Raw genomic sequence first — 72,089 nt, forward strand, 5'->3', positions numbered from 1 at the left:
ACACTGCCCAAGAGCGGAATCCCATGGGTGTGTTTCTCCTCTCCTTGTCCAACTAACATATAAGTATTCATATTATTAATCATTTTGTATGGACATAGCAAGAGATGCATTAAGCTTATAGAATTGCTCTCCTGGGGTCACCTCGATCTCAGACTACAGTGCTCAGGCCAGATTAGTCTTTCCTATCCCTAGCAGGGTCCTAGTCTCGTCGTTGCTTTTGGATCATGACATGACATGTCCATGACCAATCTCTTAACATATAGTTAAGCATTAGGCACTTTGGCCAGGCCCATCTCAATGCCAGGGTAGCACATAACTCACCGCTTGCCCTGGGTCTGTCCTGTTCCTCGTAGGGACCCTGCTTTTGACGGTGCTAAGAAGTAAGGGGAGCTGAGGCTTAAGTCAAGAAAGCAGATGCCCGGGAGTGAATAATATTTGAAGCCAATTAAGTCCCACATTACTAAAGCATATTAACAATTGTCTTTCTTTGTCCATGAAAAAAGGATATTGCTTTAAAGTAAACTATTCAAAAGACATAAGAGAGGAGAAAGACAATATTAACTTACAATACAAGTTCACTGTCCTAGCAAGTTCTGACCTTACAAATTAACAGAGTCTGATTAGGGGAAGAGCTGAATGACTAGTTGGTGAAGGGAGCACAGAAGTGATTACGGATAAACAAAGGAATGGGAGCACTTTGATGGGTGTGACTGATATACCTAAACTCCTAATGGCAAGGGGAGCAGGACATACAAATGTAATCTAGAATTGTTTAGAGATTATTACCAGATAAGCCCAAACTCTGTGGCAAGGGTGAAAGGACAAACCAATGATATCCAACACTGGGGAACAGTCAATTTCTTCTTCTTGGCACAGGCTCTACCCAACTTTGCATGGAGAGGAAGGTTGGAGTGTGGCCAAGTCAAGAGCAGAATCCAATCTTAAAGGTTTCCAGTGGGGAAAGTCCTCACAAACCCCATCTCATTCACCCTGAACTGGAAACAAACAATATAGCATGCTTTTCTTCTCCTCTTCTCCTAGAAACTTCAGAAAAATCCCTAAGCTTTGCATATAGTTCTGTTTGGGGGTTTGGGCCAGACTTGGCAGTGCTGGGGGCTATACCTAGATGGGTTCTCAGCACCATGGGGTCCTGGGGATCGAACCTGGGTCTCCTGGTGTGCAGAGCACATGCTCTGCAGTCTTAAGTCTTCTCCCACTTTTTAATGGGATTAAAATAATTTTATTTTGCAGTGATGAGATTTGACACCAAGCCCTCACCCACAAAGTTCTGTGCTGCCCAGCAACATCCCTGGCATTCTTTGGGCAATCTTCTACGAAAAGGGTCTCTGCCATCGCCCAGAATCTGGAAATGAGCTGACTCCGGCACATGTTATTGACAGACAGTCAGACCTATATTTGGGGATGCCCAAGACAAAGGTTCAGAGATCTGCTCGCAGAGGTTTGCACTCAGGGAATCAAAGTCTACATGTGGTGGACTGGAGCAATAATTCAGCGGGTAGGGCGTTTGCCTTGCACGTGACTGACCTGGGTTCGATTCCCAGCATCCCATATGGTCCCCCGAGCACCACTAGGAGTAATTCCTGAGTGCAGAGCCAGGAGTAACCCCTGAGCATCGCCGGGTATGACCCATAAAGCAAACAAATAAACAAAGTCTACATGTGGAAATAATGATAATCACCATGTCCTATAACACATTGAATTCCAGGGCCTGGGAGTTGAGATGCTGGTGATAAGTGAGAATACTTTAGGGGTTGATCTGGAGCGATAGCACAGTGGGTAGGGTGTTTGCCTTGCACGCTGCCAACCCGGGTTCGATCCTCTGTTCCTCTAGAAAAGCCTGGCAAGCTACCAAGAGTATCCCACTCGCACAACAGAGCCTGGAAAGCTACCTGTGGAGTATTCGATATGCCAAGTCTCACAATGGAGACGTTACTGGTGCCTGCTCGAGCAAATTGATGAATAACGGGATGACAGTGCTACAGTGCTATGTTAGGGGTTCATGGAAGCTGATGTTTGTATAGCTATGTTTTCCCCTAACCCTGTCAGCTTTGATGGATGAGAAGAGAGCAGTGAAACTGGGCTGGAGAGATAAAACAGTAGGGCACTTGCTTGCATGCCACCAACCTAGGTTCCATCCCTGGCACCCCATATGGTTCCCTGCATCCCAACAGGAGTGATCCCTGAGTGCAGAGCCAGGACAAGCTCAGGAGCACTGCCTGGTGTGCCCCCTTGCCTAAGAAAAAAGTTAAAATGCAGTTTGCTGCAACATGGATGAACCGTGCTGAATGAAGTTAGCCAGATAGAGAGGGCAAGACAGAACTGTATCTCTCATATCTAGGATATGAACCTAGATATGAGAGATACAGATCAAAGAACCTAGTAGGGGAATGACAAATGCCCACAGGCAGCAGAAACTGAGCACTGGGCTCTGGTGGGAAATTGACTGTGGCGGGGGTTGGTGGAGGCGCACTGGGACAATGATGGAAGCTAAGTGGACACGGACGGAAGGGGTGCTGTGGGAATGTGCCATGTATGAAACCTTACTAATGACAGTTTTATAAACCACATTGCCTAAAATAAAATAGATGCTTAAAAAATAAGAAACCCCAAACGGGTCTTAAATTACAAAGCCAAGGAGAGGCATGATTCACCTTAACATGCAGAGAATCCAGAGACTGTTCTCCCTGCTGAGACAGTCAGCAACACAACAGCACATCTAATGTGGTGGAGTCGAGGACCGGAACTCAGACATGCAAGAAGTAGCCATATTCTTAGCTGTTTTAGTAACCTTAGATCTGCAGCAAGCCCCTGCACTGAGGGGAATGTTCTATCTCCACCAGGAAGTGGCTATTGAACCCCTAGAGACATTGAGTCAGGATGCCTTAGTCAGCCTCACCCTCATCCCACCCCCCAGATGATGGGCACTGGTTGCTGACACCCACCCCACCCCCTTTCTGAACAGTTGCAGACTTTACTTTCTGGAGTTAGGTTTGGGTGAAACTGGCCCTCTCTGGAGTGCCACGGGCTACCCTGCCTTTTGAGAGGGTATGTGTGTAATTTCTCCAGACTCTGGGATGGGTCTCTGGTTTGTATCCAGCCAACTGGAACAAATGTTCAGAAAGTTGTTCTCTGGCTGTGCGAGCCAATGGTTTCTGCCTCATAAGCGCAGGGGGTGGGGACTGAAGTGGTGGTTTGCAGCAGCCAGCCTGAGAAAGAAATCTGCCTGAGAGCAAAGCTGACACAGGAAGAGCAAAGATTCTAGAATACCTGAGCAAAGAAGCTAGAGTCTCATTGGCCAGGTAGAATATGAGCCCCACTTTTCCATAAATCCATCTTATTCTATTATTTTTAATGGGTATAGAGAGATAGTAGAGAGGGCAGAAAGCTTACCTTGCATGTGGCTGACCCAAGTTCATTTTTGGCAACCCATATGGTCCTCTGAGCTCCGCCAGCTAGTGACCCATGAGGACAGAGCCAGGAGTAAGCCCATGGGGTGTCTACATCCAGCAATGCTCAGGGCTTATTCCTAACTGCTCAGGGATCATTCCTGCTGGTGCTCAGGCACCATATATGGTACTAGAGATTGAGCTAGGATTGGCCAATGCAAGGCCTTAACCCCTGCACTATCTCTCTTGCCTCCTTTCACATTATTATTACTTAACATTTGCTTCTAGGGTAATACCAAAGCACCTCTGGCGATCAGCAACTCCACACCATAAGGCACAGTAGTATACTCCAAGGGACCAGGGTTGCACAAATTGAGTTCTTTATTTGTCTCTAAATTTTGCAACTTGAATATCTCTCCACCAGTAGAGATCAACTTCTGGTGGCTGAAGAGCTACAATTTGGCAACCTAAAATAGCTTTATATGATATCTCTGCAGCTGTGCCCAAAGACAGTCACTAGATAGCAGCTCAAGAAATGTGAAAGCGCTTTCCTCCTAGGGTCTTGCATAGAAGACCTCCATAGGCATGGCTTCCCTCCATAGGCACACCTAAAGTGGGTAGGAAGCCAGTTCCCTTTCCCAGTCCTTGTTACACAAGAGGAACATCCTTCTCTACTCTGGGTTTCCACTTTCCCAGAAGCATGATGAAGAAATTAGGGTTTGTGTGTTCCAGGAATCTGGGATCCATGAAAAGTCACTCAGTCAGGTGCTTCTGACTCACCAGGTTCCTCACTGCAGCCTTCACATCCTTGTTCCTCAGGCTATAGATGATGGGGTTGAGCATGGGGGTCACCACCCCATAGAAGAGGGAGATGAGCTTGTCTGAAAGGTCCTGTTTGTCAGCCCCGAGGGGGTCCTTGGACTTGGGTTTCCCATACATGAAGAGGATGGTTCCGTAGAAGACCACAACGACCGTGAGGTGGGCAGAGCAGGTAGAAAAGGCCTTTCGCCTCCCCTCAGCTGAGGGAATTCTCAGGATGGTGACAATGATGAACACATAGGAGACGAAGATGAACAGGACTGGGACCACAAGAAAGATCATATTGGCCACTACCATGCTGATGACATTGATGGAAATGTCGGCACAGGCCAGCTTCAGGACTGCCAAGATCTCGCAGGTGAAGTGGTTGATGATGTTGTCCCCACAGAAGGGCAGTCTCATCGCTAGAGTTGTCTGAACTATTGAGTTAATGATACCAGCTGTCCAGGAGCTGATAGCCATGGGCACATAGACAGCCTTGCTCATGACCACAGGATATCTGAGGGGGTTGCAGATGGCCACATAGCGGTCAAATGCCATCATGCTCAGGAGCACACACTCGGTGGCTCCCATGGCAAAGGAGAGGAACATCTGCAGGGCACAGGCTGAGAAGGGGACGGTCTTCCTGGGGGTCAGGAAGCTGTCCAGAATGAGGGGAACAGAGGAGCTGGTGTAGCAGATGTCCAGGAAGGAGAGGTTCCCCAGGAAGAAGTACATGGGCGTGTGCAGGCGGGAGTCAAGGATGGTCACCAGGATGAGGACCCCATTACCCAATAGGATCACCAGATACATAAGCAGGATAAGCACAAAGAGAGTTTTCTCTAGTTTTGGGTGGGCTGAGAGGCCCAAGAGAATGAATCCTAACCCGGAAGCAGTCCAGTTGGACCTGTCCATGGTGCATCTGCTCTGTCACTTGCAAAAACTGAGGTTACCTCCAGGCAATCTCTATAGGGCAGCCATGCAAAAGTGCCTACACGGCCAAGCAACTGAAGAATAGCTCAGACTCATTTGGCCCTCCCTGAAGTGTCAGGGAGATATGTAGTAGAGATCAACATTTAACTTCTGCTTCCGGTGAGAATGAACAAGTTAATTTGGATGAACTCCCCTGCAGGAGAATAACTGGGGAAAATTATATAAAACATCAATGTAAAACATTGTTGAAATAAATAGACAGTGAGGAGTCATATGTCATGATTCTGGAAAAGAAGAGGAATTTGGAGAAGCAAATTCATTATTTGAAGTTATATTTCAGAACCTTCCCCTTGGGGTATCTGCACCCTGGGTTTCTGAAGGTGGCCACTGGAAGTCTGGGAAGTCCAGGTGATCACTCAAGGAGGTGGGGAAATGTTTTGAAGTATAAGGTCCACTTTGAAATTCCCAAACAAACTTGTTTCATTGGGGTCATCAAAAGGTCAGTGCCAGAGGAATGAGTTAATAAGAAAGAAATATGCTTTTGCAGGTTTTGTAATCCACCTTCAATTATCTCAAGCCTTAAAACTGCATTATGGCAGGGCCAGAGCAATAATATAGCAGGTTGGACATTTGTTTTACACATTGCTGACCTTGTTTCAATTCCCAGTATCCTATATTATCCCCTGAGCACCACCGGGGCTAGTCCCTGAGCACAGAGTCAGGAGTAAGTCCTAAGCACTGCTAGCAATGGACCCCCCACCTCCCAAAAATTGCATTACAGTGGTTCCTTGTTTTTGGTGTTCCCACATATCTAATAGAAGCAAACATAAACCCACCTTAAAAAGGGATAAAACCATCCCAGTCTCTAAGACATACCTGCAAGTTGTTTAGCAAATAAAACATTGGCACACATTAAAAAATAAGCAACAGATCAAAACAGAAAGCCACTGGTGTGTCTGCATTTATTCTGGTGCTTCATGGAATGAATCAGACTCACAGACCAATAGAATAGAACTGAGATCCCAGAACTAAACCTTCATATACATGGACAGTCACTTTTGGGCTAAGGTGCCAACACTATAAATGGATTAAAGACCTAGATCTTAAGCACCCCCCAACCCATAAAACAGCTTGGAAAAAATAGGTGAAACAGTCCAAGATATTGATTTCAGTGGTGTCTTCAGTGATTTGACTCCATGGGAAAAGGAAACAAAAATAGAAAAAAATAAGCAAAAGGATTTATAGCAAATGAAATCACTTTTGCACAGTGAAATAAACTATCACTAAAACAAAAACCACAGTACTGAACGGGAGAAAATATTCATATACCAAACATCTGACAATGGGCGTATATCCAAGATATAAAAGGAACTCATAAAGCTCAGAAATAAAAAAAAACATCAAAAATGAGAACAGATATTTCTCCAAAGAGACTGACAGATGGGGAACAGGCATATGAAAAAGTTCTCGCCACCACTGATGATCAGGAAAATGGTAATAAATACAATGAGCTATTCATTCATACTTGTGAGGACAATGAGGTATGTCAAAAAGACCAGAAAGAGCAAGTGCTGGTATGGAGAAAAAAATATATATTCCTCATTCACTATTGGTGGGAATGTAAGTTTGTTCACCATCTATGGAAAACAAAAAATTGAAAAATGTAACAACATGGAATCCAGAAATTCTGCTCCTAGGTATCCATTTCAAGTGCTCACTTGAACAGATATAGGTCCAACTGCTTGAGTTGCAGCACTATTTACAGTATCCAAGATAGAAAATAATCAAAGTGTCCAATGACAAATGAATGGATAAGCTGTGTGATAAATGCACAAAAGGATGCCACTCAGCTATAAGAACAGATAAAACCTTGCATTTTGTTGCAGTAATTATGCTTAGTTAAATAAATCAGAAGGAGAAAGACAAATACTGAATGATCAATCTCACTCATGTGCAGAATAAAAAAGTAATGCAGGAGAACAGGCCACTAAATGTGGTGGTGAGGGATATGTAATAATCAGAGTCGGTCCTGAAAAAGGCTAATGCTTTACTTCCTGTACTCTTTCCAGTCCCAGTGTACCTGTAATAGTCTTGGACATCTCAGATATGCACCTCTCCAGGTGCTCTCTCTAATCCAGCCACTTCCTCGGTGAGCAGGGGTGCTTCCTGCCTGGGAACTCGGAGCATCTCCTATTGGAGCTTAGCTTTGGAGCAGTGACCAAGCTAGTGCCATCACCATCTCATTCTGACTGGAAGTTATTGAATATCTGTTCCTCACCCTTTCAGATGCTAGGAACACAGCAAGGGGAGGTATAGCCCCTGGCTTCAGGAGTTCAGAATCTTACAGGGTTTATAGTCTACTTTTAGTTTGCATCTTCCAACCCGAATGGGTCCTTCCAACATCCTCTACTTGGTGTTCCCTTCTCTATCTGAGCTGCCTTTTCCCCCAGCATGTGGAGCTGCCTTTTCCCCCAGCATGTGAGGCTCGAACATGAAATGCCACTCAATACCTCTATTGCAAACAACAACACCCAAAAGGAGAGAGAACAAAGGGGAATGCCCTGCTGCAGAGGCAGGGTGGGATGGTGGGGGATGGGGTGGGGTGAGAGGGATACTGGGATCATTGGTGGAGGTGAACGGGCACTGGTGGAGGAATGGGTAAACAATCATTGTATGAATAAAATGCAAACACGAAAGTTCATTAAGTTTGTAACTGTACATCACAGTGATTCTCTAATAAAAATTAAAATGAAAAAGAATCTCACAGGGTTGGGGAAAGAGGGCAGAAGGCAAACAATAATAACAACAAAAATGAGTAAAGGGGCCAGAGAAATGGTATAGCAGGGAGGACACTTGCCTTTCACTCAGTCGACACGGGTTCAATTTCTGTCATCCCATATAGTCCCCCAGGAGCAATCCCTGAGTGCAGAACCAAGAGTAAGCTTTGAGCATTGCTGGCTGTGCCCCCATCATGAATCCTAAACATTACCTGGATGCTACTGGAACCGCTTTGCATCCATTGCTTGTTGCTCTCACGTTCCAGTGCAGAGTCCCTGTTACAGGCCCATGGGGCTCCAGCCTAGGCCTGGCTCCCTCAGCACCCTCAGCAATGTGGGGCTCCATACCTCTGGCAGAGTCGCTTTTCACCCTAAAGTGGTTCTCCTTTATATCGAGTAGAAATCTGCTCCTTTGAGATTTTAATGCCTCTTTCACACCGCAGGCCTCCAAAGATGTAGAAACAGTTTCACTTCAGCATGAAGGTAAAATAAAGATCACGCTTCCATTTTTCTTCCAGGGCCTTCAAAACTCAACAATATATCTCTGAGAGGCAAATATACCATGCAGAAATTGATTCCAGAGATCAGTAAGTACTGAAAACAACACACACGCACACACACACACACACACACACACACACACACACACACACACACACACCCTCACTCCACCATGCTTGATGACTGCTCCCGGAGTCCATCTGAGATGTGCCAGGGACAATCAGCCTCAAGCTGGGACTTCGCTCCCTGTTGGACAGTCTGCTAACCTCTCCCAAGAGCCAGGATCAGAGAAAGAAACTTTCCCTCCATCTCATCTTGATGGATCCAGTCACAGTGCTCCTTAATAACTGCTGAATTTTAGATTCAAGTATGAAGGGAGAAAGGACCCACCAGTTTCAATCCGTATGGAAATCACTGCACTGGTGAGGGAAATAGCACTCCTGGTTGTGAATCATGTGATCCTGAGCATGCCCTGTCCCCTCTAACCAAAGCAGCTGATGGCAGAAGCCTTCGTTGCTTGATGAGTCTGTTAGACTCTGAGAAAAACAGACCAATCATAGGGCTGCATCTCTTTTCTAAGCCCCCAATCCACTCCAGTCAAGTCATATGGCAAAAACTCAATAGCGAGATGTTAGTAGGATCAAAATTCACACTTACCTTTCCAGGCACATGGGGACCAAGAACGAGCCATTCCCTAAGAGTGAGAGATGATAGGCCGCAAGTTAGAGAGCAAGCCCAGGTCTGCAGGGTTCACGAGGGAGCAGAGTGTGAGGGGTGCCCACCAGACTGCTCCCCTCCACCTGCCTGCATGCTCAGGACACCAGCACGAAAGGACCAGCCCCCCCTTTAGAAGATCATTTAAACTCCAGTTTGCTCTTTGGGATCATTTCCATCCCCAAAGTCATTTAAAGTTTGGAGAGTGAGTTGTACTTAGTTTAGAAAGTTTGTCTCCTTTGGGATAATATCCCCAAGATCCAATTATGTGGAAGGCTCGGGAGGAGGCTTGCTGCTTGTCCCCTCCCTCCGCGCCTCCCTTCCTTCTCTCCGAAAGCCACACACCCATGCACAGATGATCACACAACCCAGTCACATACACCTGGGTTTTCTTTTCCTGGTCCAGCCCCATTCCTCCCAATGTGTGATGATGCAATGCTCTGTGTGTGGAGTGGGAGGGGGGCGTGGAGAGTTGGGAGCATGTCCCAGGAGAAGTCATGTTCTCCCTCTAAATGTTAACTCATTGAACAAGGCTCTTTGGAGAGCTCTACCGTCTCCTTTCTCATCCTCTCTCAACATCTGTCTAAGTCACTATCCTATCAACTTCCCACTATCTGTGTATGTGGTTTCAGACTTTGTGAGAGTCAAGGAAGAATAATGCAGAGAGGCCTGGTTCTGCCCTCTGTAAGGGTCCTCCCTAGTGGCAGGAGAGGGACGGGTGAGAAGAGAATAAGCAGACACAAAGGGACTGACCACTAACAGGGAGAACCCTGGAGGGAAAAGCTTTAGGGAAAGTGCACTTGAGGCAGGACAGCACTGCGGGTACAGCTAGCTCTGTGTGTGCTAGGGCTGCTGGAATTGCTCAGTGATCCTCTGTCTCCTCCCAACTGCTTTGCTCTGACTCCAGAGCTTGAAATGAACTAAGCAGGGGTATTTGTATCCAGGGATCCATCTGCTTCCTGTGAGAACCTACTTGGCATGGATTCTAAGGATTCGCTGGTGTCAGGAGAGAAAGAAATGCTTCAGCATTTAGTGATGCAGGATAGGTCAGCAGAACCAGCAAGGACCAGCAAGGAGTGGAAAAGAAGCTAGATCCAGAGTCGAGGAATTAAAGGCATCTACCCTGAGCATTAGTAAGAAATAACCTCTCTACTCTTAGATTCCTGTAAAGGAATCACTGGGACTCCAATCCTAGGAAAAGTCTAGAAAGACAAGGGCTTCTCAAATAGTATGAGTCAGAATAATCTGGTGGGCATGTTAAAACACAGAGAGAACACACACACACACACACACACACACACACACACACGCACACACGCACACACACAGATTGTTGGGTCCCACCCCAAGGATCCTGATTCAGTAGAACAGGAGAAGCGTCCAAGAATCTGTGTTTTTGTTTTGGGTCACACCCAGTAGTGCTCAGGGTTTATTTCTGACTCTGTGCTCAGGAGTCACTACTGCAGGTGGTGCGTAAGGGCCATATGTGTTGCTGGTGATCAAACTCAGGTCAGCTGCATGCAAGGCAAGTGCCTTACCTTATCACTCCAACCACAGCTCAGAATCTTACTTTGTTTTTATTTGGGGGCCACATTTGGCTATCCTTGAAGTTTATTTCTGCCTCTTCATGTGAGGATCATTCTGGGGGTTCTCTGGGAACTATATGTGGTGCCTGCTGGGTAGGCTGTGTGCAAGACAAATGCATCTTACCTACTATACTATCACTCCAGTTTCTAGAAATTTCTATTTTTAATTAGCACTCTGACTGTGATAGGCTGACTGACCCCAGGTTGTTTGGGGCATCCTAAGAGTACCCCTGGTGTTCCCAATCTCTGGCAGTAAAATTATCATGGTCCATGGGGTGGCTTTGGGTATTCTGGGAGGCTTTACATGTGTTGGTGTGTGGTACTGGCTGACATGTGATTTAAGGCCAAACCAACCCCGACTTCAGGTGTGGCTTAGGAGCCTGAGTTTTATTACCTGCGTGAGTGCTGTGGTATGAACAGCGCTATGGCTACAGGGGGAACCACACAAGGCCTGCTCTGCAGATCAGGCTTCCGGAGACGCTGAGGGGCGTATTCCATAGTACAGTTCCAGAAATTCAATTTGGTCAGATTATTCAAAGAGGGTAGATAGGTGAGGTAGAATCACAGTAACCAAATTTACCAAGTCCAGAAGTATCAAACAGACAAGGCATAAGAAGAAACAAAACTGGGGCTGGAGCAATAGCACAGCGGGTAGGGCGTTTGCCTTGCACACGGCCGACCTGGGTTCGATTCCCAGCATCCCATATGGTCCCCTGAGCACCGCCAGGGGTAATTCCTGAGTGCAGAACCAGGAGTAATCCTTGAGCATCGCCAGGTGTGACGATGCAAAAAAAGCAAAATAAATAAATAAGAAACAAAACTGTTCCTCCAGAGGGGCCAGAGCCATAGTACAACAGGGTTGGGCATTTGCCCTGCACACAGCTGACCCACAGCCAACCTGGGGTCTATCTCCGGCCTACCATATGGTCCCCTGAGCCAGGAGTGATTACTGAGTGCTGAGTGCTGAGCCAGGAGTATCCCCTGAGCATCACGGGGTATAATGCAAAGAGCAACCCCCCCAAAAAAAACCCCAAAAAACCAAATCTGTTCCATCAGAGACAGTATAGGGTGAAGGTCTTGTACACTACAGGTGGTTAGATTTATCTCCAGCACCACATGGTCCTCTGAACACCACCAAGTGTGATCCCTGAGTACAGAGCCAAGAATAGTTCCTGAGCACTGCTGAGTATGACCTCCCCAAAAATATATAGACAGAAAGTGAGAGAAAAGAAAAGGGAAAAAATAAAGCATTCTGTTAAGAAGATAAGAAAACTTGGACTAAACATAATAGAGCGAGAGTAAGAGGGACAATTGTAAGTATCAAAAGTAAGGCAGACAATTGTCTGCCATAGAGGCAGAGAGAAGGGTGGGACAGAGGAGAGGGAGGGATACTGGGGACATTGGTAATGGAAAATGTACACTGGTGTAAGGATTGGTTCAATCATTATATGACTAAAACTCAAACAAAGTTTTGTAACTGTAGCTCACAGTGATTCAATGAAAAGGAAAAAAGGAAGGAAAAGAAAAGAAAAGAAAAGGAAAGAAAAAAAGAAAAGAAAAAAAAGAAGAGAAAAGAAAAGAAAAAAAGAAAAGAAAAGAAAAGGAAAGGAAAGAAAAGAAAAGAAAAGAAAGAAAAGAAAAGAAAAGAAAAGAAAAGAAAAGAAAAGAAAAGAAAAGAAAAGAAAAGAAAAGAGAAAACTGGGGCTGGAGAAGGGCATTTCTTCATGCCACTACATATGGTCCTTCAAGCCTAGCCAAGAGCAATCCCTGAGCACAGAGCTAGGATTAAGCCCTGAGCACTGCCAGGTGTGTACCCCAATGCTCTCCTCCCTCCCCCACCCCCACCCAGTTGGCCAGCACTGCAATGAGACTGCTGTGTGGAAAATCATAATACAATAGAAACTTGCTGTGCAAAGAAGAACTAGAGCCTGGTGACTATACTGTGGGGGCCTTAACGGTCAGGGTCATGAGCTGTAAGAGCCTGAGGTCTCCAGTTTCACGACAGAGACAGTTGCAGGGAGCTTCTTGCTTCCTGGAACTTTCTGAAGACACAAGATATGCAGACACATGGCTCAGCTTTAGGTCTATGAATAGCACTGATTAGACAGAGACATCTGTCATTTGATTTTCATTTGATTTCCAGGATCAGTTCTTCCTGCTTGCAAGTGGTGCATTGTCTGGCTCTTAGATGATTTAAAAAATTTTCCACTTTTTAATTTAATGCTTCCATGTTTCTCCCTTCCTTCTTCCCTCCCTCCCTTCCGTCCTACGTTCCTTCCTCTATTTATCTCTCCTCTATTTATCTTTCTTTCTCTCTTCCTCTTTCTTTCTCTCATTCTTTCTCTTTTTGTCTTTCTTTCCTTCTTTCCTTCCTGCCTTCCTCTCTTTCTTTCTTTCTTTCTTTCTTTCTTTCTTTCTTTCTTTCTTTCTTTCTTTCTTTCTTAGTTTCTTTCTTTCTTTCTTTCTTTCTTTCTTTCTTTCTTAGTTTCTTTCTTTCTTTCTTTCTTTCTTTCTTTCTTTCTTTCTTTCTTTCTTTCTTTCTTTCTTTCTTTCTTAGTTTCTTTCTTTCTTTCTTTCTTTCTTTCTTTCTTTCTTTCTTTCTTTCTTTCTTTCTTTCTTTCTTTCTTTCTTTCTTTCTTTCTTTCTTTCTTTCTTTCTTTCTTTCTTTCTTTCTTTCTTTCTTTCTTTCTTTCTTTCTTTCTTTCTTTCTTTCTCTCCTTCCTTCCTTCCTTCCTTCCTTTTTATAGGGACCACACCCACAGTGCTTAGAGGTTCAGACTCACTGAACATGGCACTGCAGGTCTATGGTTTGGTGTTTGAGTTCACAGTGAGTGCTCAGATACCACCAGAGCCACACCCAATGGTGCTCTAGGGCTATGTGGTGCTGGAGATAAAACTCAAGCCCCTGCATATGCCAGCCATTTCTCTACTACTTGAGCCCCCCAAAAAAACATATTTTAAAAAGTCAAGATGCATAAATCAAGTATATCAACTGAGGCTCTGTAAATTAATTTAAGTATACACAACAGCCACTTTCCCCCTCGGTTTTCCTGCTTTAGGCAACTATGAAATTGACAAAAAATTGAATGGCATGTGCCGATAGAGGTTTAAATAACCTGATCTTAGAATTGCATCCACAGAGAAAATATAATTGCAGTCTTAGGGACATCAGACTGCGGTCTTCACTTACTGACACAGTAATCTACCAAAACTTAAATATGTATCTTCTGCCTTCACTATTCATATGAATGCAAGTGAGAATTTGAAATGGAAGCATCCAAAGATAATATGCAAATTGTCAAAAATCACACAAAGATGCTCATTATCACTAATCATTAAGAAAATGCAAATCAAAACTACAGTGAAATATCATTTCACCTCAACTAGAATAACATTATCAAGAAGGCCAATATACACTATTAATGAACTGTAAAGAAGAGAAATTGAGAAAATAATCTTATTTATGATTACATCAAAAGAATGAGAGACCAGGGAATAAATTTAACTAAGGATACCTGTATGTCAAAAACTATGACACTGATGAAAGAAATGGAAAAGAATATAAAGAAGTGAATCTCCCTCATGCTCATGGATTGGAAAAAGCAATAGTGCTAAAATTTCTATATTTCCCAGAGGCCAGAGTGATAGTACAATGGGTGGGACATTTGCTTTGCATGTGACTGACTCAGATTCGATTCCTATCATCCCATCTGGTCCCCCAAGCATCACCAGGAGCAATTCCTGAGTTCAGAGCCAATAGTAACTTGGAGCATCACTGGATGTAGCCCACCCCCCCTAATGTCTATATTCCCCCCAAAAATCAATATATTTAATAAAATCCCCATCAAAACTCCAATGGAAAAATCTTCAAAGAAATAAAAAGATCAATTATTAAATTACGTGGCACCACAAAAAATATCAAATATTCTGAGCCATCCTGAGAAATAAAACAAAGCAGGAAGCATGATGTTTCCTGTATTTAAAATGATTTACAATAAATCTATGTTATATTAGTAATCAAAACAGCATGTTATAGCATATAAACAGACCCATATGTCCTTAAAACAGAACACAAAGGCCAGAAATGAACCAACTTATGCAGAGTGAGTTAATTTACAGCAGAGGAGACAAGACTACATAAGCAAATACAATGTGAAAGAGCAGTCTCTTTAATAAATGTATTTGGGAGACTGAACAGGAATGTATGAAAGAATGAAGCTGTACCATTATACTATACACAAAAATTAGACTAAATGTAAAACCTGGAACCATGAAAATACTACAAGAAAACATAGAAAGTAAAAATAACAGGGCATGGGTCTTAGTGATTTTTTTCTTCAGTATTGGGGATAGAACTCAGTGTCTCACACATTTGTCGTATACACTCTTATCACTGAACTACATCCCTTGTTCTCAGTAACTTTTTAAATATAATTCCCAAGGAAAGAGCAACAAAGGCAAAAATTAAAAGAGCAATCATATCAAAAGTCTTCTTTATAGTAAAGGAAGCCATCAACAAAACAAAAAGAAAATCTACAGAATGGGAGAAGATAGTGACAAAATGATAAAGGATTAACATGCAAAAAATATAAAGAACTCATACAACCCAGTGTTAAGAAATAAACAATCTGATTAAAAATGGGCAGGATTGCCAGGAATGATTCATTACTTCATTAATAACCCCTGAGCACTGCTGGGTGTGGCCCCAAAACAAAACAAAGATAGGTAGGGGATCTAAATAGATTTTATTTCCCCAAAGAAGCCATACAGAAGATTAATATGCACATGAAAATATGCTCAATACAATCAATCATGAGGTAAATGCAAATCAAAACCACAACCTTAAACTTGTCTGATGATGATTACTCAAAAGATGAGAAATAATAAGTTCTGGTGAGGATGTAGAGAAAGAGGAATCCCTACACCCTGTGAGCATGGTATAAGATATAAATTGGCATGGTCACTGTAGAAAATGGTATGGCAGTTCACTAAAAAATTCAAAATGAACTGTCATGTGATCTGATAATTCCACTTTGAGTATTTATTCAGAGAAAATGAAACACAATGGAAAGGATTATGTATTCCTATGTTTGTAGGAGCCAAGAAAGTAATCTAAGTGCCCATGGACAGATGGTTCTCTCACTCTCTCTCTCTCTCTCTCTCTCTCTCTCTCTCTCTCTCTCTCTCTCTCTTTCTTACACACACACACACACACACACACGATAATACTCAACCAGAAGATAAGTATCATACAATTTCATTTAACTAAAAAAATTTAGTTGGCATGAAATCACAAAGTTATTCATTATTGGATTTCAGGCATACAATGTTTCAATACCAATCCTTTCACTGGTGTTCACTTCCTCCACCAATACCCAACCCCAACCCCATTTGCCTCTCACCTGAAAGTTTGCTTCTGTAAGAGGATCTTTATATATTTATATGTGTATATATATAAAACTGTGTGTATGTATGTGTGTTTGCACTGTGGCTTGCAGTACTATTGCTGATTGGGTTTCATATATAGCACTTTACCACATTTCAGCACCACCTCCTTCTTCAGGTTGAATGCTTCCCTCTATCATAGATGTTATCCACTCTCTGTCCTATTCCTCAGCCCCTCAAGTGGTATGTTTCCTATAGAATACCAGTTCTCATATTCTTTGTTTCCGTTATCTTTGGGTATTTGTTATTCCACCATTATGTTTCTTTATATCCTGCATATGGGAGAGATCATTCTGTGTCAGTCTCTTTCCCTCTGACTAACTTTACTCAGTATGATACTCTCCAGGTCCCTCCATGTAGCAGCAAATTTCATGACCTTATCTTTTCTTATGGCTAAATAATGAATTTCATTTATATAGGAATATAAAAACAAAATAAAACAAAAATGCATAAGTATAGAGAATACATAGGTAGTTATCAGAATGGGATGAGGGCTAAAAAAGAGAAAAGAGGGGGGAAGTGATCCAATACAAACCTGCACTTTTTTTTTGGCTTTTTGGGTCACACCCGGCGATGCTCAGGGGTTACTCCTGGCTTTGCACTCAGTAATTACTCCTAGCAGTGCTTGGGGGACCATATGGGATGCTGGGAATCGGGCCTGGGTTGGCCGAGTGCAAGGTAAAGGCCCTACCCGCTGTACTATCACTCTAGCCCCCAAACCTGCACTTATAAAGTAAGTCCTTGGATATAATATCCAGTATGGGAACATGGTGAAAAATACTTTACTGCAAACTTGAAATATGCTAGGAAAATATGGTACATGCATAGTATGGTGGTGCTATTGCAATAAACACAAATGTTGAATCACCACTAGATTAAATACTAGAAACTAATATCAGATCTCATGTCAAAGAAACTTCAATAAGAAAAAATGTAAACAACTACAAACGTTGGCAAAGATGAGGATAAAAATCCTCAGATGTTTGGGACAGGAATGTTAAAATGAATGTAACCACTTGGGAAAATTCTTTGACAGTTCCCCCCACCCCCAAATCAATCAGAGAGTTACCATCTGACTCAGCACATTTCTCCTGTCTAGACCCAAGAGACTGTAAATAGGTGTTCACAGCAACACCTGTACAGAAATGTTCATAGCAGTCATAAGAATCAAAAGAAAGAAACAATGCAATCGTCTACTGAGTTATGAATAGATAAAGCAGGTCTTAAGGAATGTTATTTGGCCACAGAGCAAGTCCCAATCCCAACCTCATGTTCGGGTTTAACACCCTCGTCGTGTGCACACACCCAGGTCTGCTCCAGAATGTAGCTCTGGTCTTTTCTACCCATTTGCAGGTAAGAGCCTCAATAGCCCCACCTCACTCTACTGCCACCCACATATCACAGCCCACCAGACCCCACACTGCACCCTGCTGAGCCTAACTATACTGTCACCGGCCTCCAGTTAACCCGTTTCTTTTTCCTTGATCTGGAGGTGCCACTGCAAATCCCAACAGCCCTTGCAGAAGCCACAGATTCTCATTTCTGACAAGGACTATATAATTTCGGGTGTCTTGGGTCCCAGTACCAGCAGCACTTTGCCTCTGCAGCCATCCTGGAGGTGGAGCTGCGGCAAACGCTTGCTCTTGGTACCACCAGACCCAGAGCAACAATGTGCTGCCTCATAACCCCAAGGTGACATCACCAAGGCTCATCTCCCACGTGTAGGTCTTTCCTCCAGAAGCCAGTATACAGGGTCTAGAAGAGGTGACTGCTTCTGAAAACATGCCCTTTTCTTTTTTTAAAAAATTTTTTAAACTTTTTTTTCTTTTTGGGTCACACCCGGAGATGCACAGGGGTTACTCCTGGTTCTGCACTCAGGAATCACCCCTGGCGGTGCTCAGAGGACCATACGGGATGCTGGGAATTGAACCTGGGTTGGCTGCGTGCAAGGCAAATGCCCTACCCGCTGTGCTATTGCTCCAGCCCCGCCCTTTTCATGAGAGAAAAGGTAACACCCAAATCAGGGAGATGGGTCAATACCAAATGGATGTAAAGAACTTCCAGTGAGAGACCAGAAAGAAATGGAGATCCACAAATTGCTTGAGAAAGAATGAAAATAACTGTTCTAAATAGCTCAGAAAACTACAAGAGAATACACATACTGTGATTTTAAAAGACCAGGAAAACAACAAGACTTGATATTTATTCAGATGTAAAACATAATAATAATGGAAAAACAAGACAGAGATTCTAGAGTTGAAGAATGCAATGACTTACCTAAAAAAGCAACAGAGGAAGCCAGAGAGACAGAACATGAGTAGGGCACTTGCTTTACATACAGATTTAGTCCCTGGGCCCCATATGATCTCCTGAGCCCGGCCAAGAGTAATTCCTGAGCACAGAGGTAGGACTAAGCCTGAGCACTGCCAGGTGTGTCCTCCTTCCACCCCCAAAAATGCAACAAACATAATCAAGCACAAGAAAGACTCTTTGACTGATAGACTGGTCATTTGAAATTATTTAGACAAAAGAAGAAAAAGGATAAAAGAGTGAAAAGTGGAAAAGAATTTATGGTTTAACTAAAAATACCTATGAAGGAGTGAAAAAGTGGAAAAGAATTGATGGAACGCCTTCCATTTCATATAAAGTCTCAAAGAAGATAAGAGAGACATAAAGAAACATATTAGGGAAATAACAAATTGCCAAAGGCAACAGATCTGGAGAACTGGTCTATAGAACTGAGCTTACTGTGGGGAGGGGGTTGAGTCTGGAAAGGGGGCACAGGAGACACACTGCTGAGGGGGGTGCTGGCACATTGTGTACATGAAACCCTCTCACAAACAGTATGGTAAGTCACGGTGCCTGCAGTTTAAAAATAAAATAAACAACAACAACAAAGGATACATTCTGGTGTACAAGCCACAGTCAGACCTTAGTTATTGCTCTTATTTCCGGGAGAGTTGATGAGGCCACGACAGGCTTTCTAGACTACAGAACACTTCCTGGAGAGGAGAATTCAGATTCCTCTAGAACTCTCTTGAAATTTAGCTAATTGGGTTTATGGGACATGAGCCCTGTTCTCCTGTGAGGTTTCTCACCAAACTTTAAATTGCTTCTGGGATTAAAACTGGCCCCAAACAGCCAGAGCTCTAAATTGTTCCAGAGATCCATGATAGATTCTCTGAGGGAGGGCGCGGGGCGAAGAGTGGAGGGCGTCTGCCCTAAGCACAGGCTGGGCATGGCTGCCAGGACCATGAGCAAGTGGCCCCTCAACTCCTCCGTTCTCTCATCGCCTCACAGGACCAAGAGAAGGCCAGGGGAAGGAGCAGCTTCAGTGCCTTCAGGTAGAGACAGCCAAGCGTTTACTTGGCCTTGCTGTGAATTGTGAGGGGAACACTTAGGTCTAGGACAATTAACAGGACTTGGCGCATGCTTCCTAGCTCAGACTTCAGAGAGAGATGGGAGGTGGCCAGGGTGGGCAGGGGAAGCCAGCACTGGCCGAGAGCAGGGACACAGCCCCCACAGCAGGAGACTTTCCAGACAGGTGACCTCTGGCTGTCCCCATGGCCTCATTCCTGCCTTGGGCACAGGCCAAGTTCTCTGTGTGCTCGAGCCTTCTTCGGGCAGATGAGAAGAAAAGAGCTATTAGTCAGGACCTGCTCACAGCTTCCATATCTCTGGAGGGTTTTTAATCGGGGAAAGGAGCACTCAGGGATGTGTCTAGACCAGCATATGTGTGTGCAGGGGAGGGCGGTGGTGGAAGGGGACCTCCTCAAGCAGACTCTGCTCAAACAGAGGGAACTCTCCAGCATCAAGGCTGTGTGACAGAGAGGTGGGAGCTGTGACACCACACACCTTAAGGTGTTCAAAGCATGCAGGAAAAAAATATGTATGTCATCAAAGGCACTCACAGGTGAGGGAAAGAGGCAAGCCCAATGGTCTGACTGATGACCTTCCCCACTGAGTATGATTTTCTCCAGCCAGCAGTGCCAATCTGGTCAGAAACAGAGCTCTCTTGTCGAGATGTTCCGACGCCAGAGGCTACTACTCCCCTCTGAAAATTACACAAGGGTAGCTTCAGGCTGCCTCATCCTCCCAGCCCGCCTTTCCCAAGCAGTGACAGTGTGCTGGCCATGCACAAACGATGTGATAAGCCCAGGTAAACCACCCCGACAGCCTCCCAAGCCCCGCCATGAGGCACATGTCTTGAAGAAAGGAGTGATGCCTGTTTTTATGAGCATTCTAAGGAACGTGAGGATGAGCAGGATTTCACTATGTGTCTGATAGGCACCTGTTCTGGCATAAATGGAGAAGCAGGACATACGAGCAGGGGTGAAGGGTAGAGCCCTGAGGAGGCGGGTGAGGGGGCGATGAGGAGGAAGACTCCATGTCTAACCCTATCCTCACTGTCTGGGAACCTCTCCAGGCTTGCTTCTTCCTCTTTCACATGAGAAATCAAAGCTTGAGACTTTCTTGAATGTACTAACTCTGTGGTGACTGGGGAGCATCCTATGTGAGGGCCTCCTTAGAGACCCTCTTGGCTAGGCTGGGGAGTATCTTCTGCCTTTCAGTGAATAATTGCTGTGATGTGACAGAGTCTTTCACGGCAAACTCAAGTATAGAAGGATCTGATGTAGCAATTGTAAAGTCTGCATCCTCCAAAAGAACATCCCCCACCAAAGCCTAGTCCCCAGGTCACAGATGCTTGCTCTGGGAGGTATGAGAGACCTCATCCTTGGATTCTCTGGTCTCTGGCCCAGGAGTACCTAGAGGGAACAGCAGTGTTGTGCACAAAGGCTGTAGGGAGGGAGGGGGATCTGGAAATGTTTCCGTTAGGATCTCCATGGTCTGTTTGCTGAAAATTCTCAGTGAAAGTGTTGCCAAGAAGGACTTCCTAGCCAAATTCACAGGAAGTAGAAAACAGCATTTTTTATGATGGAAAAATTATATTTAGGATTAGCTAGTTGGACTGTTTAGATGATTCCAATTTTGTTGACAACATCCAAGGCGTCATAGTCTGGAGCCAGCCAAACATATGCTTTTTTCTCTCCACCAGACCTAATTAGGGTGTTGGCCTTGGCCATGTCAATGTCATAGAGCTTCTTCACAGCCTGTTTAGTCTGGTGCTTGTTGGCCTTGACGTCCGCAATGAGCACAAGTTCATGACTGACTTGGTGGTCATAGGGACCTTGATGATCGGCATAATGGTCAAGCTTGTTTCTCCTAGGGGTACTCTTCCGAGGATGTTTCCTTTCTCTGCCACGGTGGGTCTTCGGGAGATAGGTAATGTGCAGATCTTTTTTTTTTTTTTTTTGTGGCTGTGGACTCCCTTCAGTACTGCTTACTGCTTTCTTGACCTTCAAAGCTTTGGCATTGCTTCAACTCTGGGAGAGGCAGGGGCTTCCTTCTTGGCTTTTGGTGCCATGTTTGTAAAAAAAGGTTCAGAGGCAGCAGTAAGAGGAAATAAATGCTAAGCAGACCCTGACCTTTCTGACCTCTGCTCTTGGTGCTATCTCCAGACAGGATTCCAAAGTATCAGCAGGAAATAAGCATACAAGCAGAGAAATAGTATCAGGGGCAAAGGGACAAGATGTCAGGGGTTAGCATCAGTAAGTATGACAGCTTGAAGACCCCAGGGACACTGAAGGGACAGTTAGGGGATAGACAGGGCTGGTCACTGGAGTCCACTCTCTGGTTCAAGCTGGACAGAACTAACTCAGGATTGCTCTGATTTTTTAAATAATTTTATTGAATCATCATGAGATAGTTAGAAGCTTTCATGTTTGGGTTACAATCTCACAATGATCAAATACCTATCCCTCCACCAGTGCACATTCCCCACCACCAATATCCTGGGTATACCCACCCTTTCCCACCCTCCCCCTGCCTCCATGGCAGACAATATTCCCCATATTCTCTCGCTACTTTTGGGCATTGTAGCTTGCAACACAGACACTGAGAGGTCATCATGTTTGGTCCATCATCTACTTTCGGCATGATTCTCCCATCCCAACGATTCCTCCAGCCATCATTTTCTTAGTGATCCCTTCTCTATTCCATCTGCCTTCTCCCCTCCACTCGTGAAGCAGGCTTCCAGCTATGGGGCAATCCCCCTGGCCCTTGTATCTACTGTCCTTGGGTGTCAGCCTCATGTGATGCTACCCTACACTCCACAAATGAGTGCAGTCCCTCTATGTCTGTCCCTCTCTTTCTGACTCATTTCACTTCTCATGATACTCTCCATGTTTATCCATTTATAAGCAAATTTCATGACTTCATCTCTCCTAACAGTTGCATAGTATTCCATTGTGTAGATGTACCAAAATTTCTTTAACCAGTCATCTGTTTTAGGGCACTCGGGTTTTTTCCATGTTTTGGCTATTGTGAACAGTGCTGCAATAAATATATAGGTACAGATGTCATTTCTACTGTGCTTTTTTGCATCCTTGAGATATATTCCCAGAAGTGGTATTGCAGGGTCATATGGAAGCTCAATTTCTAGTTTTTGAAGGACTGTCCATATTGTTTTCCAGAAAGGCTGGGCCAGTCGGCATTCCTACCAACAGTGAAGGAGCGTCCCTTTTTCCCCACATCCACGCCAGCACTGGTTGCTTTTGTTCTTTTGAATGTGTGCCAGTTTCTGTGGTGTGAGATGATATCTCATTGTTGTTTTGATTTGCATCTCCCTGATGACTAGGGATGTGGAGGCTTGCTCTGATTTTGATCCCGGTGTGGAACCCAATCTTACACATCCTTTGCTCTAAGAGTGGCAACAGCTGGAGGCAGCTGTTCATCCAGTGACAAGGCTTTCAGATAGCATGGCCTGATTAGATTCTCACAGTCTGCTTTGCCCGCTCGTGATGTTAACTACATCCTGACCTAAGGTAACTAATGTAAACAGTGAATTTTATTACTTAGGTGCTAATTTTGTAAATTGGCACGTCAATGGGTAAATTTAGTTACAAGTTCTAGAAACATCTCATCAATGCCCAAATATTGATCCCAAGAAACCTATATTTGTGGCCCTCAGTTCTCCCAAGCATCAAAGAGAGGATTTAAAATGGAAGTGACCAACCAATCCACCATGACTGGATTTGTCTTGCTGGGCTTATCAGATCACCCAAAGCTGGAGAAAATGTTCTTTGTGCTCATCCTGCTGATGTATCTGGTGATCCTGTTGGGTAATGGGGTCCTCATCCTGGTGACCATCCTTGACTCCCGCCTGCACACGCCCATGTACTTCTTCCTGGGGAACCTCTCCTTCCTGGACATCTGCTACACCACCTCTTCCATTCCTCTAGTCCTAGATGGCTTCCTGACACCCAGAAAAACAATCTCTCTCTCAGGCTGTGCCCTGCAGATGTTCCTTTCTTTTGCCATGGGAGCTACAGAGTGTGTACTCTTGGGCATGATGGCTTTTGACCGCTATGTGGCAATCTGCAACCCCCTCAGGTACCCCGTGGTCATGAGCAAGTCTGCTTATGTGCCCATGGCTGCTGGTTCCTGGGCAGCTGGTGGAGTCAACTCTTTGGTACAGATTTCTCTTGCAGTCCAGTTACCCTTCTGTGGGGAAAACATCATCAACCACTTCACCTGTGAGATCCTGGCAGTCCTGAAGTTAGCCTGTGCCGACATCTCCATCAATGTCATCAGCATGGGAGTGGCCGATGTGATCTTCCTGGGAGTCCCGGTTCTGCTCATCTTTGTCTCCTATATCTTCATTCTTACCACCATCCTAAGGATCCCCTCAGCAGAGGGCCGGCGAAAAGCCTTCTCTACCTGCTCTGCACATCTAACAGTGGTGGTCATTTTCTATGGAACTATTCTATTCATGTATGCAAAGCCCAAGTCTAAGGACCCACTAGGGGCTGATAAGCAGGACATTTCAGACAAGCTCATCTCTCTTTTCTATGGAGTACTCACCCCCATGCTCAACCCCATCATCTACAGCCTGAGGAACAAGGATGTGAAAGTGGCTATGAAGAACCTGGTGAGCCAGAAGTGTTTGGCCCAATGATGGTGGGATGAAGTAGTGTACCTTGTGGTCCTCTGCACCTGGGGCATCCTCTGGGAAACAGATTTGGTCCAGGGTTCCTCCAAACTGCCTGCACAAACTGCAGCAGAGAAGGCGTTTCTGAGTGTTTGACAAGGAAACATCAGCTATGTAGGACGAAGAAGGGGTTGTACAAAATCACCTGGAACCAAGAATAAGTACCTATTAAAATTTGTTTATTTTTTTCTGAGTAAATAAGCAATAAAGATACAATTTTGAAAAACAAATTATAGATACATTTCTTTCTTGTTCATGTGCAACCACGCAGCAATTTGAGTGTGCCAATCATGTTGTTTTCTGCCCTAATATGTGACAGAGTACATAGAAGAATAAAACTACCCTCTTAATTGGTGTCAATACTGTAAAATAATTTGTCATTCTGGAAGATGGCCCACACCAAGACATTGCAAATGGTATCATTTAACTCTCTTCAACAGAGCACAGAGTATTTCCTGTTTAATATTTCTTGCATAACATACTGTTGCCAATTTTGGGGGAGACACCCTTATTATATAGAGAACATGTCTGTTCTACCCAAATTTGCACAAGGCAAGTTTGTGTCAACACTATTCAAACCGCAGATGTAGGCCAATAAACTTTCTAGCAGTTTCTAGTTAAACGGTTACTATAACATAAAGTTTTGAGTCTCACACTGCCTTGTAGGTGTGAAGCTCTGGGTTAGATTCCTGGCACTGAAGGAAAAAAAGTTTATGAGTCCTTTCATTTTCCTAGCATTTGTGTTGGCAATTATCCAGATCCTAATAGCTAAACTCAGTTTCCTTTGTCTCTTCAGGATTTGAATTCAGCATTGTCACTAACTGCAAATAATCCATTTATAATTTTTTGGTTGGTTTTGTGGACCACCTCCATCTATGCTCAGGGTTGACTCCTGGCTCTACATTCAGGGATTATTCCTGGTAAGGCTTGGAGCAAGGCTATGTAATTCCGAGGATCGAACCTGAGTTGGTCATGTGCAAAGCAAGCACCTTACCTGCTGTATTATCATTCCAGATTCACAAATAATCTGTTCTCAATTAGCTTTGTAGCAAAGAGCATAAATTTTGAAGAGAGACCAATAGGGAAAGACTATGCCTAATGTCACTTCAGGCTCTTTTGATAAATACTTAGTTTCATGGACTAACAATTTCCTAATTTGTAAAATGGAAATAATTAAACCAACACCATGGATTTGTTTTGGTGATTAAGTTAAAATGAGGTATATGTGTGTACATATAACAAATACACAGTACCTAGCAAAGAATAGCTTCAAGTACTAAATAAACATTTTATTATTAATGAAATATGTTAAATTACTCCTCTTAGGAAAACTTATGACTTGTGTAGTGTTCTGTGTTACACACAACTGAATTTGGTCTGATTTATTATTTCAGCTCTTTTTGGTTGAATGTCTAGTTTATAGGATAACAATTTCATTTCCCTGAGCATTTTTCTCAGTCATCACTCTTCCTTAATAATCAAGTGAGGGATTCATATTTATGACATATTGAGTTATTTAGACCAACCAAATTCTTTCTGCCAGGTGTGGGGGCTGTAATTTATACTCAGGATTGTCATTTAGCACTGAATTCATAACATGCAAATTTGGAGCTATGAAGTTTATATGTTTGGGGAAGTGAAAAGTAAATAAATAAGCAAACAGAAAAGGAAGAGTAACCAAAGAGCCAAAAGAAACGATGAGGACATTAGCATGCATTCTTGTTCTTGGTGTCCATTTTCTCTTAGATCTGACCACATTTCTGCTCTTCAATTTTGAAACCACATTCTTTTTTTTTAATTAGTGAGTCACCGGGAGGGTACAGTTACAAATTTATCCATTTTCGTGCTTGTGTTTCCCTCATACAATGTTCGAGAACTCATCTCTCCACCAGTGTCCATTATCCACCACCAATGAACCCAGTATTCCTCCCACTCTCCACTCCTGTCCTCCCTCACCCCACCCCGCCTCTGTGGCAGGGTATTCCATTTTGTTCTCCCTCTCCTTTTGGGTGTTGTGGTTTGCGATAGGTGTATTGAGTGGTCGAAACTACATTCTTATCTTCCTCTACCAGAATTAATTTTTCCGTACTCTGGATTGTAATTTATTTGAGGGAGGCAATAAAAATCATATGGGATATGATTACAAGTTTGTGTAAAATATATATTCTCTTTAATATATCATGTATAAACAGTGCCAGGCTATCTTTTAGGACAGAAAACTTAGGAAATAAGTTTTGAAAAATTGTTCTGAACTTAAACCTAGTGCTTCTTGTAATTAATTACTGCTACAGAGGTATTGTCCTTCGTGGATTCTATCCCTATAAAATTGGAACATGCCAAGGTGTTGCCATGATCCAAGAGGTCAAGGTTCAAATCCCTGCCCTTCCTTGTGGAGCTAAGTCACCCCAAGTTTGTCCTGTGCTGTGGAAGAATCTCATGGGTAATCATGCACACAATGAAGGGGTAATATCACATATCTCAAGGGACAACTGTATGTGAATATCCTTGAATCTCTGGTTCCTTTATCCAGTGGGTGAGTCCTTTGAAAAGAACAAAGTTACATGCTGCCTTTTATAAGTATTTAATACTTTAAATTGAATCTGGTTCTTCTTGCCTCCTTATCTGTCTGTGGGTTCATCTTCAGGACGGCCATATTTCTTACTAGTCTCAAGAACTAAGTCAAGTGACTCATCACTTGATATCATACAAATCTTTGTCATTGGTACAATGAACAAAGGAGATCTTCTTGTAGGAAGCTACATATGAACTTAATAGTAGGACCCTTGTTCACAAAGTTTGATGTTCCTACCACTAATTTTCCAAACTATAAACCACAGATACCTACTTATATCTGAAGATATTAATCAGCTACCAGGTTTCTGTTAGTGACATTGGATCATTTTCATTTTAGAAGGTACAATTGATTTCACCTTGACTGAAATCAACATCTCATGAGTATGAATTTCCTTTTCTCATGTCAAGACCTTAATAATATCACCAACTGAAAGCTCACAGAGAATTTGTGGAAATGAAATAGGATCCTGAATGCTGCTTTATTAGTAAGTCCAAAGGATTCATTTAGTAAAGTAGGTGTAGCTATGGACTCATGATGATAGCATCCTCTAAGCATTATAGACTGGATTATCTAGAAGTAACTAGCTTAAGAGAATGACATAATGGCTTTGAAAGCACAGCTAAAGTACCAGCTTCAAGATAATACTCAAAGCTGGTATTGGATATTACTGAGGCATCATCTTTCAGAATATAGGATGTTATGGCACTATCTCTTCAACAGGTATGAAAAATGATCCAGGTTAGTAGAACAAGTAAACCTGGTTACCATCACATCCATTCCCCTGGTAACTTACTTAGGGAATTTGTGCTTTCTAACTCTAGATCACTAAGTTTTGCAGGTTGAAGATCCAATTTGCTTCCAGCAGAGAACTTAAGAAAAGTTCTATTAAACGTTTTAAGCACTTTGTTGAAGTATAACTCACATATCATAAAATTCATTCATTGTTGGGTACAGTGGACTGGAGCGATAGCACAGTGGGTAGGGCATTTGCCTTGCACACGGTCGACCAGGTTCGATTCCTCTGTCCCTCTCGGATAGCCCAGCAAGCTACCCAGAGTATCTCCCGCCCGCACAACAGAGCCTGGCAAGCTACCTGTGGCATATTCGATATGCCAAAAACAATAACAAGTCTCATAATGGAGATGTTACTGGTGCCTGCTTGAGCAAATTGATGAACAATGGGATGATAGTGCCACAGTGCTATGGTTGGGTACCATTAAATGACTTTAAGTATATATATGTACATATATATGTGCACATATATACATATATATGTACATATATATAATTCTACAATGTTCACTTCAAATCAATTAAAAACATTCCCATCATAATCAAAAAGTTCCCTCATGCCCATTTTCAAGTAATCCCCAGATGGAGTAATCCTAATTCCAGTCCTGGGTAACTACTATTATACTATTATACTCATTGGTTTCTCTAGAGACTTCAGCTAAATGGAGCCATACAATATGTATCTTTTGTGTATGGAATCTATTATTTGGTGTAATATTTTTGAGACTCATCCAGTTATAACATTTGCTCCTTTTTATTGTGAGATAGTATTTCATCATTTAAATGTACTGTGTTATGTTTATTTGTTCACTCACAGATGGACATTTGGATTGTTTTCAGTTTGGCATCATTATGAATAACACAAGTAAGGAAAAAAACAAGAATGACACAATTATGAATACTTATATGAGATTTGTGAGTCGTGTGGTATGAATGCATGTAACTCTAGGAAACTGTCAAAACTGTCACTTTGCTTCTCAAAGTGGCTGTATTATTTTAATTTTCTCTCAGTTATGTGATCCCTGAGGTCTCTGGCTAGGGGGCATGCCTGGCAGTGCTAGGGGGACCATATAATGTGTGTGAATTCAAACCATTGTTGCAGCCATAGCCGCATGCAAGACCAAATACCTAACCTCTGTACTATCTCTTCTCCCTCTTTTTAGTCTTTTTGCCAAAATTCTTCTAGTGGATATGTAAGAGTATCTCATAGTTTTAATTTGCATTTTCTTGATGGTTACTAATGTGAAGCATCCTCTCATGTACTTTTGAGACATTCATATGTCAACTTCAGAAATGATCTGTCTAAGTATATGTGGCACATTTGTCCGGATTGTTCATGACTAGGCTATTAAAGGAGGTTCAGTAAATTCTAAAACATAGAAATTTTACAATGTGCATTTTCTAACCACAATGTAAAAATATTAGAAATAATTAAAAAGGAAAATAAGTAGGAAAATAACAAATAGCTAGATATTTTTTAAAAGTTTCTAGGTCTAAGAAGATAGCTTGAAGGATCAAAGTGCAGTATTGCATGTTTGTAGTCGTAAAGTTTGATCCAAGTGTTTGGTGCCCAAGCACTGTCTCCCGGTGATGCCCAAGCACTGCTGAGTGCGGGGGCCCTGATTTCACCCAGCACCAAACCATCCTGTACAGTTGGCTGACTATCACGAATAAAGTGCAGCTAGAACTCTTAGGCATTGTAAGTAGTGGTGTAAGATGATGCAAATGTGTTGCAGAACATTGGCCAGTTTCTTATAAAATCAAGTATATGCTTATGTTATGACCCAGTAATTGGTCAAATATTTAGAAGCCAGCCACTAAAGAGGAGAGAATTACACACAGTTACACATCCCAGTAGGAAAGAATCAGTGGTGCCATCTCAGAGGCTGCCAACCTATTTCAGGTTGCACAACACAGAACGTCTCCCCTGGATTTGTGCTCTAATTTCTGTCCCAAGGTGTTTCTCAAACCAATACTCAAGCCTAAGATTTGTGTTAAGGTTTAGCACAAGATAGTCTTCCCCTTTTCCTGTTCCTTTCCTGTATCCTCATGTGCATATTGCCCCTCATTTTTCAAGTTCTGATAAGTAACTACCTCCTTGAAGTCCCCTTCCCCCAGTCCAGATTCTAGAAGTTTTCCCAAGTGTTTATAGTCATACCCTGAAACACTTGGTTTAGAAGCATTGTACTCACAGCTGCTGGTTTCATGGTGTCTTGGAAACATGGTGTTCCTAAATAATTCCACTCTCCCAGATGCTCTTTTCAAGAATTTTAAGCATTTAAAAAAAGAGTTTTAAGCATTTAAAGTTTACAGAAATTAATGTAGGATATGTAAACATTCCCCTGATGTCTGTAAGTGGAGTAAGAATGGAAAATTCCAGAAGAAACAAAGAAAAGAGAAAAAGAAGTCATCCTGGAAGGCTTGAAGCATAATTGGGTATTGGGGACATTGTCCCAGATGTGTAAACAGTTTTCTGACTTGCCTTATGATTCCATTTCTAAAAACTTTTAATCATTTCAGTGGAACCAAAGTTTAAATTATAGTGCTAACTTCAAATCATCTCTTTCGTGTAGTAGTTGTTCTTTTGGAGATGCAGCTAAAAGAGAATGAAGTCACCTTGGGAAGAACTGGCATTCGCCCTTCTTCAAATCAAGGGTGAATTTCTCAGCCTTGGTCTTTTTTTTTTTTGCTTTTTTTTTGGGGGGGGTCACATCCGGCAATGCACAGGGGTTACTTCTGGCTCATGCACTCAGGAATGACTCCTGGCGGTGCTCAGGGGATCATATGGGATGCTGGGATTTGAACCCAGGTCGGCCGCGTGCAAGGCAAATGCCCTACCCGCTGTACTATCACTCCAGCCCCTCAGCCTTGGTCTTTTAAACCAATTTTGTGATTTTTTGACCACATACCTAAGCCATAGAGATACCGCCTCAGTTGCTTGCTGAAAAAAAAAAAAGGTGAGAGTTTTTATATAAGAGTAATCCTCAGTAGAGGAACAGTTCCAGTTTTGGACTTCCTTTTTTTCCCCAAGGGGTTTGGACTATTAGGAGGGAAGAATGTCGGTGGTATCACAAAGATTGAGGGCCACACCAAACCACTTCCTCCTGGGACAGAAAAACGTAAGTGGCAAGAATTCTGTGAAACTTTACAGTTTTATTTTATGAGCTCACACAATTTCAGAGACATTTCCCAGAAAAAAAGCCATGGCCCCATGTTTTAGGGTCTCATCTTGAACAACTTTGGGGAACATTATTCACATTGTATCTATGAAAAGGTTGAAGTTGTCCTGGGCCCCTCCAAGGTCAAAGGAGTCACTGTGGCTTGGCCTTGGAAGGGCCTCGAGGGCTGAACCGTACTGAGCCCAACTTCCCCACTTTAACAAGAGCAGCTCTGTTTTGTGCTTTGAGGTTCTGAACTGACGAAAACAAAGGTTCTCTTCCTCCAAGAGTTTGAATATTATTGATCTCTCAGTCCCAACAAAGAGGAAAGGAAGTATTGAAGTCTGAGAGCAGTTAGGTTAAGCAGAACACAGCTCATATCTCTGAGTTTACTAGTGGCTTTCCATAAATTTGATGCAATTCTAGAAGGAAGCTTAACTACTACCTCATCAGTGAAAAAGGAAGGAAGAAAGAAAGATAGAAAGGAAGAAAGAAAGAAAGAAAGAAAGAAAGAAAGAAAGAAAGAAAGAAAGAAAGAAAGAAAGAAAGAAAGAAAGAAAGAAAGAAAGAAAGAAAGAAAGAAAGAAAGAAAGAAAGAAAGAAAGAAACCAAGCCTATTTGGTGCACTGTGAAGAAGAAAATGCTAAGCTTTGCACATAGGGAGTAGGTGGCTTGAGGTATAGTAGAGTCTTCATCATCAAAGGAGACCAAGCTAAGATGGAAACGCCATACATCATCATGGTGCAGGAAAAGACCTAGAATAGGAGAGAAGGCTGGATTACATTACATAGATTACTAGATTATCCATCACTAGCATAAATAGTGACAGGATATTAGTCTGAGTGACATACCTAGCATCTGAGCCAAAGGACTCAAAAATGGTTAATTTCCACTGATTTTGGGGTTTGGTTTGGTGTCAAAATATTGAATGTAATCAAAGTAGAGATAGAGTATTGTGGAAATAGTCTGCCACACAGGTAGGGGGAGGGTTGGGATGGGGGAGATGGGTTTTTGGTGGTGGAAAATGTGCACTGGTGAAGGATCGGGTGTTTCATCATTGTATGACCGAGACTTAAATCGAAAACTTTGTAACTGCTCTCACGGTGTTTCATTTAAAAAAAAAAAAAAGAAAGAAAAAAATTCCACTGATTTCTGAGTGGACATTCACAAAGAGAAAAGACGGCCTAAAACATTGATAAGGGAAATACTATTCTCAAATGCTATAATCCACTGTGGGCTTTTGGAGTCTATCCATTTTCTATCTTTGTGGAGCATCAGATTAGATTCAAACTATACAGGATATACCAACTTTCCAGAGCATGAAGCTACCTTGGAGAACTCTACTTTTTTTCCTTCATCTCTCCATGGCCTATCTCCTTCTGTCTTTAAAGATCACAAAAAAGATTCTCCATGAATTCTGTTCCCATCAATACACTTAGTGTCCTTTGGGATGTTGTGACTCTCCTAAACCATTCTATTTCCCCTCCCTGATATAGTGTGAAACCACTTAAACCAGGGCCACCCCTGTTCCTCATAGGAATTATTACACAGAATAAATACATACTGGGTAATAAACAAGTATTTTGGTATAAGGATGTTTTAATACAGTTGTTCTAATCAAAGTTGGTTTGTTAAAAACAAGTGCTTTTTTTTTCGTTTTAGCCTGGGTCCAAGGGGAAAGAAAACACAAAGGTAGCTCACAAATTTATTTTAAAATTAATTCACATATTGGACTGGAGAGATAGTACAGTGGGTAGGGTGTTTACCTTGCATGTGGCTGACCCAGATTCAATTCCCTGCATCCCATATGGTTTCTGGCCACTGCTAGGAGTAATTCCTGAGTGCAGAGGCAGGTGTAGCCCTTGAGCATTGCTGGGTGTGGACATAAATAAATAAATAAAAAAAATTAATTTATAAATAACTTTATTGGGTGGGTGTCTGTGTTCAGTTCTATGGACAAAGCAGAAGAAAGAAAGACCATCTCTGTGACTCTTTTATTCTAGTATGAGTGAAAATACAAAAGAAGCAATGACCACAGTGGATAAGAAAACCAAAGAAAATGTTGTTAAAAACTGCACAGTATAGGAGGACTGAAGTCTAGCATATAATTTTGTTTCATCTTGATATCCTTAAGAACTATAGTAGAGTTTTCTTGGGAGGGGATGGTTGTTTAAAGTTTTATGACAAAAGTCAACAAGATTAATGTGGAAGAATCTTAACATGTGAAAACGTGGATGGAACAGTGGTAATTTCCCAAACAGAACTGATAGAGCCAAATCCTAAACCAGAAACTATGAGCACTAGGCCCAGTCGAGACCCCGAGCGGCCGCCAATGAACGGCTCCTCCGCTCCTGAGAGGCCATGATCCCGGAGGCACACAAACCAATTTTGTAACCCAGCGGCTTCTGGCAGAAATTTCTCTGGACTTAATTACTAAAATACCAGAAATCCAAAACATCCGATTAGATCATTAGATGAGTCTTCGCGACCTCATATGCTCTTCATTCTCAGTAATAGATAACAAATTATCAAATGATGCCTTCTCAGCAGGTCTGATTGTTTGGGGAAAATTCCAAATAATAATAGTGAGTTTTCTGTTGAAAGATTGAATGCAATCAAAGTAAAGAGAGAGTAAAGTGAAAATCATCAACCACACAGGCAGGGTAGGGGGTGGGATGGGGAGTATAATGGGGTTCTTGGTGGTGGAACATGTGCACTGGTGAAGGGATGGGTGTTTGATCATTGTAGGACTGAGACTTAAACCTGAAAGTTTTGTAACTGTTCTCATAGTGATTCGGTAATAAAAAATAAATTAAAAATAAAGCTTACTGTTTAAGGCAGATAATATCATAATGGCCATCAAGGCAGGACAATTACTGACCTATTCATGACTATGTTGTCAGTATTTAATGCAAAGATACTCAATAAATACTCAAGGAACTTCTGAAAAAAAAGAATATTTCTGATAGAAAGTGTTTCTTCAAACAATGTTACTTTTGTGATACCCATTCAGTTGAAAATATGCATAACATTTATATTTGTATCACAGTGAAGAAAATATGCTAGAAAAATCTACATTAAACTACTTACAAAACTTAAAAGAAAAGTAACTATGAGCACTAAGTAACAAGCAGAATCACAACACAGAACTCACAACACCAGGTCATGAGTTCATATCCTGCTACTAAAATAAGAGGTAACCCCACACATCCCTCCATCCTGCCCCATGATATAGGTCAACTCCCCCTTGCCTACCCCAACAAAAGTTTTTTCCTCTAGAGTTTATCCTCCATAACTCTCAGGATTAAGGGAGGCACAGTTGAAAACAAGGTTACTGTATTATTCCAGCGAAAGAAAAAAATTTTATTACAAAGGATTAATAATCCAATAACTTCTGACCTTGGACCAGAAGTACCTTCAAATTCAAAAGAAAAAGTGATTTCCAGTAAATTCCTAGCACTCCATATCCTTGAATGATTACATTTATATGTTAACTGGGTCATGCAGTGCCCAGATAATTGATCAAATATCATTCTCAGTGTGTCTGCCATGGTGCTTTGTTTCATTTCATTTTTTAATGAGCTCCACTACCCAACTGTGGATGGGCCTTATAAAATTCTTTGAGGGCCCCAGATTGGTTTTTATTTTGTCTTGTTGTTGTTGGGTAGGGGTAAGTAAAAGAGATTTTTTAAATATATCTAATATATTTTATTTATTTATTTATTTATTTATTTTTAATTTTCTGCCTGACAATCTTTCATTTGGATCACTGGTATTCTTTCCTTATTTTTTTCTTATCTTTTTCCTCATTCTCTACACCAAAAACTTCTGTGGAATGCCAGTTCCATCACTTGTGCCACCTGCTATAACCAATATTATTAAACAAGAAGGGAGAGTTAGACAAGATGCTACTCCATGAAATAAAAGAGGACATGAGGAAATGGAAACATATCCTCTGCTCATATTAGGGAGAATCAACATTGTCAAAATGGCAATACTCCCAAAAGCATTATACAGATTCAACTCGATTCCTATAAGGATACCCATGACATTCTTCAAGGAAATGGATCAAGCAATCCTGAAATTCATATGGAACAACAAACACCCACGGATTGCTAAAACAATTCTTGGGGAAAAGATGATGGGAGGCATCACCCTCCCCAACCTCAAACTTTACTACAAAGAGGTAATAATCAAAACAGCATGGTACTGGAAAAAAGGCAGAGCCTCAGACCAATGGAACAGGGTGGAATATCCCTACACACAACCCCAAATGCATGATCATCTAATCTTTGATAAGGGAGTAAGAAATGTGAAGTGGAGCAAGGAAAGCCTCTTTAACAAATGGTGCTGGCACAACTGGATAACCACATGCAAAAGAATGGGCTTAGACCTCGACCTGACACCATGCACAAAAATCAGATCAAAATGGATTAAAGACCTCACATCAGACCACAAACCATAAGGTACATTGAAGACAAGGTCGGCAAAACCCTTCACGATATTGAAGCTAACGGTTTCTTCAAAGATGACATGCAACTGACCAACCAAGAGGAAACAGAGATAAACAAATGGGACTACATTAAACTAAGAAGCTTCTGCACCGCAAAAGATACAGTGGCCAGATTACAAAGACAGTCTACAGAATGGGAAAGGATATTCACCCAATACCCATCTGATAAGGGGTGATAACAAGGGTATATAAGGCACTGGTTGAACTCTACAAGAAGAAAACATCCAACCCCATCAGAAAATGGGGCGAAGAAATGAACAGAAACTTTCCCAAGGAAGAGATATGAATGGCCAAAAGGCACGTGAAAAAGTGCTCTACATCACAAATCATCAGGGAGATGCAGATCAAAACAACTATGAGATACCACCTCACACAAAAGAACAAAAGCAACCACTGTTGGAGAGGATGTGGGGAGAAAGGGACCCTTCTAAACTGCTGGTGGGAATGCCGACTGGTTCAGCCCTTCTGGAAAACAATATGGGCGCTTCTCAAAAAATTAGAAATTGAACTCCCATTTGACCCAGCAATACCACTACTGGAAATATACCCCGAAGAAGCAAAAAAGTATAGTCAAAATGACATCTGCACTTATATGTTCATCGCAACACTGTTTACAATAGCCAGAATCTGGAAAAAACCCTAGTGCCCAAGAACAGATGACTGGTTAAAGAAACTCTGGTACATCTATACAATGGAATAATATGCAGCTGTTAGAAAAAATGAAGTCATGAACTTTGCATATAAGTGGATCAACATGGAAAGTATCATGCTAAGTGAAATGACTCAGAAAGAGAGAGACAGACATAGAAAGATTGCACTCATCTGTGGAATATAAAATTACAGAGTATGAGACTAATATCCAAGAATAGTAGAAATAAGTACCAGTAGGTTGGCTCTATGGCTTGAAAGCTGCTCTCACATACTGGGGGAAAGGCAGCTCAGATAGAGAAGGGAACACCAAATAAAATGTGGTTGGAAATCCCACGCAGGAAGGGAGATTCGTGCTGAAAGTAGACTAGAGACTGAACACAATGGCCACTCAATACCCCTATTGCAAACCACAACACCCAATTGGAGAGAGAGAACAAAAGAGAACCCCCCCTGCCACAGAGGCAGGGGGTGGGGGGAGATGGGATTGGGGGGGTGGGAGGGATACTGGGTTTATTGGTGGTGGAGAATGGGCACTGGTGGAGGATGTGTGTGCGAACATTGTATGAGGGAAAAACAAGCTAGAAAGTGTGTGAATCTGTATCTGTACCCTCATGGTGATTCACTAATTAAAGAATAAAATAAAAAAAATAAAATTTAAAAAAAAGAAGGGAGAGTTAGAATGTTCTGAAGAAACTAACCGTAGTGTATCCATATTGCCAGGAAACAGCTGTCCTGTTTGAGATGTTGCTTTTGCTACCCAAACAGTCCAAACATTAGATCTTAGAAGTAGAGATAACCAGACCCCAGGGGTGCACCAGTCATGTCAACCCCATAACATGGAGACAGGACACAGGGGAACAACCACTCAGAAAAGTGTTCTAATGACAGGATCTCACTTCTGAGATCACCTGACCTTCTCAAGCCCATAACTGCTATTTCTGTGAAACTCTCATAGAAAGCTAGAAGCTCACTCTGAAGTGCATGGATCCATTATGGATTCATGATTATGAATATTTTTCAACTGAATGGATACCACAAAGTAACATTGTTTCATGTTATGTTATTTTATACTCCACAAATGAGTACAGTCCTTTTATGTATGTCTCTCTCTTTCTGACTCATTTCACTTAGCATGATACTCTCCATGTCTATTCACTTATAAAGCAAATTTCATGACTTCATCTCTCCTAATGGCTGCATAGTATTCCATTGTGTAGATGTACCAATGTTTCTTTAACCGGTCGTCTGTTCTTGGGCACTCAGGTTGTTTCCAGATTCTGGCTATTGTGAACAGTGCTGCAATGAACATAAAGGTACAAATGTCCCACAGCTTAGAAACTGGCCTCACTTGCTGGGGGAAAAGGCAGCTCAGAGAAGGGAACACCAACTAGAGGATGTTGGGAGGACCCATTCGGGTTGAAAGATGCGAACTGAAAGGAGATTGGTGGTGGGGAATGTGCACTGATGGAGGGATGGGTGTTTGATCATTGTATGGTTGTAACTCAAACATGAAAGCTTATAACCGTATCTAATGGTGATTCAATTAAAAAATTTTAAAAAGCACAGTGCACCAAAAAAAAGTAACATTGTTTGAACAAACACTTTTTTATCAAAAAGTCCTGTGCACTTTAGAGACTAGGCTTGAATAGAAGCTCAGATTTCCTAGAACAAAAAGAAGAGGGGAGCTTCTAGGTCACTTGCACCCTGGAATCCTGCAGTGGTTTTACAATCTTCTCTGTCTACTGTGGACTGAATGAGAACTCTGATCATCAGAACTGAGATGAGTCTTCCTCTCTCTTGCTTTCCAGTTGCCAAGCAAGAGGGGTAGGAAGAGAGATAAGCGGGGAAGAAAGTATTTCTGGAAGAACTTCAAAAAATAATTGGGTCTTGGGGACGTAATCCCACATGATTATAAGTTTCTAAACTTTACTGCTTTGATTTCTACACTCTAAATCTCTTCAGGGACTAAAATAATCCCAATAGCAGACTGAAATTTACATGGCTTTATATATGTCATGGATGGTCCTTTGTGGATTTTACCCAAACACAGAGCAAAGATCAGGAAACTGAACTTTCACTCACTTCAAGTTCTAAGTCCTTAGGCTGATACTTTTAGACAAGATTGGCTCTTTTCAGCTTTCAGACTCCTCCAAGACTCAGAGAAGTAATTTTATGTATCAACTTACTTATGGAAACAATAAGGAGAACTTTTAAAAGAATGAAAACTTTTTTTCAGGGGGAGCTATACGCAGTGGTGATCAGGGGTCACTCTTGGCAGTGCTTAAAGGACCATATGCAGTGCCAGGAATTGAACCAGGGTCACGTGCATGCAAGACAAACACTAATCTGTGTACTATCTCTGTGGTCTCTAAGTAAATTCTTGACTCTATCATGTGAGACTAAATGCCATGGAGGGACTTAGCTGAAAGGAAAAAAGGGCATTTCATCTGCCTCATCACACAAAGAGTCCAAGAATGAAAATTCACAAGAATATTTAGTCTGTGGGATGAGATAACTTTCAAAATAATCTATTTCAAACTGAATATTAGGAAACATGTTCAGGAAGAAAAGAGGACACAAATATTCCTGTGCATAGAATGATTAATAAAAATCAGTTCTTTTGGTAAGTGTTTCATAGAAATATGCAGTTGAGTAAGGGAATGAATGAATGAATGAATGAATGAATGAATCATTCAGTGTTCTGAGGACTATAAGAGAGAATTATTAAATATAAGGAAGATACTATCTAAAAGTTCCTGGACAGGGAACTTGACAGAATCAGGTCAACAATAACAAATGAATAAAACCAGTTAATCATATCCTTTTATGTCTCAAGGGGAAATATTCAAGTGAGTTATAATTATTTGCACAAGATAAATTAAATAAATTAGTCATAAATGGAATAACAGGAAGTATCTGGGATGCTTATCCTGAATGTGATAGGAAAACTTTGTCCCATAGACATTTCAAACATCTCTCATCAAAGGCACATAGGTTTTATATTATTCTTTACATTTTACTTACAACAATACAAAAATGTCTCAGGTTACAAGATGATACCTTTCTTTATGTTTATGTCTGCTTTAGGCATCAGAGAATCATGAAGATTGCTTCCTGAGATCTACCAGGTGAGAGCAGATACATCACAAACAGGTCCAGTTGAATTGCTTCTGGGTTAGGGTTCATTCTCCTGGGTCTCTCAGCCCACCCAAAACTAGAGAAAACATTCTTTGTGCTCATCCTGTTGATGTACTTGGTGATCCTGTTGGACAATGGGGTCCATATCCTGGTGAACATTCTTGACTGCCGTCTGCACATGCCCATGTACTTCTTCCTGGAGGACCTCTCCTTCCTGGGCTGCTATACTCTGTTCCCCTCATTTTGGACAGCTTCCTGACCCCCAGGAAGACCATTCCCTTCTCATACAGTGCCCTGCAGATGTTCCTCTCCTTCACCATGGGAGTCACAGAGTGTATGTTCCTGAGCATGATGGCATTTGACTGTTAAGTGGCCATCTACAACTACACTCAGGTACCTTGTGGTCATGAGCAAGGCTGTCTATGTGCCCATGGCAGTCAGCGCCTGGGCAGCTGGAAGCTCCACTGCCGTGGTGCAGACATCCCTAGAGATGAGACTGCCCTTCTGCACAGGCAACATCATCAACTACTTCACCTGCAAGATCCTGGCGGTCCTGAATTGGCCTGTGCTGACATCTCCATCAATGTCATCAGCATTGTGGTGGCCAATGTGATCCTTCTTGTGGTCCCAGTCCTGTTCGGCTGTGCAACACATTATAAGACACTTCCTACCCATTTTCCGTAATTACCACTCCATATTTGACGGAGTTCAGAAAGTAGGCATGCTCTTAACTTATAGTTAAGTATTATGGCACTTGGCCTGGCCCATGATGCCAGGATAACTCACAGCTTACCCTGGGTTCATACAGTCCCTGGTCAGGACTCTGCTTTTGGAGTGCTAGGAAGTAAGGGCAACTGAGGCTTAAGTCGAGATGCCCCGGCGTGAATATTATTCGGAGTCAACTAACTTCCAAGTTACAAAAGCATAGCATTAACTGTCTTCCTGTGCCTATACAAAAAGGACATTGCCCTTAATTAACTATGCAAAGGACATAAGGAGAAGAGAAAATCCATATTTACAAGTTAACAGAGTCTGATTAGGGGATACAGGTGATTGACAGGTTGGGGAAATAGAACACAAAGAAATAGGTTACAGATAAACACAGAGGAATGGGAGTATCGTGGGAGCACTGTGATGGGAGTAACCAATAAACTTAAGCTTCCTCTGGCACAGCAGAAACTACAAACCAATGTTACCCTATGCTCTGGGTGTGGCCAAACAGTTCTTTTCACATAAGCTCACCTCCCTCTTGTATGAGGTGGTGACCCCTATGTTCAAACCCATCATCTATAGCCTGAGTAATAAGGATGAGGATGTGAAGACCGCAATGAGGAACCTGGTGAATCAGAAATGCATCTCCTGGTGGAAAAGCTCAATGACTCCCTACTCTCAACTCTCATACCACAGGTCAAAAGATTCTATGAAGGACCAACATCATGGAAGTTTACATAAGTAAATCTAAGCCCACGCAATATACTTATAGAGAAAAGACTCTATGTGCCCAAAGCATATATTGTGACATTTAAAAGCACTTATTTTGATGCTCCACATCGCTAGTCATCAGGGAGATGCAAATCAAAACAACAATGAGATATCATCTCATACCACAGAGACTGGCACACATTCAAAAGAACAAAAGCAACCAGTGCTGATGTGGATGTGGGGAAAAGGGGCACTCTTTCACTGTTGGTGGGAATGCCGACTGGTCCAGCCTTTCTGGAAAACAATATGGACAGTCCTTCCAAAACTAGAAATTGAGCTTCCATATGACCCCGCAATATATCTGGGAATATATCTTCTGGAAATATATCCCGAGGATGCAAAAAAGCACAGTAGAAATGACATCTGTACCTATGTGTTCATTGCAGCACTGTTCACAATAGCCAAAATCTGGAAACAACCTAAGTTCCCTAAAAGAGATGACTGGTTAAAGAAACTGTGGTACATCTACACAGTGGAATACTATACAACTGTTAGGAGAGATGAAGTCATGAAATTTGCTTATAAATGGATAGACATGGAGAGTATCATGCTAAGTGAAATGAATCAGAAAGAGAGGGACAGACACAGAAGGACTGCACCCATTTGTGGAGTATAGAATAACATCACATGAGGCTGACACCCAAGAACAGTAGATAAAAGGGCCAGGGGGATTGCCCCATAGCTGGAAGGGGAGGGGAGAAGGCAGATGGAATGGAGAAGGGATCACTAAGAAAATGATGGCTGGAGGAATCAGCTGGGATGGGAGATGTGTGCCGAAAGTAGATAATTGACCAAACATGATGACCCCTCAGTGTCTGTGTTGCAAGCCATAAAGCCCAAAAGTAGAGAGAGGGTATGGGGAATATTGTCTGCCATGGAGGCAGGGGGAGGGTGGGAAAGGGGGGGATATGCCAGGGATATTGGTGGTGGGGAATGTGCACTGGTGGAGGGATGGTTGTTTGATTATTGTCAGATTGTAACCCAAACATGAAAGCTTGTAACTATCTCATGATGATTCAATGAAATTAAAAAAAATAAATTAAAATTAAAATAAAAACCCTTATTTTGTTAGCAATTATTCAAGAGTGTAACTCAAGAGTAGTTCATAATTATTTTCTGTATGGCATTAAACAAACTGATGTCAAGTAAAGCAGAGTAACAATGCTACTGTTCAACTCATGAATAGCTTTTGTCTATAGATAATTACAATTTGAATTTAGTTTCTCATTGGCATACCTCTTTGATCATATCTGATAAAGTCCTTATTGTATGTTCCGTATCAACCCTTCCTATTCCATATTAAGTAACAGAAATATTTCTATCTTTAACTCATTGTTTCTTTGTTCTTAGAGCCATATTAATTCCTATATGGTTTCCTTAATTGTTTCCTCTGTATGTCTTCACAATTAACCCCTCTTCCTTCACAATACAGCCATCAATCGAGAAATTCTCTATATGCTTGGAAAAAGTGGAGAATAAGAAAGAAAGTTGTGGTAAGTTAATACAAAATCTCAGGTCTTCATTTCTCTTTTGAAGGTACATTTTTTCTGTGGGTCTGTCCCTAAATAGCATTGTCCTCCCATTATCATCAGAATAATGTAGAAACTAATGAGGATCCAGCGGATTCTACTAACCACTTTACCAAGGATATAGCCAAGCAGTGATCACAATTTGCTTTCTGCTATAGAATTTTCAAAGCCATACAAGGGAGAAGGAGGTGAAGATCTCTAAGAAATATGTAAGAATCATTCATAAGATAACAGAGGAGTTACAGACAACTCTTAATAAGTAGCATTCTAGGAGTCCAGGTAGAAGAACATTTTTAAAAACTTCTGATACTTTTATAAACTTTTAGTCCAGTGAGAGGAAACAGTGTAACAATCAAGATAAGCAGCTTTGCTGAAAAGATTTACTGAAAAAATTGTTGTAAATAGTTTAGGAAAATTCTCAGTAGTCTTCTTTGAAGAATTCAAGGGGTTATTGAATCAATAAAACAAGAGTAGTCTATGGCAAGGAAGCTAAGAGAAAAGCTGTCTGGGGATATGAACATTTTCTTTTCTGTTGTTATTTTTGCTGTTATTATTTGGGGGCTAATACTGCTTGGGCGGGTTGAGTGGGGGCCATGCTATGCTGGGGTTCAAACCCAGGGTTTCACATAGGAAAGTCATAAACTTTATTAGTTGAGCTACATCCTAGGTCCAAGAACATTTCCTTTTCTTTTCTTTTTAAAAATTTTATCTTATAGAGCGATAGCACAGCGGTAGGGTGTTTGCCTTGCATGTGGCTGACCTGGGTTTGATTTCTCCATCCCTCTCAGAGAGCCGGGCAAGCTATCAAGAGTATCCCATCTGCAAGGCAGAGCCTGGCAAGCTAACCGTGGTGTATTTGATATGCCAAGAACAGTAACAACAAGTCTCACAATGGAGACCTTACTGGTGCCCAGTCAAGCAAATTGATGAGCAACGGGATGACAATGATACAGTGATCTTTGGGAGCACTTTGATTTACAATACTATCAATAATAGGGGGCTGGAGCTATAGCACAGCGGTAGGGTGTTCACCTTTCACGCGGCCTACCCGAGTTCAATTCCTCCGCCTCTCTCGGAGAGCCCGACAAGCTACCGAGAGTATCGAGCCCATGTGGCAGAGCCTGGCAGGCTAGCCGTGCATATTGGATATGCCAAAAACAGTAACAATAAGTCTCTCAATGAGAGACGTTACTGGTGCCCGCTCAAACAAATCGATGAGCAATGGGATGACAGTGACAGTGATCAATAATAGGGTTTCATGCATACAGCATTCTAACACCACACCCTCTGCTAGAGTGTCCATTTCCCTCTACCATTTGTCTCTGGCTCCCCTTCAGGCCACTGCAGAAGCTCAGTCAATTTTCAGGTTCTACTGTCTTTAACCATTTGTTACTTCCATAACATAATTTCCATGTTATATTTTTTATATTCCACATATGAGAGAGATCATTCTGCAATTTTCGCTCTTCTTCTGGCTGAATTCACTAAGCATATGCCTCCAGTTCCATTTGTGTAGTGGCAAATTGTATTACTTCTTGTAATTTTACTTATAGCCAAGTAGTATTCTATTATGTATATAGACCACAATTTTTAAAAAATTTTATTGAATCATCATGAGATAGTTACAAGCTTTCATGTTTGGGTTACAATCACACAATGATTAAACACCCATCCCTCCACCAGTGCACATTCCCCACCACCAATATCCCTGGTATAACCCCTCTTTCCCACCCTCCCCCTGCCTCCATGGCAGACAATATTCCCCATACCCTCTCTCTACTTTTGGGCTTTATGGCTTGCAACACAGACACTGAGGGGTCATCATGTTTGGTCAATTATCTACTTTCAGCACACATCTCCCATCCCAACTGATTCCTCCAGCCATCATTTTCTTAGTGATCCCTTCTCCATTCCATCTGTCTTCTCCCCTCTCCTTCCAGCTATGGGGCAATCCCCCTGGCCCTTGTATCTACTGTCCTTGGGTGTCAGCCTCATGTGATGGGTGCAGTCCTTCTGTGTCTGTCCCTCTCTTTCTGATTCATTTCACTTAGCATGATACTCTCCATGTCTATCCATTTATAAGCAAATTTCATGACTTCATCTCTCCTAGCAGTTGTATAGTATTCCACTGTGTAGATGTACCAAAGTTTCTTTAACCAGTCATCTCTTTTAGGGCACTTAGGTTGTTTCCAGATTTTGGCTATTGTGAACAGTGCTGCAATAAACATATAGGTACAGATTAGGCCACAATTCTTTATTCTGTCATCTCGTCTTTGACTTTTGGGTTCTTTCCAGATCTTAGTCATTGTGAATGGTGCTGTACTAAAAATAGAACCACAAATGTCTTTTTGAAATAGTGTTTTTGAATATTTTAGTTAAATACCAAGAAGTAGAGTTGATGGGTCATATAAAAAATGAAATCTATGTTTTTAAAAAACATGTCCATATTGTTTTCCAAGGAGGTTGAACCAGTGGACATTCCTATTACAAAACTAGATGATGTTCCTTTTGTCAGCTTCCATGTCAGCAGTGATTTTGTTCTATGTGTAACAGTGTCACCGGTGTGAAGTAACATCTTATTGTTGTTTTGACTTAAATTTCCCTGATGATCAGTGGTGAAGAGCAGTTTTTTTCCATATACTTATTGGTCAAGTGTATTCCAAGAACATTTCACAGTGAAAAATTCCTAGTATTGATCAAATAAAAATCAGTAGAAATAATTTAAAAGTAAATAAGACAAGACATTACTGGTGCCCGCTTGAGCAAATTGATGAACAACAGGATAACGGTGCTACAGATAAGACAAGAATATTTTTTTACCTGGCAGTATTCAGAGATTACTCCTGGCTTTATGCTCAGGAGTTACTCCTGTCAGTGTTCAGGGACCATATGGGATTCCTGGGATCAAACCTGGATTAGCCACATGCAAGGCAAGCACCCTATCCGCTGTACTATCCCTCCTGCACTGGCAAGAATTATTTTCAAAGAACTTTAACTATTCTTTCACTTTTACAGCAGGTGAAAGAAAAAAGAATCAGTGAGAGACAAAAAACTACCTTAATGGACAGAAGATACATACATTGCAAACCTTAGTGAAAATAAAGTCTAATTGTCTTTATTAATTAAATTTTTTAATTTTTATAAAGGTTGTTCACAATAGTTTATTATATTTAATATTTGAATACTAATCCCACCACCATTACACCTTCCCACAACTTTATTTCAAATGTTTCCACCCCGAACACCAAACCCCACTCCAAAGCAGAACTGAAATAATTTATTTTGTATTGCTTGTTATGAATAATTTGCTAAAAATGATCCAAAAATTTCCTTAGAGGAAAGTGTGTGAAAATTATTATATTTTACCCTGGAGCCATTAAACCCTTCTATAAGAGATTACTAAGCATGTTGTTAAAGGTTGAGCTTGTGTGCTTTTATGTGTATATGTATATATTTATTTGAGATAAAGTAGGCAGGGGCTGGAGAGATAGTATAGCAGGTAAGGTGCTTGCCTCCACACAGTTGGTCTAGGTTAAATCCCCAGAAACCCATCTGTTCCCCAAATGCTGTCAGGAGTGATCTCTGAGCACAGAGTCAAGAGCAAGTCCTGAGCACCACCAGATGTGGCACCCAAATCAAACTAAAGCAAAGAAAATCCTGAAAGATCAAAGGATCAAAAATCACTATGACGTATTTTGAAGAGGCATTGTAGGGGTAAAGGGACTAAACCTACAGGAACTGAAGGAGCCTAGAAAGCAGTATTCTTCAGTAGCACTGTAGCTCTGTGGCACTGCCGTCTATTGTTCATTGATTTGCTCGAGCGGGCACCAGTTATGTCGCCATTGAGATTTGTTGTTACTGTTTTTGGCATATCGAATATGCCACGGGAGCTTGCCAGGCTCTGCCGTGTGGATGGAATACTCTTGGTAGCTTACCCAGCTCTCCGAGAGGGACCGAGGAATCGAACTCAGGTCGACCTCGTGCAAGGCTAACACCCTACCCACTGTGCTATCGCCCCAGTCCTATTCTTCAGCATCATTACTTATTTTACTTATCTATTTATTTATTTATTTATTTTTATTTTAATGAATCATCATGAGATACATTTACAGACTTATAGACTTTCATGATTGTGTTTCAAACAATGTTCAAGTACCCACCCCTCCACCAGTGCCCATTCCCCACCCTCAATGTTCCCAGTATCCCTCCCCCCCACACCCCTTCCCACCTCCTGCCTCGGTGACAGGCACAATCCTTCTTACTCTCTGTGTCCTTTTGGGTGTTATGGTTTGTAATAGAGGTAACAAGCAGCCGTCATGTTTGGTTCATAGTCTACTTTCAACATGCATCTACTATCCCAAGCAATCCCACCAACCATCATTTATTTAGTGCTCCTCTTTCCATCCTAGCTACCTTTTCCCCTAGTGCATGAGATTGGCTATAAGCCATGGGGCAGTCTTCCTGACCCTTATTTTAACTGTCCTTAGGTGTTAGTCTCCTATTAAAGTATGTTACTTTACATTCTACAAATGAGTGCAGTCCTTTTACGTCTATCCCTCTCTTTCTGACTCATTTCACTTAGCATGATATTCTTCATGTTGATCCACTTACATGCAAATTTCACAACCTCATTTTTTCTAACAGCTGCATAGTATTTCATTGTGTAGATTCGTATCATTATTTAAATAGTATCATTTTTTAAAAGGAAAATACAAGTGGTATCATGGAATACCCCTGGATCCACTGAGCAGTGTTGGGGACCTCACCCCCCTTAAGAGAGTTCTTAAAAATATATAAATTTACTGGAGACTGCTTATCACTAAGATGGTATTTGCTGCATGTCAGATGACAAAAAAAATGGGATGTAAATGCAACTAGGACAATTCTGAAGACATATATAAGAAGAAATGTACAAAATATTTATAGCACCCCAGAATATATTTTAAATATATTTAAATAAATATCCTTTAAATGCAGACATTTAAAGGAATGAGACAGGATTAGATTTCCACCTCACTTCAGGAAAACTCTCTAAATTATATATATATGTATATACATACATATATATAATATATAATACCAGTAAGAAAGCACAATATTATGAAGTGTATTTGTGTTCCAATTGGCCTCCAAATCATTTTTACAATAAGAGCACTGGGGGGAAAAAAGAGCATATAAGGGCTGGAGTGATAGCACAGTGATAGCACGCGACTGACCCGGGTTCTATTCCCAGCATCCCATATGGTTCACTGAGCACTGCCAGGAGTAATTCCTGAGTGCAGAGCTAGGAGTAACCCCTGTGCATAGCTGGGTGTGACCAAAAAAAAAACAACATAGGAAAATCACTAACACTAGTTAGTGTTTGCCTCAAAGGCAAATAACTTGGGAGACAGAGGCTAAACATTTAAGTATTCTTGTATCACTCTGCATTTTTATTAGCCAGATTTCTATACTTGAGATAAATGAGAATAAGAGTCCTGAGAACAAGAACAATTTTGATAAAAGAATATTGCCATCCAGGCTGCCTCATGAGCTGGGGGAGAAGGCAATTGGAATGGAGAAGGGATCACTAAGTCAATGATGGATGGAGGAATAGTTCCAGATGGGAGATGTGTGCTGAAAGTAGATAAAGGACCAAACATGACGGGTTCTCAGTATCTGTATTGCAAACCATAATGCCCAAAAGTAGAGGGAGTATGGGGGAAATTGTCTGGGGGGGTGGGGGTGGGGGGAGGGGGATATGGAGACATTGGTGGTGGAAGATGTGCACTGGTGGAGGAATGGGTGTTTAATGATTGTATGACTGAAACTCAAACATGAAACCTTTGTAATTGTATATCACGGTGATTCAAAAATTAAAACAAACAAAAAACAAAATTGTAAATCATGGTGACTAAAATAAAAATCAAAAGAATGGCTTAAAATTTAAAAAAGAGAATATTGCCATCATAAAGAAGATGATAATTTATGGGAAAGAACCTCTGATGGATGCATTAATAGGAATTTCAGCTCTTTCACAAAACATGTGGTTTGATAATATTTAAATATTTTTAAAGTGAATTCCCTGAAATGGAAAAGGGGGGGATAAAAATAGCTCCCCCCCAGGGGGCTGGAGTGATAGCACAGCGGGTAGGGCGTTTGCCTTGCACGCGGCAGACCCAGGTTCGAATCCCAGCATCCCATATGGTCCCCCGAGCACTGCCAGGCGTAATTCCTGAGTGCATGAGCCAGGAGTAACCCCTGTGCATCGCCGGGTGTGACCCCCCAAAAAAATAGCTCCCTCAGGGTAGGGGGAGGGAGGAGAGAAGCAGACCACAGGACAGTGTGGAGTTGATATATTGGGGGGAACTATGGGTCCTGGGACAGGCATAGGGGTACACATTAGGAAGACAGTTAATTCTGCTGTTAGTGCTGCACATCCTTAAAGGATGTTCTGGCCTCTGTTACTGCAGCCAGCTGGATGCCCCAAGACCAGGGACAAACTCCCGAAAGCGTGTGTCTGCTAATTGGGATGGAAAGGGGCATATGGTCCCTGGGGGCGCTGGCTTGTGGGGCTGCATCCTGTGGATCTGTCATTCCCATTTTAAATTGCTTCTGGGATTAGCACAGTCCCCTCTGGCAGCTGCCTCTTCGCAGCTCCCCTCTCTGCTGATGGCAGTGTGCCCCAGGGATTCGGGGAAGGGGTGTCTTGGGTGTGGTGGGTGGGTGCGGGGGAAGGGGGCAGGCTTTCTACATGCAGAGTCTGAACTGACACACAGGCAGCAGGCGCAGAGAGGAAAGGCTGGAGTGAAACACCCACCAGAGTCAAGTCCCCACAAGACTTAGGAGGGAAAGGAAGAAAGAGGGTCTCCAAGGTAAAGGAAATCAGGCCAAGGGGAGGGAGAGGAGAGAGGCCCAAGTCTGAGTGGAGCCCGCAGAGGGGTTCCAACAGGATGCATGCGCGGGAGCCGGGCTGTATGAAGACTCTGCAGAGCGCTTGCAAACTCAGCTTCAGCCCTGCCGCTGCTCCCCCGCGGCTGCCAGCGGACAGGGTCTGCCAGAGGCCTGCATGCTCCACTGGGCATTCTACCCAGAGCCAGCAGCGGGTGGTGAGGACCCCCATCTCCATCCAGTGGTGATTCTCAAGGAATGGCCCTTCCTGGACCTCAGAGGGTAAGCAGATAGGGGAGGGGCAAGTTCCTATCTGTGAAGCTCATCCTGATTTCTGACTGTCCTCTTAGAAACACTTAGCCCCCCCACCCCCCAATAACACGGGCCATTGTGTTCACAATTTAACACGGAAGAGGTAACAGCCAGAGGAATCACTTACCTACTAATCAAGCTGAAATTCTATCTACTCAACCAATCTACATGTTGTTTGCCTAATGGAGCTCTTAATAGGCTATGATTTTTAATTCTCCCCTTTACTGTATCATCTGTCACTGTCATCATAGCTCATCCCATTGTTCATCAATTTGCTCGAGCGGGCACCAGTAACGTCTCTATTGTGGGACTTGTTACTGTTTATGGTATATCGAATACGCCACGGGGAGCTCACCAGGCTCTGCTGTGTGGGTGAGATATTCTCAGTAGCTTGCCGGGCTCTCTGAGAGGGACGGAGGAATGGAACCTGGGTCGGCCATGTGCAAGGCAAACGCCCTATCTGCTGTGCTAGTGTGAAATAAAGTCAACACAGCTTGCATGTCTAATTACCATTGTATGGAAGGGCATGATTTTCCTAGGCTTGCACCACAGACAGTGCAGAGAGGAGTTCTCGTGGAAAGGGACTAACTCTTCCCTTTCACAGGTTCTTACTGGTATTTATTTTCTTCTCTTTGAGCCATAGCAGGCCAGGGCCCAGGGCCAGTCCGGGCTCTGTGTTCAGCCCCGGGATATGGGGGAATGGAATGGGGTCTTCAGCATGCAAAGTGTGCATACAGCTTGCTGTTACCTCTCAGTGCCAGAGTATCTTTAGAATTGATTCCGCCTCAGTTGCCAAGAGGTGGGAGAGCGGAGGCACAGAGTAGGTAGGGTTTTCTGCCCTCCGCTCTCTCAGGCAGACTGCTCAGAGAGGCCCTCCGAGGGCATGAGAGTCAGGAGTTCCTTCCATTACTCCCCGCTGCTTCCTCTTTCTCAGCTTAATGCGGGTGTCAGAGTGGCACAAAAGGACAGGGCCCAAGGAGATCAGACACCTGGGACATGGTGAGGTCACATGTGCAGAGTGGAGAGCTGCTGCAGAGGTAAAGGTCCCCTCGCCCCCACCTGCTGCCTCCCTGCCCCACTTCTGTGGAGTCACCCCATGTCCACCTCGTGGTTTCCCTTCAACCTGAGCTGCTTCCAAAATTGACAGAGTTATTTCCTGATGCCATTCTTGGATGGGAAACTGAGAGATCAAGTCATATTTCTGTTGTCTGTTTCTTTGCATGCTTGCACACATGTACGCAGAATGTACACACACTCATGCACACAAAATATGCACCCATGCATGCACATACATCACACACCTGTATTCATGCATGCACATACATGAGGTCACAGACACATGCACACACACCCAAGCACATCTATGCATGCACGCACACATGCAGACATGCACCCATGTCCACACGTGTGCGCACACACACACAAACACACACACAAGGGCAGCACCTTCACCAAGGCCAGCTCACTGCTTGTCCATGTGAGACAAGGATGGCACAGGGCCGTGCAAGACAGAGTTGGCACAGGGCGGGCAGGTTCCACAACTCAGATCTCAGCGAGCTGGGTCTACCCTCTTGGTTGGTTGACTGCAGTGGAACCAACTTTATTTCAACAACTTTCCCATGACAGGAAGTTACCTTTCTATGCGCAGCTCCCCTTGAGATAAAATCCTGTGCCTTGTGCGTGGCCACAACCATTATTCCTGGGCAGTGGGGTCTGCCTGAGTGGACTGTCTGAGGAGAGCAGACATGAGAGTTTCTCTCCAGAGTCTCCTTTCCTGGGGTCCTGTACTGTGTCCATTCATGTCACTGTTGAATTGTGTTTGTGACTAGTGGTTCTTTCCCAGGGATGGCGGGGCTGGAGTGATGGGGGGTGCAGGGAGGAACATGAGGTTAGAGAAAAGGGGAAAGAATAAAAAGGGGCAAGAGGCACCTACAGTGGGTCTGCAGCCAGCAAAGGGAGGGGGAAGGATCAAAGAGGGATGCGCACCCACAGTGGGTCTGCAGCGAGCTATGGAGAAGGGTCACAAAGGGATGGGCACCCACAGTGGGTCTACGCAAACAGAGGGATGGAGAAGGAGCACAGAGGGATGAGCACTCACAGTGGTTCTATAGCAAGCTGTGGGGAAGGGGCACAGAGGGGTGCGCACCCATAGTGGGTCTGCAGCAAGCAGAGGGATGGGTAAGGGGCACACAGGGATGGGCACCCACAGTGGGTCTACAGCAAGCTATGGGGAAGGGGCACAGAGGCAAAAACTGCAGTGAGGCCCATGCCTGTGATGGGTTGGGCCAGGGCCAGCAGGTTTCTGCCCAGCACAGCTCTGCCTGCCCCACTGTCTGGGAACCCCTGACAAGGTCCGCCTTGGACAACCTTGTCTGGTTGCAAGGAGGAGCTGGCACGCTGACAACTGATAGGCAGAGGTAGGTCCTGCTAAACCTCCTACTGGAACATAGTAGCTCCTGGCATCAAACACTCACCACAGGAATTCTCCAACCTCTATCAGCAGTGCAGAACCGGGTGGGCGAGGCCCAGGCTGAGAGCACCTGAGACATGTTTCTCCCAGAGGCTGAAGCCCAGGGTGTGTTGGGGGGCAGAGAGGGGGCAAACAGGTCTGAGAACAAAGAGCTGGTAGTGGACTGAGAAAATCTTTCATGGCAGGAGGGGCCAGGGAGCTGGCTCACAGGGAGGGAGTGCAGGGCTTGTGTGCGGGAGGCCCAAGTTTGATCCCCAGCACCCCTGGGTCCCCAGAGCACTGCCAGGAGTGACTCCCAAGCACAGTCAGGAGTAGACTTGGAACACTCTCCAGTGTAGCCCTAGTGGCCCCCAGCAGCTCTGAGCTGGAGCATTGAACACTCTGGTGTTAATCAAGTATCTTCAGGAATAGCCCCCAGGACCCTTGAGTACTGCTCGGAAGCTCTTCCCCAAAGTAAAGAATATAAGTGAAAAAATGTGTAGCAAGAGCAAGGAGCAGCTACTTGGAGGCAAGGACTCAGAATCAGGTCCTGAAATCCCATCCAAGTTCTATTGTCCAAACTCTATAGCTAAATTTTCTATCTCCTTAGATTTTTGGTTACTGCATCGATATATTTGAGTAACAAGATCTTCTCCATTGATGTCTCAAAGACTATGGCACATAATAGATGCCCGTTGATATTAACATTGCTTCTATTATCCACCCTCTCCTCCCTCTCCTCCATACCACATCCTCTGCTATTGAGAAAGAACTAGAGAAATATTGCTTATGAGGACTTTGAACCTGGATGGGGAGGCACTGCAAGCTAAGAGAGTAGAAATGCAGTTTACATGGCAGACAAGGGAGATTTGGGGCCAGAGTGGTAGGATACTGGGTAAGGTGTTTGCCTTGCACTTGGCAGACACAGGTTTGATTCTAATTATCCCATATGGGCCCTTGAGCCTGCCAGGAGTGATTCCTGAGCACAGAGCCACGAGTAAGCCCTGAGCACCACTGGATGTGTCCCCAAAACAAAGCAGAAAAAATGAACAATGGGAGATGGTTCAGCTAGAGTGTACATGTAGCACGAACGCTCACATGCTTACTGATAAACTAGCTTCCACATGGGGCATAGCAGTGGGGCAAAAACCTGGAATATTACACAAGAATAAAAGGTAAATACAAATGAAAAATAAGAACACTTGAGTCAGTTCTGGCTAAGAAGGACCCAATATTCTAGTAACATGGGATCAGAGAGTATACTATAAGCTATCTCCTAACTGCTGTTAATGTGGTTATAAATGGTTGAATTAGTCAATCATCAAGCTGCACTGTGGCCTCATCCTTAACTAATTATTGTGCTGGCTTCCTTAAAATCACCCGCATCTAGAAATCTCTATTCCTTTCCGTCTGTACCTTTAAAAAGGTAGCTTCCAGGGCTAATGACACTTGCTCTGTGTAATGAATACAGTTGCCTAAAGAAGTAATCTTGCTTGTCATCAAGCCCTTCCCAAAGGCTCATTTCTGTCCATGTGAAGATTATATATAAATTCCTTCCAAACAGAATCAAAGTTTAAGGGTGCTTAGATACTTACTAGTTCTAACAATAGGATCAGCCTGAGGGTTTCCTCTCTGAAAATCTAGGAAAGCTAAGACTAAATGAGATTTCTATTGAATTCAATTAAAAGAATTCATAACATGTAGCAGTCATTAATCATGATGCACAAGGATTGGTCTCCTTGAACTGGGATCAGTTCTGCTGCATTTAAGTCCTATCTCTCTCTTACCAGTTTGCCAAGAGGACAGGTCAGTACCCTCTCTGAGCTTCAATTGCTTTGGATAATGGGAGGATTAAATAATACAGAAGAGTCCCTGCACACAGCTGAAGCTTTAGAGACTCAAACCCAAAACTGAGCCATTGCAAACTATACGCTCAAATCAAATCTTTTCTCATGTCAACTAAGGTTACCGCTACTGTCTTTAAAGTCACCGGCTCTTAAGCACATATGCGTTCCCTGTCTTCAGTACAGACTTGATCCCATCCTGGATGCCTGGATTCATCTCAAGAAAGCTCGGCAAGTGTCTCTGTTCTTTGCTCCTCACAGAACGGATCTCGCATGGAAGAGGACAATCAGACCTCCCCTGTACTGGGGTTCATAATTCTGGGCCTTTCAACCCACCCAAGGTTGGAGAAACCTTTCTTTGTCCTCATCCTGCTGATGTATCTGTTGGTCCTGCTGGGTAATGGGGTCCTCATCCTGGTGACCGTCCTTGACTCCCGCCTGCACACGCCCATGTACTTCTTCCTGGGGAACCTCTCCTTCCTGGACATCTGCTACACCACCTCCTCTGTTCCTCTGATCTTGGATGGCTTCTTGACTTCTCACAAGACCATCCCCTTCTCGGCCTGTGCCCTGCAGATGTTCCTCTCCTTTGCCACAGGATGCACAGAGTGTGTGCTCCTGAGCATGATGGCATTTGACCGCTATGTGGCCATCTGCAACCCCCTGAGATACCCAGTAGTCATGAGCAAGGCCGCCTACGTGCCCATGGCTGCTGGCTCCTGGGCTCTTGGCAGTGCTGCGTCTGTGGTGCACACGTCCCTGGTCATTCAGCTGCCCTTCTGTGGGGACAACGTCATCGATCACTTTGCCTGTGAGCTCTTGGCAGTCCTGAGGTTGGCCTGCACTGACATCTCCATCAATGTCATCAGCATGGGGGTGACCAATGTGATCTTCCTAGTGGTCCCAGTCACGTTCATCTTTATCTCTTATGTCTTCATCATCGTCACCATCCTGAGGATCCCTTCAGCAGAAGGGAGGAAAAAGGCCTTCTCTACCTGCTCGGCCCATCTCACTGTGGTCATGATCTTCTATGGGACCTTATTTTTCATGTATGGGAAGCCCAAGTCTAAGAACTCACAGGGGGGAGGCAAGGAAGACCTTTCAGAAAAGCTCATCCCCTTGTTCTATGGCATAGTGACCCCGATGCTCAACCCCATCATTTATAGCCTGAGGAACAAGGATGTGAAGGGTGCAGTGAGGGATCTGGTGAGTCAGAAATGCTTTAGCCAGAGGTAAGAGCCTCTGGGGGTCTCATCTGCAAGGAAGAAAGAAAGGACTTCAGATCATTGTAGATACTCTCAAATGCCAGGTCGTTACTGGAAAGATTCTTGCCCTCCAGTCTGTTCTTGGGATTTCTTTTTTTTTGCTTTTTGGGTCACACCCAGCAATGTACAGGGGTTTCTCCTGACTCTGCACTCAGGAATTACTACTGGTGGTGCTCAGGGAACCATATGGGATGCTAGGATTCGAACCCAGGTTGCCGCATGCAAGGCAAACGCCCTACCGGCTGTGCTATCACTCCAGCCTCTATTCTTGGGAATTTTAAATCTTAGAATCTGCCTCTGAGTTTTCACTTATATCTGACAGCATCAATTGATTCTGGTAAGTGCTCTAATTGAATGTATGGGGGACATCTTGCTGCCACCAGAAAGAGCAGTCACCGGAGCAAGCTGAACAGACCGGATGTTTCTTCACTGTGGAGTTGGAGGAGGAGAGATGGCTCTTGCGGGAATGTTGCAGTCCTTATTGGATTTGCTTCGGCATCAGAGGAACTCAGTGAAAGTGGAAACTTTAATTATGGTATTTTGTTATTAGATTCAATTTGCATGCAACGCTAGGAAGGGACAAAGACAAACTTGCGGCATAAAGAGCTTCCAGATGGGAAAGAAGATTTTAATAAATGGAATTCATTTCAGTTATAATATATTTAGGCCACTTTTTGTTAACAAACTATACTTTGTGAAACACTGCTAGTAAGTAAAGTTCAAAATGAAATGCAAAGTTTGAATTTCATGTCAGTTCTAGCAGTCCCCTTACAGAAAAGATAGCTTCACATACAGAAACCGAATATAGATGATAGTTAATATAAAAGGATAGAAAGAAGGAAAGAAGGAAAAAGAATCAGAAGAATCCTAAATATACTTATTTTAGGACTAAGTTTGTGGCATTTCCTTTGTTTCAGCAATTCTAAGAGCCTTCAATATGCTAAAGCAGCAGAGGGGAAAATCTAAGACGCAACTGCATAGCATTTCCTAAGCCTCCCCAGGTCAAAGCAATAAAAAACTGAGCTCTCCCTTGCCTGTGAGTTGGTCCAGGCTGCCTAAACTTCCATAGACCTTTCTGTCGTTGCTGTTGCTTTTGCTTGGGGGCTGCATCCAGCGATGCTCAGGGGTAACTCCTGACTCTGCACTCAGGAATTACTTCTGGCAGTGTTTAGGGGGGCAATATGGGGTGTCAGGGATTGAACCCAGGTCGGTCACATGCAAGGCGAGTACTTTTACCTGCTATACTATCTCCCCAGTCCCCTACACAGACTTTCAATTTACCTGTGAACCCTATACTTGAGAATGTTGCAAAGATTGAAATACCCTGAATTAGCACACAATGCACACGATTCATGGGAAGTACAGTAAAAGTACAATGGTGATGATGATGATGATGATGATGATGATGATGATGATGATGATGATGATGATGATGAAAGTGGCACGGTACTATGTGCCACATGGGAAAGAACAAGTTTCTGACCAGACAGACACAGCATAGGTGAGCATGTTAGGAGTGGCAATGGTGGATAGCATCAGCTTTATGGCACATTATGTTAAATACTGAGACTATCAGGACTTATTTAAAAGCTGAACTTTTGAGAATACCTACAAATTTGAAAATAACATACACCTTCGGGAAAAGATCTTGGGAAAATTACTTAAAGTGGTTTCTTTCTACATGTAATTAACTGCATAAGATATATTTGCACATTTTCCCCATAAAAATATTCTACAGGGACCAGAGAGATAGCACCAGAGGTAAGGCACTTGTCTTGCATGTGGTCAAAACTGGCTGAATTAATTTTCAGCATCACATATGATTTCCAATAACTTCCTTGGGCCACTCCTGAGCATAGAGCCAGGAATAACCCCCAAGCACCACCAGTGTGACCCAACTCCCATCCCGCACTTTTTTTTACTATTGTTATCACTGTAGCACTGTCATCCCATTGTTCATCTATTTGCTCAAGCAGGCATCAGTAATGTCTCCATTGTGAGACTTGCTGTTACTGTTTCTGGCATATCGAATATGCCACAGGTAGTTTGCCAGGTGCTGCCGTGCCGGTGGGATACTCTTGGTAGCTTGCCAGGCTCTCCAAGAGGGATGGAGATACCGAACCTGGGTCGACCATTATTTTTGTTTTGTTTTAATTTGATTTGGGGGACATCCCCATGTGTGTTCAGGGATTTTTCCTGGTTCTGCCCTCAGCGGTCACTCCTGGTGGGCTCAGGGGATCACATGTGGTGCTATGGATCAAACCCTGGTCAGCTGCATGCAAAGCAAGAGTCTTGTCCTCTGTACTAGCTCTCTGGCATCCAATATTATTCTTTCATACTTGCAACAGTAGTAGTAGTAGATCCAGAGTGCCAAGATCACCATTATCCCAAGGTAATCTCTTAGCAACACCCCCCTCCTCCCAACACACACACAGTACCCTCAGATCTGAGAGTTTGCAGTTTTGATTACAATAACTTTGTAGTAAAGATTAAAGTCTAGGAATGCAAATTCTTTCATCTAATTTTTTATTAAAATTTTTTTGGCTGTTCTGGGAGTTTTGTGGATAGTTCCTTACAAATTTTAGAAGTATATATGTTCTATGACCTTGAAAAACATGATGGCTCGGGATGGGGAGAAAGTGATGAGCAGCTGAATCTTCCCAGGCTGAACCAGTCTATGGCTGGAAATTATAGGGTAATATCAGAATGGGACATCTGAATCCCCCCTCCCACACACACACCCTTGCTACTGGAAAACCCAGCAGTCCATGCTCACACCTACCATCTGTTTACTGTTCCAGGTAAACAGTTCCAGGCTGAGAACTCTGGGGATGGAGGCAGATAGATCCCCCTTTCCGCTTTTAAGCCTGCAACCACATCCTAAATCCTTCAACACAGAAACTGCCCAGCTCCTCAACTAAATCTCATCAAACGGCCATGCCACCAAAATCCTCCAATTCTATAGATCCTGTATCACACAACACCTCCAAATTTCACAGTACTATCAGCCCAGTAGGATCACAGTAAAGGGGAAAGTTGCATAGAAGATCAACAAGCTCAATGGAATCAGCAGCAGCAGAGAAGGTTCAACTAGCACCTACCAACACAGTAAATCCTCAATGACTTTAGTAACATTGTTTGATTTCTCTACCAATTTGAATTCCATTGATACCTCTTTCTAAACTGATTGCTGTTGCAAGGACTTCCAATATTATGTTAAATAGTAGTGATTGTAGTGATGAAAGCGGACAGCTTTCTATTGTGGATGCGTACTTTGTTAAGAAAATTTCACTTTTTTATGTTAGTCATATTCCTGATTTCTACTCTGCACCCCACTCTTGCCATTGCAAATTCACAATAGTGACATCTAGTGGCCATTTTCAGCAAACTTCAGACGCTGCGGTGGTATGCAATACCCTCTTGGAAGTAAGGCAGCCTTGTCCTTTATATACCCAGCATCCAAATTCCCAGTGAAATCCTTATCTGAAACTCCAGAAATTAAACTAGATCCACTTTGGTAAACATTCAGTGGGAATGGAGGCCACATGGGTGTGAGAGGCCACAGCAGTACTAACCTCCCCTCCTCTCTGTGTCCCTGCCATTCCCCGTACAGGGACACCCACAACTCCAATATGATGGATACATACCTTTGTTGCCAGAAAAGTGTAAAAAATTTGGGGGGAAGTAATACTGCAAGAAAAAAACTGAACTCTTAGCAATCAAAAGAGATAAACCTAAAATCAACAATCCCCTAGAAGAAATCAAGGAATTGTTAGAGTTCCCACTATCCAGGCCCAGAGAAATTCACAGATACATCATCATCATCATCATCATCATCATCATCATCATCCTGTTGATTGTGGATTTTCTCGAGCAGTCTCAGTAACTTCCCCATTCGAACTAGTCTTGAAATTTTAGAAGCCTCTCTTTACTCGTCCTTCCCAACAGTGTCGCATTGGAGGCTCTTTCAGGATCAGGGGAATGAGACCCATCATTGTTACTGGTTTTGGCATATGAATATGTCATGGGGAGCTTGCTAGGCTCTCCCATGCAAACAGGAAACTCTCGCAGGGAGAACTAGGCTCTCGCTTCTGTTGATGGGATTACACATTGATGGGATTCTGTTTGACAGGATTGGCCATTGATGGGATTACACGGGGCAGTTTCTGGGTGTGATCGCCTAGCTACTGAAAAATGGGGGATCTGGGCAGAAGAGGCCCAGTCCTGATCCGAACAGGCTTGGAGATCTCAGCCCCTGGTCTCTCACAATAAACTATTTTTTAAAATAGGGACAGGAAATGAACAGACACTTTTCTGAAGAAGACAGATGGTCAAGAGGTACATTTAAAAGTGCTGATCATCACCTACTACTAGCAAAATTCAAATCAAGGTAAGAATGAGATCATCTCACACCAGTATATAAGAATGGCACACATGAAAAAAAAAAAGAAAACAGTAAGTGTAGATGGAAACATGGTGAAAAGGAACTTTCATCTGCTTCTGACAGGAATGTTATCTGGCTTAACCCCTTCGAAAAACAATATGGAGATTTCTCAGGAAAGTAAGAATAGGACTGCCATACCAGCCAACAATTACACTTCTTGGTAGCTACCCCCAAGACACAAAAATATCCACACAAAGGATATAAGCACACCATTATCCACTGTAGCACTTAGCATACTAGCTAAGATATACAAACAACCCAGTCAGTCCAACAACCAATAAGAGGAAATGAAGGTATGGTCTAGACATATATGTAATGGAATACTATGCAAGGAATGATGAAATTGTGCAATTCACTGCAACTTTGATGAAACTGGAGGATATTAAATTAAAAAATAATTAATTAATTATAGAAATATATTTATTATAATAAACATTATATATTTATTATAACAAACATTATATATTTATTATAATAAATATTATATATTTTATATAAATAAATTAAAATTTAAAGTTAAATATTGAATAAATACATATTAAATAAAGATATTAAATTAAATATTAAATAAAGGAGGAGGACAAATATCAAATAACCTCACTTATCTGCAGTATAAAGAATAATAGGAGAAGGATATTCAAGGTATCAAAGGAGAGGCCACCTAGATGATCCTTGACCCTAGATTATAAAAATATGAAAATGATGACAAGAAAAGAAGGAAATCAACCAGAGTTAACAGGGTCAGAGGCTAAAGACCCATAGCATATTGGTAGTGTAGAGGTATATATGTGTGTGTGTATGTGTATGTGTGTATATATATATATATCACTGTATCACTGTCATCCCATTGCTCATCAATTTGCTTGGGCAGGCACCAGTAACGTCTCCATTGTGAGACTTGTTGTTACTGTCTTTGGCATATGGAATATGCCACGGGTAGTTTGCCAGGCTCTGCCATGCGGGTGAGATACTCTAGGTAGTTTGCTGGGCTATCTGAGAGGGGAGGAGGAATCAAACTCCAGTTGGCTGCGTGCAAGGCGAACGCTCTACCCTTTGCGCTATTGCTCCAGGTAAGTAGGCACATAAAAAATATTCTACATCATTAGGCATTAGTGAAGCAGAAATGAAACTCAGAGATGTTATACATGGGAACATTTTTTGCCAAATGTTCACAGAAACCAGAGATCTAAAACAAAACAAAAAACAATGATAGGACAGAATGCAGGTAAGGATGAAAAGAACTGGATCATAGATTGTTTAATGGAGTGAAATGTGGAAGTCACGTGCAGACATAAAACTCCAACTTGGGGGCCAGAGTAAGAGTACCTTGGGTAGGACACTTGCCTTGTATGTGGCAGGCTCAGGGTTAGATCCCTGGCGTCCCATGCAGTCCCCCAAGCACTAGGAATAACTCCCGACTGCATAGCAAGGAGTAACCCCTATGAACCCCACTCAAAGAAAGAAAATGTTTGATAGCTTTTTATCAAGTAAATTATCAAGGAAACAATACCATTATCATACAACCCAGCATTTGCACACTTAGAGATCTATCTTCGAGGAAGGAAAGCTTCTGTTAACATGGGAAAAAAACAATCTATACACAAATATTCATAGTAATTGTATAGTACTGTTTCATTTTTACAGATGAAAAAGTTACAGTTTATCTTTATTTAAGCCAAAGGGCTAATAATAATGCTTAGTTTTAAATATATCTCTTTTATTCCATTATCTCATGCTGCTTCCAAAGATCCTTCGATTATTTACATAATGCAAGAAATACATAGATGACAGACCTTGAAGCCTAGAGGTTCTTATCTTCCACCTCATCAAATTCGTGTATTGAAAAATCCAAGACAAAGGCTTGCATTTTTTTCCCCTTTCTTTGCTCTCTTTCTGGGCACCTCACCCTGACTCCCCAGGATATAGCTGTGAAAAAAAATTTAACTAGGTCACTACTTACCTAATTGTCAGCCTCTAACTAATGGGAAGTTAAACTAGATGGTCCTTAATTGCTATTCCAATTTTCTGTGTAATTTATAAGAAATTAGATTTGTTATTTATCTATTCATGTTGCGAGTTAAATTGATATGCAGTGGCATTTTAATGTTTAAATAATATGCATTTACTTTCAGGTATCTGTATTATTAGATATTGTATAACTATATAAAATTATACACTGTGTGGCTCTTATTCATTGTCTATCACTGTCACTGTCATCCCGTTGCTCATCAATTTGCTCGAGAGGGCACCAGTAACATCTCCATTGTGAGACTTGTTGTTACTGTTTTTGGCATATCAAATATACTTGGTAGCTTGCCCGGCTCTCCGAGAGGAGCAGAGGAATCGAACCCAGTTCAGCCATGTGCAAGGCAAATGCCCTACCCACTGTGCTATTGCTCCAGCCCTACATATATATTTAGCTATTTATTATATTTTTCAAAAATTATAGAGGCCTCTCTAGCAGTGCTCGTAGACCTGGTAGCTACTCATGAATTTGACTGTTCTTTCCTTGGTCCTGGAGGTGCTGAGGTCACAGATACATATAATACTCAGAAGATAAAAGACTTAACTGTTAAAATTATTCTGAAGCATTCATTGATACCAAAATATGACAAAGAAGAAATAATAGAAGAAAAAAGAGATACGCCTGTGACTCATCTATATTTATATGTATGTACGTAAATATTTATAGTAGAACTCAGGAAAAGAATAATGTATATAGTAGAACTCATTAAAAAGAGTAATAAACCAGAGCCGGAGAGAGCTCAATGGGTAGGCATGTGGTTTGCTGGTAGGAGGTCCAGGTTCAACCCCCAGCACCATATACGGTACCTGGAGCAACTTCCAGTCATAGAGCCAGGAGTGGCCTCGAAGCACTGCTGAATATCACCCCAAACTCAAAAATAAATTTATCAGTGAATAATAATAATAAACCAAACCCAAGTGGATTTATTTAAAAAATGTAATGGCAAAATACACCATGTTCTTGGTCAAGAAAACATAAAGTAGTCTTCTCAATAGATTTCTCAAATGTATCTAAAAAAATTTCAAAATAATCTGAGTTTGATAAAACTTCTTTAAAAACATAAATTTATGTGTTATTTAAATAATATGAAATCTATATTGCTATGGAAAATTTTGCAGCATGCTTATGAATTATTAAACCAAATCCATAATAATATATGCTATTCTATAAAAACCAGTATTAGAGAATGAAAGAAATATAAGGTAAAAATATGGAAGAAAGTAAACAATTATTTTATGATTATTGATAATTTATGTGCATAATTTAATTTATATAAATTAAATTTACTATAATCTATGTGCTCTTGTCCAGTGTCCAGAGCAATCAGCTCCAGAGCATCTTTGGTGCCATGTCTGTGATTTCACACTTTAGTTGTGGGGCTCACATACACTTGACTTGTTCTCTGAAGATCTTACTTTTTTGTGTCTTTGGGAATGCCAAGGGCAATGGATTCAAGATCACACTTAGCACGTTTTTGGGGGTCAGGGATCAAACTCTGAGTCTCATGTCTACAAGAAAGAAACTTTACCATTGACCCACATCTTTAGGTTTTCTTTCAGTTGTATAAACTTGGCCAGCTAATACACTTTTCCATTCATAAGTATTGTGTAGGGGATTGTCATTCAGGATGGTACAACATGATTTTCCCCATAAAATCAACATTTTTTTTCATTTTTATCCCTTCCACTCCAGGAAGATATTTTTTATTATCTATTTTTTTAAAATTGAATCACAATGAGATACACAGTTACAAAGTTGTTTCTGATTGAGTTTCAGTCATAGTATTCCATACACCTATCCATTCACCGGTACACATTCCCAGCCACCAATGTCCCCAATTTTCCTCCTGCCCACTCCAGCCTGCCTCTATGTCAGACACTTGACATTTTTCTTCTCTATTTTTTCTTTCCTTTTAGGCACTGTGGTTTACAATAATGTTACTGAGAGGGTACCATGCATATCACTTCAACTCCTTTTAGCATCCAGTTCTTGTCCAGCATGATCATTTCCAACTAGCATTGTCATAGGGGCCCTTTCTCTTTCCTAACTGCACTTCCCCGCCCCCAGCCCCATTGTAGCAAGCAACCTACCAAGGACCAGTCCTCCTGGCCCTCATTTCTATTGTCTTTGGTATTATTTTCATACTACATATTTTTTATAGCCTGCAAATGAGTGCAATCATTCTATGTCTGTCCCTCTGACTCATTTTACTCAGCATGATATTTTCCATGAATATCCACATTTAAGCAAATTTCATTTCATTTTTCCTAATTGCTGTGTAATATTCCATTATGTTGATGTACCATAGTTTCTTTATCCAGTCATCTGTTCTCAGACACTTGGATTGTTTCCAAATTCTGGTTATTGTGAATAGTGTCTCAATAAACATAGGAGTGCAGATTTCTTTTCTGCATTGTGCTTTTGGGGCCTCTACCTAGGAATATTTTAAAGTAAGAATTGGCTTGTTTTATTTTGTTTTTTGGGATCACAATTGGTGGTGCTCAGGGCTTTCTCCTTGCTCTGTGCTCAGAGCTCATTCCTGACAAGGCTCAGGGATGCTGGAGATCAGACCTGTATTGGCCAACATGCAAGACGAGAACCTTTACCACTGTACTATCTTTCTGACCCCATGAATTGGCATCTTTAAGCAGAAGATAGTGTACTGTTTAGACAAGCAGTGCGTACTGCTGAGTAAAAATGAAGGTATATGGCTTCATAGAGCTCATGGCTGCGGTCTTGAGAACCAATGGAAGCAGCTGGAAAATTGAAGTTTTGGGGAATCATAGGGCCTGTCTCTATTCCTTGCTGAAGACAGACAATATTCTCCAAGTTCTCATGTTGACTTTGTGATCCTAGGGACCCCTGTTAGACCTCTTACCATTTAAAGGAAATGGCTAAAGACCCATTGATTAAAGCCCATGAAGGAAGACTCAAATTAGCAAAAAGAAAAAGGTGTACATCATCGGGATTCAGTTTAACTGAATATAGAAGAGCTTCCCAGTGACATCGCAGCAGCTCAGCCCCTAAACAGTAGCTCACAGTTCATCTCTGTCCTAGGTAAATATCCAGAGAGTGATAATGCAGGGATACTGAAGGTTCTCTACTCCTAAAAGTTTCCAGGCAGTCCAATTCCTTCTAGTTTCCTGCATAAATATCCCCTCAGTGGGGTCCTGCTCACAGTACAGGAAGGCAACTAGAGTTCTCACACTCACACTACCTTATCAGCAGCAGAGCAAAAATGACCAAGAGGATGGGGAATGTGATCGTGTTAACTTGACTGGTCTTTGGTGTCCATATTAAAACTTGTTTCTAGATGTTTCTGAGGATTTTTTTTTAGAATGTGATTCTATAGATTCAAGGTAACTTTTCCTCCTAGGGTAGGTGAGCAGACAGTCAATCAGTTGAAAGCCTGAAGAGAACAAAACATGCAAGATGGAGCTGGAGAGATGGCTAAAAGGGGTAGAGCACATGCTTTGTTCCAGGAAATCCCTGGGTTTGACCCCCAGAGCTGAATGATTTTTTGGGCATTGCTGCGGATAGGCCTCAGCATTGCCTATTAGGACCCAACAGCAAACAAATAAGCAAAGCATACCAATGAAAAAGATAAAGAAAGGAAGATTTCGCTGGGATATCTTATATCTTATTCTCCTTCAGACTGCAATTTATACTACCAGCTCCCCTGGATTTTTGGCTTCAGATTCAGACAGGATTTTATCATAGGCTTTCCTCAGTCTCCCAGTCTTCACATTGCAGACTATGGGATTTCTCAGTCTCCTTAACCATGAAACCCATAATCCTTTTATCTATCTATCTGTCTGACTTATATGAATTATTAGATTCCATTTCTCTGGAGGACCTTAACACAGGGAGCAAAGAACATATGTCAAGTGTCCTTTAACAATTGCAAACTCATGACAAAATTGCCATCAAAAGATTCTGAACTATGCGGGGCTAGAGCTATAGTCCAGTGCATAAGGAGCTTGCTTTGCATGTGGTGGACCCTGGTTCAAACCCTGGCATCCCATGTGATCCCCTCGAAGCTGCCAGGAGTTGTTCCTGATTACAGAGCCAAGAGTAACTCCTGAGCATTGCTGAGTATGGCCCCAAACAAACAAATATGCTGAACTATGAACAACAAATATAAAGTTAGCAGAATATTATGAAAATGCAGATAAAGTAGCGCATTCTTCACCTTTCATTCCCACTCTGTTTCATCAGAGATGGGCCTGAGCAGTGTAACTATCATTTGGATTATGAATATTATGTACACCTAAAACAATGATATATTATCTATTTCTTTCACCAGATCCAGATACCTGAAATCTCTTTCTTTATTTGAATGTTTAAAGAAGTATAACAGGAAAGCTTCACCTTTGTGTCTCTCAGAGTTGGGGTGTGTCAACATCTTTCCCGATTCCCTCTCCTGACATCCAAACTTCTAGGCGCCCATCATGTGTCGTATCACATCGAACAAGTAGCCTGATAATCCATAGCCTTACCCCAAAACAAACTGCTGTTTTCATCCCCCTTTCTACAATCCAGGATTGATAGTTGTGACATTTATGTTCTATTTGTGTACAAAAGCACATCATAGAATTTACATGTTATTCAATCTCAAGAAGAATTCCAAGAGAAATAGCGTGGATCCCAGTGGACCACTGTTTGCCGTGACAAAGACATGATTTGATATTTTCAACTATGAACATGGTGATCACTCCATTGCTGAAATTATAAAGATTCTACAAAATCAAAAAACAAAACCACTATACAACTAAGAATTGCCTGTTTGTAACTTTATCAGCCCTTTCAAGGTCAAAGTGCTTTCTTTTCAGTCAATTAGCTTACACAGGAAACGAGAGACCATTTTATGGTTTTGTTTTTGGTTTAGGTATAAAAATATTTGGGGCAGAGTTGCTTCCCCAAACAGTGAAATACTTGCATTTCTCCACTTCTACAACTCTCATAAATAATCCTCTAAGCACACAGCTGAATCACAAGTCTCAGGGGACGCTGGACCGATGCTTTAATTAATTCCATTTCGTCTAATGGGAGGGCATGCACAGGGGCTGCAGAAGCCACTAATCCCCCACCACCAAACAAATCTCTCCAAACACAAATATCTATCCACCACCATATGCACGAGCTATTCTTGTATTTATTAAGAGCTTTGCATTCTAAATTCACACCTTCACAAATAAAAGTTGCCCTTTTCAAACCATGAAAATTTCAGGGCCAGAGCTATAGTATAATGGATAGAATACTTGTCTTGCACACAGCTGACCCAGGTTTGATCCCTAGTCATCTGGTCTCTCATGCTCTGCTAGGAGTTATCTCTGAGTGCAAAGCCAGGAGGATTAAGAACTGAGCATCACTAGCTATGGCCCCCAAACAAGCAAACAAAAAAACCCCAAAACAAACCATGAAAATTTCATTTTCCAATGAAATTCACTATTTTGCAAATAAAATTATTCTTCTGCAAGTCAAATTCACTGTGGATACTAACAGAGTGAAAAATATAATAATGTCACATTATCATGATCTTAGAGTTACTCATAAGATCAGGTGATCCATGCTAAACCTTGTACAGAAAATTTGATTAGGAAAAAAAGGTTATTTTGATATGCAAAAAAGTTAATTTGACTTGCAAAAGGATGGCTCTGATTTGCAAAAGTATTACTTTGATTTGCAGAAGGGTGAATTTTAAGCATAAAACCTGTACCTCTGTGATAGTCAACTTGAACAAAAAGCCTGAGCAATATTACTCCAGCAACCTCAGAATGCTCTAACATTAGTTAGACAGCCTCAGACCTGAAAATAAATATCCTGGAATCTATTAGAAAATACTGAGGATTAATGACATTTCAATTCATCCCACGAAAGTTGAAAGTATTATAGTTATGGCCCATAGATCTTGTTATAGATTCCCATACAATATAAATTCATCATAAAGATTTTATTTTAGTACATCACGACTTTTTTTTAATGGGCCATATCTAACGGCTCTCACGGTTTACTCCTAGCTCTGCACTCAGGAAATCACTCCTTTGCAGTGCTTGGGGATACCATCTGGGATGCCAGGGATCGAACCCAGGTCAGCCACGTGCAAAGCAAACACCCTTCCCACTGTACTATCACTCTAATCCCTATTTCACAACCTTTAAGAACCTCATTTTGTCTCTCCCAAATGTGAACCACTTAAGGATCACAAAGTGTTCACCAAAAAGCAGAAGTGACTTTGCTTTCCTGAAAGAGGGATCCTGGGGGGCAGCTTCTGTCTCCTAGGTTTGTTTCAGACTCGAGCCAGGACTTAGAAAGTCTGGGGCCTCCAAGCCCTCCTTGGCTGCCACCTCTCTCTTTTTCCTCCATCCTCCCCTGTGCTTTCATGTTCACCCAAGGATCCAAATGGCTTGTTATTTTAATTTAAGCCTTTAGACCAAAATAGAGGACAGAGAGGTGGTGGGCAGGTGTTTCTGAGGGACTTAACACAATAGTCAAATGCATCATTTCCACTCTACTCCACTGCCCATAATTTAATCGTATGCTTACACTCATAAACAAAGGATAGTGGGAAATAGTGTCTAGTTGGGAGCCAACTGCTCAGTTTAATATTGTGGGGTTTCTACTGGTGAAAGGAAGAAATGGAAAGAACGTATTGAGAGACTATCTGCCTCTGCCACAAATGTTATTTGATTCAGGGTGATTGCTGGCACAGCTCTAGAGATTGCCTGGGGGAGGATTTGATCACTGTGGGGTAGGGTGGGTTGGTTACTAAGGTGGGAAGTATTAATTTAAAGTTTAATTAAATTTAAGGTTCACTAGGTTGAGGAAAGGGAAATCACTGAGTGTGTTTGAGTTGACAGTGATTGGATTTGGTTGACTAATTTCATTGATGAGTTAAAAATCTTGATTAGCTTCATAACCTTGGTTTAGTATCAAAATAGAAAAAAAGGATTTAACTATAAAATCAGTCATCTTGAGAAATGACGTTTAGGTTTGACAAATATGAAAGCTTCTAAGTTGAAATTGTTTGCACTTATTTTGAAAAAAGTGAAAGCATTCACATCTCTCTCCTGCTTTTTCTTGAACATTGTATGTTCTTTAATGTTAATATTCTTTCCATTTGAGGTCCATTTGATCTCTTAAAAAGTTAGACACAAATAGCTCTCAATAGCACCTCTAAACATACGCAAGAGAAATAAATTCAATCCTAAATAAAATCTAGTACCTTACCAGTATTTTCAGCAGTTAGGAATTATAAGAATTTAGCCATAGAATTTGAAAATAAATTGAAGTCTCTTTTTAGCCATTTTTTTGTTTTTAGTAGCGACCAGAATCCCATTCATTGCAAAATATTTTCCTAGGCATGAATGCCTGCGTTTGATCCAGGAATAATAAATGAGTAACTTTCCCAGCAACAGGGTGGGGTGGGATTCCTGGCACTTTTTTTTCAAGTAAAGGGAAAAACAACCGAGCAGAAATGTGCACTTTCAACAGTTTTTTGTGTGTGTGAAAATGTGGATTAACAGGATTTTTAAATGTAACTTATTTTCTAAATCCCATATTGCAATAATTACAAATATGATTATGACTACATAGAGCTACTGGGAATTCTTTCATAAGTCAGCATAAGTTGTATTGACTAGATTTTTCAATCAGGGACCTAAATTAACAAGGCTTCTAAAGTTGATTGACTTTTTATCTTAATAATTTGACTCAATGTTTTCTTTTTAAATATAAACATTTGCTTTTGCTAAAACTAATTTGAAATTCTTGAGTGCTGAGTATAAACAGAAGGAACAGTTCTGTTGGAGGTAACAGAACACTGTTAGAAGTTATATTTTATCGTATTCACTTTCACAATATAAAATACAATTTAAAAAATTTTTATATATTGGGGACACACCTTGTAGTGCTCAGGGGCTACTTTTGGCCTGTAGCTCAGAAATCACTCTTACCATGCTATGGGGACCTGGCAGTGCTGAGCACAGGATGTAGAACATATGAGCTCCAGCCCTTTGAGCCATCTCCTCTGCTCTCAGATTTAAATAAAAAATTGTCATTGCTGTTGATTTTTGGCTATGCTCAGGGATTACTCCTAGATCACTCCTGCTGCAGCGATAGCACAGCGGGTAAGGTGTTTGCCTTGCACGCAGCCGACCCGGGGGCGTTCAATTCTTCCGCCCCTCTTGGAGAGCCCGGCAAGCTACCGTGAGTATCTTGCCTGTATGGCAGAACCTGGCAAGCTACCCGTGATGTACTCGATATGCCAAAAACAGTAACAAGTCTCACAATGGAGACGTTATTGGTGCCCGCTTGAGCAAATCGATGAGCAATGGGATGACAGTGATACAGCGATACAGTGATCTCTTAATAAATCTTTGAAAATAAAATCAAGGCATCACCACAAAAGTTTGTGCCATTTAAGAAGTACTTTACACAATAATTCCTAAACCTTTTGTCCTGAAGATTGGTACAAATTAAGACTCAGAACATTTGATGTTGGGGCCAAAATGATAGTAGAGCAGGTAGTGTGCTTGCCTTGCATGGTGCCATCCCTGGCACCCTATATGGCTCCCAAAGCACTACCAGGAGTAATTCCTGAGTGCAGAGTCGGAGTAACCCCTGAGCACAGCCAGGTGTGGCCCCAACCCCACCCCCCGCCACCCAAAAACAACCAAACAAAAAAATATTTGATGTTGACAAAAGTTGAGGGAAATATATGCTATTCTGTGAGTGTTAATATAAAACAAGTCAGTTTTCTTTAAAAATATATACTTGGGGCTGTATATAGCGTTAGCACAGGGGGTAGGGCATTTGCCTTGCACGCAGCCAACCCGGGTTTGATTCCCAGCATCCCATATGGTCCCCTGAGCACTGTCAGGGGTAATTCCTGAGTGCATGAGCCAGGAGTAACCCCTGTGCGTCACCAAGTGTGACCCCAACCCCCCCCAAAATATAAATAAATAAATAAATAAAAATATATACTCATGACCCAGCTGATGCTACATACCAAGCATGTGCACCTGGGATGCAAGAGGCCCTGAGCTTTGTTACCAGCACCACGTAACTCCTGAAGCACTGGAGACTCCAGAGCACTGTGGGGCTCAGGTACCAAACACTGTGAACCCTGCCTGGAGTGGCTCCTACAGAGAAGTTTCACTGTTACTGTATCACTGTCATCCGATTTGCTCGAGTGGACACCAGAGAAGTTTAAATAAAATAGGGAAGGAGAAAATAAAGCATTATGTTATAATATCAGGTAGACATGAAGAACAACTCTGAAGCCTGAACCGTGAAGGAGAAAATTCAGATGGACCCAGGTTACATCAGCATTTGAATAATTAATAATAATAATAATATGTTAAATAATAGTAATAGGGATTCTGGCAACTCTCCTGTTTGAGATCTCCCTCAAGAAAGGGACTATTAGATGGGGCAGTGGCTTGGAAAGCTTTAAAGCAAGTGTGAGGCCATGACCTCAGTCCCCAATGCCACTGTCACACACACCAAGGCACTCGGGAAAGCCCCAGAGTCTGGGATCCCCAGCAAAGGAAAAACACAATAATAATATGACTAAATATTTCTTTAAAGAAAAGAAAAATTCAGTCATCTTCCAAGAAAGCATATTAAGGGACCTAATGTTTTATATTCCAGAGACCCAGCTTTGTTTTTCAACACTTCAGCCCCCTCCCAAAACAAAGAATACTAAGGGACCTAAAAGTCAAAAATCCTGTTTCCTAGGGCCAGAGAGACAGGATGGGAATGGAGGCGTTAGCCTTCTACTTGTCCCACCCTTTTTGAGCCCGTGCATGGGACTAGGCACTGCCCCACAGCACCGCCAGATAGGGCCCAAATCCTCCCCACCACCAAAACAAAAGACTAATCAAAACAAAATATCCTATTTCTCAATTGGTATTCACATGCATTTAACATAGGGATGTCGGATAAGCACACAGAAATACAAATACCAATTCTATTTGGATTTCCACAATAAAAACCATGAGTAATTTAAAAAATTAGGAGCTGGAGAGATAGCACCGCAGGAAAGGCTCTTGCTTTGCACACAGCCAAGGCAGGTTTGATCCCCAACATCCCATATAGTCCCCCAAATATACTGCCAGGGGGACCAGGGACAGAGTCAGGAGGAACTCTTGAGGACCTTGGGTGTAGCTCCAAACCCCAATAATAATAAAAGAGGAAAATTTGCCCCTGATTGTTCCCCTCTTTTATATTGTTCCTCCAGAGTATGGTTATTGCCAACTTTTTGCCACTTGGATTGCTCAACTGGTTCCTTTATTTTACCCAGATCCTTGGGCCTGTCTTACACTACCCTCCAGTGTGCCCATTTATTTTCTCATTCAATTTCATTCATCAGCCTTTTCATTTTCTAGCTCCAGCTCACAGCTCTGGAGTCACTCAAGTCGATCCCCATCCCTATCTCAAAACTGGGACCTGGGAAATTTCCCTAGGGAAGGGCATAAGAGGCCAAATTCAGAGCAGGGGAACACAAATAAATAATCTGGTTTAATTTAATTTAATTTAAGATAAATTTTTGAGAGTGCCCAACAGCAAAGAACAATTGTTTCAGTATTCCCTGTGCCTTTCAAGGTAAACAAACAGCTTGGAACAGAACCAGCAGGCTGGGAAAAGATTCTTCCAAGTACACACAGTTGGCTGGGACCTGGTTAGTTCAAACCCCATTTATCTTGGTTCAGAACCACCCCTCTCTACCACCACCCAGAGCTTGAGGTGTACAAAATGGCCAGTTACAAATATAAGAAAATAGGAGGAAGTCAAATGAAATGATACCGCCCAGAACACCGACTTGGT

The 72,089-nt window shown here is 42.1% G+C and overlaps 3 protein-coding genes and 1 pseudogene across 3 annotated transcripts; 3 read left to right on the forward strand and 1 right to left on the reverse strand.

Moving 5' to 3' along the window:
- Window positions 1-4,160: 4,160 nt before the first annotated feature.
- Window positions 4,161-5,120, reverse strand: LOC101553033 (olfactory receptor 13C7). The gene has a single exon (XM_004600232.2). The coding sequence runs from the start codon at window positions 5,118-5,120 to the stop codon at window positions 4,161-4,163; it is 960 nt and encodes a 319-aa protein (XP_004600289.2).
- Window positions 5,121-23,221: 18,101 nt separating this feature from the next.
- LOC101545535 (olfactory receptor 13C7-like) lies at window positions 23,222-24,178 on the forward strand. Its single transcript, XM_004600412.2, has one exon. The coding sequence runs from the start codon at window positions 23,222-23,224 to the stop codon at window positions 24,176-24,178; it is 957 nt and encodes a 318-aa protein (XP_004600469.1).
- A 3,209-nt stretch (window positions 24,179-27,387) lies between these two features.
- LOC129401932 (olfactory receptor 13C7-like) lies at window positions 27,388-39,722 on the forward strand (annotated as a pseudogene).
- A 14,075-nt stretch (window positions 39,723-53,797) lies between these two features.
- LOC101545269 (olfactory receptor 2S2-like) lies at window positions 53,798-54,760 on the forward strand. Its single transcript, XM_004600411.2, has one exon. The coding sequence runs from the start codon at window positions 53,798-53,800 to the stop codon at window positions 54,758-54,760; it is 963 nt and encodes a 320-aa protein (XP_004600468.2).
- The last annotated feature ends 17,329 nt before the right edge of the window (window positions 54,761-72,089 follow it).

Source organism: Sorex araneus, chromosome 1, assembly GCF_027595985.1.
Source record: "Sorex araneus isolate mSorAra2 chromosome 1, mSorAra2.pri, whole genome shotgun sequence".
In the NCBI taxonomy this organism is placed as follows: domain Eukaryota; kingdom Metazoa; phylum Chordata; class Mammalia; order Eulipotyphla; family Soricidae; genus Sorex; species Sorex araneus.

What these genes read in the sequence shown, in the direction of transcription:
- LOC101553033 (XM_004600232.2), bottom strand. Translation starts at nt 5,120, where the DNA reads ATGGACAGGTCCAACTGGACTGCTTCCGGGTTAGGATTCATTCTCTTG.
- LOC101545535 (XM_004600412.2), top strand. Translation starts at nt 23,222, where the DNA reads ATGGAAGTGACCAACCAATCCACCATGACTGGATTTGTCTTGCTGGGC.
- LOC101545269 (XM_004600411.2), top strand. Translation starts at nt 53,798, where the DNA reads ATGGAAGAGGACAATCAGACCTCCCCTGTACTGGGGTTCATAATTCTG.